Consider the following 59,580-nt stretch of genomic DNA (forward strand, 5'->3'; position numbering starts at 1 on the left):
AAACGTATAACTAAGAAAACTCGTATAAAATTAAAATTAAAAGTTTAGAACAATCATGAGAAGCACATGTGATTCCACTGCAACAGCACAGTGCACCATCAGAGGGGTGAGTCTAGAATGACATCTTGATTTTTGAAGTCAATTTTTTACTTTGACAAGGTTTGGTCCATTCATATATACAGATTTGTTCATCACATTTTTGTAATAATTTGAACTTGTGTTAAACATTTTTTTTTTTTTAATTTGCTAACAAAACATTGCCCTCATATTTGGAACTCATCTGAGGAAAGGCAGAACTCTGTGGAAAGGCAGAGAGAAGAATTGCCAAAGTACATATGGGCTGAGACTGATCATCCAGTTTGGAAAACCAGGAAATAGTGCCTAGGAGCTTACCTCTTGAGCCAAAACAACTTTAGAGAACAGGCGTCTATGAATCTAATTAGTTATTACAGAATACACAGACCTGAGGGACAAATACAAGTAAGGGAGGTGTGAATATCCTTTTACAACTAAGTGAAGGATCCTAGATTTAACTGTTAGATAAAAAAAGATTTTTTACATTTTCTCAAAAATTTAGTGTTCTATTTTGTAAAAAATAACTATGGCCCATCTTTGAAATCCTTTTATCCTTTCAAAGAATTGTCAACGCCTTGTAATATAACCTACACCAATTTTTATGAATTTGGATTTAAGGGTGATTATAACTTTTTTTGTTTTTTGCAGAGAGAACTTAGATCTGAGAGGTGAATTTTCTGACACAGACCTTTGGGAGTGTCTAGAAATAGCTCAGATGAAAGAAGTGGTAGCTACACAACTCGGAGGTTTAGGTAAGTACTCATCTTATTGGTTGAGGTATAAGTTTATTACTCATGGGGGTGGGAAAATTTAATTTTTGTCTGTCTAACTGTCTGCACAATATCTCAAAATTATCTGACCTTTAGACTTAAAATTGTGAATGAATCTTTATTACAATATGAGGAACACTGAGTATACTATGTTACATGTCACGCATGGGATTTGGCTGAGCCTTAGCAAATATTTTCACATTGGCCTTATGGGTAAATGTATCAGCATCAAAAGTTTACCGTTGTAGGACATGGTTTTGCTGTGTATGTATGGAATATATGAAATTCCATGTAGTTGTGGCTGAGTCTACATTGGGGAAACAAAGCATATAATATCTACCTGAATTCATGACAACATTTGGCTCACAGTACATCAGGATATGAAAGAATCAGCCATAGCAGGATGTAGTTACAAAATCATACTATTAAAACAGCTATTAACCAAGGATAATAAGAGAAACCTTAGAAGCAATTAGGAAAAAAATAACGTCTACAGAAGGATAGTATTATATTATAAAAAATTTAGCAGCCTATAATAAAGAAGCCATTTGATCGCTGAAGACATATTGATCAGTGATTGGGTAAACTCCAGCCAATCATGATAAAGCTTAACCCACTTGTCGACACACATTACTGATCCTGCCAGTTTTATTTAACACATGTTGACAGATTAATATGGCTCTCAGTAGTGAGGCTGAAATATTTTGAGATTATAATCATGCAGCATAATTTTCAGACACTGTGTAAGAACATTTTGATAATATTCCAGAGACTACCACTCTACTGGATTCTGTCACTGAGAAGAAAAACTTGCTTCATATATGTGCAGCACAGGAGTTTGCTAACAGTATACTCATTAATTTTAGCTAGTTTAATTTGTGTTTTTACCACAGACGGTGCTGCATGCGAGGAAGGAAGGAAAAATTATACGTGGAAAATGTCAGCTCCTATGTGTAGCCTAATTGATAATGCCACTTTGTTACTATGACTGTATGTATTTCTGTTTTACTACAGATGGACAGGTGCGAGAGGGAGGGGAAAACCTGAGTTGTGGACAACGGCAGCTGCTGTGCCTTGCTCGTGCGATATTACACCGTGCTGCTCTCCTTGTCATGGATGAGGCCACTAGTTCACTGGACTCAGTCACTGAGCAGAAGCTGCTACAAGTGGCAGCTCAAGCGTTTGCTAATAGGACGGTCATCACTATTGCTGTATGTATTAATATCCTGCTTCTGTATTAACGGCAAGCACTGTAGTAAAGTTTTAAAATTAACTATAAGCTCTGTAAGTTTTATAAAAGAACTACACGATGTTCTGGATCAAAGTTAAATAACAGAAGTTAATAAAAATTGGAAACTGATGATAATTTTTAGTGTAAATTAACATGTGTAAATAACTGCCAAGGGCCTAATGGTAATTATTTGTTTACTATGTCAAAATTAATTAAAAATTTTGTTTAGGGATGTATATAAATATTGGCTCTGTGTTGTAATGGTAGCACACTAACCCAGCAAGTAAGAGACTGGTTCAAGTCCTGGCAAAGCAAGTATTTTCTGTACTTCAATCTTTATTGAAATTAAATATACACAAGTGTATACTAACATTTACCTGCGACTTTGCATGGAATTCCTCTTGAAAAACAGATATGTCCTAGCATATTCTTTTAAAATGGGTGTAATATGTACCGAATGACGATAACACAGGGGGTGGTGACTTCTGAGGTCGTAGTAATAAATACTCGAATTGCAAAGTTTACTTATAATTTCAATTTAATCAGTGAAACTTACAAGCACCACTTTTAGTTGATAAATTAAACGTATGCCTTGCCACGTTGCTGCCAATTAGAGTACTAGAACTAAAAATGTATATCTGATAGGTGGGCCTAAAATATCCAATGTTCTATGGAATTATGCCTATGATATTTTCCTTTATAAAACTTTAAGATTTTACTTCCCTTCGCAATATGTAGACTCAAAACCCACGCATCTGTGTCTTGGCATGAGACATTGAAGCTGTAGTCTAAGAAGGGTTATTTTCTAGTCGGTAATTACTAGAAGAGGAGTAGAAGCCATCTACTCAAATAATACGTGAGGATACGTGAGCTCGCCTAAAACAAATTCGTGACGGTATTAACCATTTAATGACACAAAAAACTTATTACAACAATGTGCTCGTTCAGAAGGACGACGCCACAACTTGTATCTATTTCAATCAAGCAAATAACAGATCTTCAAGGGTAAGTTACTTTACTATTTACAACTTTACTTTACGTTACATTCATTTTTATATGTTTGGCATCAAAGGGCTAATTTAATAATACGAAAATAAAAATTTTACTTACGGACATAGTGCGTGAGGTCAAATCGGTCATGTAGTTGGGATGCTATTAAGGGTTACGATAAAATATTCATACACGTGCCAATTAAGGTAGTTACTCCGCTGATAATTTAGTTCCGGAACATTGGATAAAAAAAATAATCTTAAATTGTACTGGCTGACTAGGTTGTGAAATGTTACATTATATAAAATCTAACTAACTAACGGTACAAAATAAACAATCCTGAAAATAATGATGATCACTGGAGGATATTCCAGTTTCCCGATCCTTTACAGAATAATTGCACTTTTAGTTAGAAGGACAATATATTGGGACTCTAAAGTCGGAGTGAAAGTGGGTTTGTGAGAACCAGTTTATGAAATACAAACATTTCATATAAAATTACATAATATTTGTATGAATACCTTCAACAATTTCAGTTAGACTTGAACTATTTCAGATCCAAGTAGAGAAATACTAAGTCCATAGTAATTTTGGTGAGTGCACTTATGATGTAATATGATAGAGTCCTATAATAATAGTTTTTAAACGTAAGTACACATATTTAAGTTATATATTATTTCATTGTGTTTATTGTTTGAAATTTTCAAAAGTTAAACAAAATTGGCACTGGCTCTTACTTTAGGTTTTAGCTTGTGATTAATTAACCATTCGGATCAATTATATTTCACACACTAGGGTAGTTTGCTAAAAATAACCTTCTGCCTTTTTATTCTCTTCCTCTCTATATTATTTCTGGCACTATAGTAGTGTTTACATTGTTGATAAAGAAAATATGTATACATAAAATGGTCTGAAAATTCTACTACAGACAAAAAGTGTCTACATCTGGCCATTTAAATAGACTATAATTCAGGTCTAGTGTATTTCTATTGCTTTAGTAGAGTTTGTATTGTTACCCCAATCAAGAAAATATACATACACATTGGTCTGAAAGGCCTGCTTTGGTCAAAGAGCGACTATATCCTGGCACTGTAATCTACTTCCGGTCTAATGTGTCTGGTACTGGAGTAGTGTTTGCATTGTTGCCCTGATTAAGAAAATATACACATACCTATGTTGATCTAAAATGTTTTTTCTTTGGTCAAAAAAGTGTCTACTTCCTGTCACTGTCATCCACATCCTGTATAAGGTATTTTCATTGTGTGGTATCATTTAAATTATTGCCCCGATAAAAAAAACATGTTGGTCTGAAAAGTTTATTTAGGTCAAAAAGTGTATTTCCTGCCACTGTCATTCACTTCCGGTCTAAGGTATTCCCAACACTGTAGTGTCATTTGGATTGTTGTCCTGACCAAGAAAATATCTAAATACATAGGTTGGAAAGTCTTTTTCGGTTAAAAAGCGACTACTTCCTGTCATCGTCATCTACTTCCGCTCTAAGATACCCATAGTTTGTTTAGTTTATATACACAGGTGTATCAAATTTTAACTTTATAGAATAGAGGGAATGTTAAAAATATAATATAGTTCTTCTAGGGGTTGTAACCTCAACCCCTATGCATGTTGATCTTCATGAAACATTTTTACATTATCTGTTAAGGCCTTAAGGCATGTGTATTGTAAATTACATTATTCCACTCTATCAAGAAGTTGAAATAGAAAATATGGTTTTTCTATGGGTTGCAACCCTTTTTAAATCCCTTTGGGTGCTTGTTCTTTATGAAAATGCTTTCATTTTTATTTATGTGTGTAAAATTTCATCTTTCTGGGACATTGTGAAGTTAGAAAACAAAAATACAGCAATTTTTTTTTCGGGTTCCAGCCCTATTTCTACCTCAATGCATGATAGATCTTAATAAAAAGTAAAAAAAGTCATGTGTAAACACACACACAGAATGTGCCCGTAAACTTACCAGTACCGAAACTCAATAAGTGGGGGTGGATTTATACATCCAAAGTGCTTATATTTCCAAAAGGCCAAAATTAGTCAGTGGAAGCCCCATTGTTTTTATGAATAAAATAGGCTGTTATGGTAGTATTTTTGGTTACACTTAGTTAGTTTTGCATGTATCGTCAAATGTATTCTAAATTCTATGTTTTTAGCTTCAGAAGCAATTCTGTCAGTAGGTGTGTGATTACAAAAATGTTTGTGTTCAAAGATACTTTTTCTTAAAATCGTTAACTGAGCAATTTTGCATGATCCATTGAAAACTACTAAGTAGCTACTCACCCGCCTAGCTTGAAAAAGATGCTATGGTTTTCTGTTTTTTCATTGGTACTTAGCAGCATAGACTATCCAGTCTGCTCAGTTGTGATCGTATGTTGGTGCTGGATTCTGGTCGGGTGGTGAAAAGTCTCACACTTATTGACAACAGGTAATATCGTATTGCAGCACAGACTATCCAGTCTGCTCAGCTGTGATTGTGTCTTGCTGCTGGACTCTGGTCGGGTGGTGAAAGTCCCACACTTATTGACAACGGGTTATATCGTATTGCAGCACAGACTATCCAGTCTGCTCAGCTGTGATTGTGTGTTACTGCTGGACTCTGGTCGGGTGGTGAAAGTCCCACACTTATTGACAACAGGTTATATCGTATTGCAGCACAGACTATCCAGTCTGCTCAGCTGTGATTGTGTGTTGCTGCTGGACTCTGGTCGGGTGTTGAAAGTCCCACACTTATTGACAACGGGTTATATCGTATTGCAGCACAGACTATCCAGTTTGCTCAGCTGTGATTGTGTGTTGGTGCTGGACTCTAGCCATGTGGTGAATGTCCCTCTCTTATTGACAACAGGTTATATTTTGTTGCAGCACAGACTATCCAGTCTGTACATCTGGGGTAGTGGTGCTGGACTCTGGCCGGGTGGTGAAAGTCCCACACGTATTGACAACAGTTTATATTTTGTTATAGCACATACTATCCAGTCTGCACATCTGTGATAGAGGTACAGGACTCTGGCTGGGTGGTGAAAGACCCAAACTGATTGACAACAGGTTATATTGTGTTGCAGCACAGACTATCCAGTCTGCTCAGCTGTGATCGTGTGTTGGTCCTGGATTCTGGTCGGGTGGTGGAAGATGGAAGCCCATCACAACTTCTTGCACAAAAGTTGGGCATTTTTTCCTCCATGTTGCGAGCAGGACAGGATTCAACGTGACATACTTGTAAATAATATTTCTAGTCATCCTCTTGAAAGATCTTTTTATTAAGAATAAGGTGTACTATTTTATAACCACATTGTGATTTGTAGACATTAATTTTTCATGAAACAGCTGTTAAGTTAGACTTTATAATACACTGTTTATATAAAACTTTTTTAAGCCGTTTATAAGGACACAATGCTGCAACAATTTAAAATACTAGTATGTCCCTTTAATTACACTTTGGAGTGATTGTGTATTATATCTGTACTTTGAAAAACATGTGTAACAGCCATTTAAAATGGGACGACAGTAATATCTTATTTTGACAAATGTATTTTAATAGTTTCTATTAAGATTTGCTGATAACAAATAAATAGAAACAGAATAAATCGATTTAACGCTTTAGAGACGCCAGCAACGGATACATGCAACACATTTCTCTACTGAAATTGAGATCATTTGTTTGTTGTGACATATTACACTATTATTTTATCTACTAAAAGAAAACAGACGTACCTCGTAGACTGAGTTATGTCAGATTATTTGTGTAATTATTCATTATTCAAAAATAAAAACACCATTTTATTTATATAATTTATGTATTAATAATGCACATAAACTGATGTGTTGATAGAAATGTAACCTTTTGAATTCTTAGTTTTAGAAATTAAAAAACAATGCAAACAGGAAACAATATTTTAAGTTTATTTTGGTTTGGCACAGTTTTTTGTTATTTTAAATAAAAACATTAAATATCAATCTAAATGGAAATACAGTTCAATTTTTTTATACTTTGTAATAGTATTGATATTAATTATTGCTATACTCAAATTCAAATTCAAATTCAAATTAACTTTATTCATATTATTTGTACAATTACATTTGAATTTATACAAATAAGGAATGGCATCATCTTACATGTTTTATTTGATTATATCCTATGTGTCCATATATTCTCCAAATGAATACAAAGCCTTATCTGTCAAAAATCTTTTAAAATGTTTTTTAAACAATAAATCATTTTCTATGTTAAATAAATTCCTAGGGACTTGGCTTATAAATTTAATACCTGCCGAGCTAGGTTTTTTATAATGAAATTCCAATGCATGTTTATGTACTGCCAATTGATTTCTATTTCTAGTAAAGTAGTTGTGATTTGACCCCAATCGGGGTAATTTGTCAAAATTTGATCTAACCATCATAACAGTTTCCAGTATATACATTCCGTAAATAGTTAAAATTCCTAATTTTGAAAAATACTCTTTCACAGATTCCCCATCCTTTAAGTTCATGATTATCCTAATTGCTTTTTTTTGAAGTTGAAGAATGCTTAACAGATTTGAATTACTAGTGGCCCCGTACAAACACAACACCAAAGTTTATATGAGAATGTATGTGGGCATAATAAATGGTTTTCAAAATTTCAGTTGAGCAATATTTTGACATGGTTTTAAGAGCAAACAATCCGGAAGAAATCTTTTTTTGCAAAGCCAAAATATGTTCGTTCCAAGTTAAGTTCTCGTCTAGAAGTAATCCTAAAAATTTAGTGTTAGTTAATTGAGAAATTTGTATATTGTCTATTGTTATGTTTGGCATAAGTTTTTTTTCTATTTTGTTTTGTGCAGAAAGAGATCATATTTGTTTTATTAAAGTTTAGTAATACATTTTTACTGCAAAAATAATTATTAATACACATGAGTTCCGTTTTACCTGCAATTTCTATTTCATTCAAACTTTTACCAGCAACTATTAAATTAGAGTCATCTGCATATAGACACAGCTTGCTCTGATCTTTTGTCAGAACATTTGGCAAACCCAACATATAAAGTAAGAAAAGAATTGGCCCCAGAATGGAACCCTGTGGCACTCCATGCCTTGATATTTTTAAAGAAGATTTTGCATGAGTGATTTGATTTAATTTGGTTACAAACTGCAAGTCAACATACTGTGGTCTATTTGAAATATAAGAAGCAAACCAGTTTAATGTAAAATCTTTAATACCAATATTTTTTAAAATTTCTATTAATATTTCATGTGATACACTATCAAAGGCCTTGGTAAGATCCATAAAAATGCCAACCACATAATTCCCTCTATCAATATTGTCCACTATGGATTCAATAAAATCCGTCCCAGCAGTTATGACAGACTTACCAGCTCTGAAGCCATGCTGTTCTCTGTCAAAACTACAAATACAATAAATACTATAAATACAATTAGGAGACATCAGTGGATTTTTCCTGAGACATTCTATTTTTCTGAATTTTTAGCTTATACAAACAATTGCAACAAATATCTCAGTTTGGAAAATGGGTCACAAGAATGTGATAATCACAGACCTTTTACCATTCCCAATATGATACCAACTGTTGAGAACAAAAAATACCTGCCTTGTGAACAGACTCCAGTTAAAACTAGTAAAAACTAAATCTAGATATTTTCAATTGTTACATTTATATGTTATATAGTGTGGATCTAGTCCCTAGAGCCTGCAATAAGAGATGGTACAAAAAATGTTTAAATACTGACAAACTCCTAAGGGCATAGTCCTGAGAACTTGTAAGGAAGTAACAACTGCATAAAATCATGTGTTAAAAACGGTTGCATTTATTTTCAATAATATAAAATCAATTAAAGGACATGAACACGTTTTTACAACAAATTTTGTAATTTTATCAACAAGAGCATTCCTTAAACTAACACTAACTGGTGTACCTTAACTTTACTTTACTTTTACTGTTACTTTACTTTTTTAACTGGTGTACCTTAACTTTTTTTTATTCTGTGATGTAAGTTGTTTATTTATTTACTTATTTGTATTTGTATTTTCTTATTTAAGCACTTTGGTAATGTTCACTGTAAATATGTACAATAATTTTGTGATGTTATCTCTGAGAATATTCAAAACCTAGCATTCAAAACAAATGTACAACAATGATATTATTGCTAATAAATTATTTTATTACCACGTGTGAACCTAGCAATTGCATTTTATTTACTTTTTCCTTTGTATCAGATTACAAAAATGAGGTCAAGCACTATGTGAAACATCTCACTGTTTCCTTTGCTGCTGTGATAAATGAATAATTTATTTCATTTCTCTTTGTCTATCTGTTCACGCAGGATATCTTCAGAATGAACTGACCTATGGACCTTGCCAAATGGAAGTTTTGTATGAAGTTTCTCTTCTATAGAGGTAACATCGAGGTCGATGATGGTGCATTTCACTCCATGGAATTTACACGAAATGAACATTTTTACATTGCTCTTAGGTAATCATGAGGGCAAGGAAAAAATACAAGTAATTTTAACCACTGACAAAGTAACACATGTAGCCTAACTATTGAAATTTTTGCATGTAAACTCAATTAACTTATGCCTTTTACACGACATATGGTGTGGTGTACTCAATCACACCTTATATAATAGTAATGACATAACTCCTAGGGATAATATAAGTTATATCTGGAACTGCTAAAATATGTATCTAAAAGTAAGACAGTTTTCTTGTTCCAATATGTTCAGTAAATTTATCGAGTAGCCTACAACTTGTATCTGAGCTGCTGAAAAATGTATCTCGATGAGGTATTTTCCTTGTTTATATTCAAAATAAAATGAAATTTCTTTAAGTTTTATACATTTTGATTTTAATTAACTTGTATCAGCCCAGGTAATGAAATTAAAAATGTACATTCTGTGTGAGGTCTGAACATATCTCTATGTCTATATGGCTAGTCTAGTCTGTTACGGGTTAATTTACAGTTTGTATTATTGTTTGTATGCTTAACTATATTAGATAAAAGTAACTTAAATAAATAAAAGTCTTTTATGCATTTTAATCTTTACTAAAATACAGTAGGTCTTATTTTAAGAAATACATAAATAAATTTTATAGGATTATTTTTGTAGGCCTATTACACGAATAATTAAGACACTGCCAAATGCATGAAAAATTGTTGAAAAAAGATACAACTACATTCAACATAAATGGACCCAACGTAACGTAGTAAAAGGGTTTTTCTAAAGATGGATGGATTGTCCTTTTACCTTTTAACAACCAAGAAATAAGGAAGAAGAATCTGTGTACCAAGTTTATAGTCTCTAGGAATTTTCTATCGTACAGACAAACAGAGAGACCAACATACCCTTTAACCTTTTGACCTCAAAATAAATAGGGTTTTTCTAAGAGTCGCTGAATTATACTGAAAATACACAATTTTAATTAGTTAAAGAATAAATAAGATATATACTAAAATAAAAATTGATATATATATATATATATATGTATATATCAAATAGCGTCAAAGATACTAAAGTAGTTATTGTACATAAATTATTACTTACAGCCGTTTATTAATATTATTATTATTTATTTTAACCAATAGCGTTAGCAGCAATATTCTAATATTGAATAAAGATTTATGTCAAAACTTCTAAACACTGTATAAAGCCTTTGCAAATGAATATTGTTTTACATAAATATCACATTTATTCATATATGATCTTATTTTAAATTGAAAAGTAAGTGCTTATATAATTCAAAACCACTTGAGATCTTTGAAAGTAATCGTTTTAGAGCTGTTTTTTCTCTCCCAAACATTACTTTTCCTATGTAAACAATTCTTTCCCTATCTAAAACACCTCTTTCTCTGAATAAAAACCTGAAATTGTTATTTGTTTTGACAGTCCTATGTTGAAAAGGCTGATTTAACAGGAAAATTAATTACTAACTTGGCTTTGCCTTTCATTTAAATGCAATCTTGTCTGCAAATAGGTCACTTTGACTAGTAATGAAATGTACTATTTCAGTGTTTGTACTGCTATAATATTTTCCTTCTGATATTATAAACAATAAATATCTTTTGGTTTATTGAAAAAAATTAAATTAATTTTTAAATTACAATGATTTGATGTATAATACACATAATGAATACATGGTGGAACACTTAACTCAGTGAAATGAGTTTTACAAAAATCTCTCGTGTCATGTTTAAAAATAACTTATTCTTAATGCAGCTTTCTACAAATGTAAGATTAAATCCCATTTTGATTTGGATGCACTTCCATCTGTTTAGTCCACAGACAGACAACAAGATAGTCGATGGACATCAACAAGATTTTAAGAAGTGCCTGTTAGGTCCATAATGGTTGTGGCAGACATGTTGGAACTGTAACCTAAAACCTAAAAATAAACAAGAAAATGTCAATTTGACCAAGACCAATCAGAAACTTTGATCCACTTGACTAGTAACAATCATGTAAATAATGTTCCCTAGATGAAAAATATGGTCTACGGACAAATCTGAATAATTTGGGTTAGAGTTTTAAAACAACGCCTCTGCTGATCTGTTTTCAAACGTTGGCCATAAATTGTAACGTTTACTGGGCACAAACTTGCTCAGGATTGCTCCCACCTTTCATAAAGCCATTACTGATTGGCCATCCTCGCAGCAAACTCTCAGTATTTTGGTTGCTTTGGGTGAGCAACATTACAAAACTTATGTTAATCATATTTGTATTAATAAATTATTAAACTCAGTAGCATTTGACCAATATCTTTTGAACATTTCACTTTTACTTCTGATGAATTTTTACTAAGAGTGGCATAACTAGAACATGGCTTTGTGGAGGAATGAATCTGATTAAACAGTATAAATATTAAAGTGTGTGGAATGGAATAAATCTAAACAAAAATAAATTTGTATCAATTAGGCCTAATTTAAATTAAAACATGTAACTACTGCATTTCAAACAAGTTGGAATATTATACGAATATTTTATTTATGTTTAGAGCTCTTAGGGAGGGGTATTCTATTCCACTCATGCTCCCCCATAGGTACGCCACTGTTTACTAGCATCTTTGCATATATAACCATCTTACTAATTTGGATTAGTTAAATTACGGTACTTTGTAATTTCACATTTTTATGGTACAATTTCAAAATAAAAAATTCATATTTCAATGAGTTCATGATGTTTCATAGTTCATATTTCAAGTATTAAAAATTGAGATTGAGACAAGATTAATTGCAAAAGAGAACTATGAAACTATAGTTTATCAGAAAAAGCAATACATAAAATAATTTTTAATTAGATCGCGATCAACCTAAGTCATTTCAGATATGAATCTGCAGGGCTTGTAGACTGTGAACAAAAGTGAGAGGTGATTGCTTTAAAGCTCATGTATGACAGCTATTGACAACATTCAGTCCTTACTGTCATCAGAACACTTCCTACTCCTTCTATCCATGCAAGTAACACATGTTTATGTTGCATTTCTTTGTATTTTTAAATCTAAATTTTTTTTTTTTTTATTTACATCTTTGAAATTTTCTTTTAATCAGAAATTACTGTCTGAGATTATTTGTTGGGATTTGAAACATTTAATTTCTGTCTGTATGTCCACATGATATGTCAAAAACTGACCTATAGACTTGAAATTGTGCTTGGAGGAATGCTGAGTTCAATAATGATGCATGCCACTTGATAACAAATATTTTATAGATAACCATTGCTCTTATGGGTAACCATGAGGGCAATGATAAAATAGAGGAAAACATGGACAAATTTATTGAAAATCAATTAAGAAGATAACAAAATCAGTGCAGTAAAAGGTCAAGAAGAAAGAAGTTCAATATTGTGGTAATATTATACAGAGAAATAAAACAGAGACAGCATTAAAAATTGAAGGTTCATTTAGATAATATAGCGACAATATTTTACTCTCTGTTATATTTATTTAAGAACGATGTTGTTTGTTTTCTATATTTTGATTGACTTTTTATTGCCATATGAGCTGGTGTGACTGGGAGGAATTTATGCTATGAATATACTGTATATCTATTTTATGAATAAAAATCAATACTTGTATACAAATTATAAAATGTGATCAACAATAAACTATTTAAACATTTAACATTCTTTCTATAAAACATATGTACATTCTTATAGGTATTAAAACTTGTTGCAATGCAAATGTGGTAACTTAAAAATGCAGTTCAGGCACAGATGTGGTGTAGTACATGTAAACGGTAAAATGATCAAAGCCGTGTTTCCTGAAATTTCGCAAGAGAACCACTAAAGGCCGTTTTAACTTCTTGTTATTATAATAATTGTCTAAAATATTTTTCTGCAAAACAATTAAATACAGTGTTAAAATATTCACCAGTTGTAGGTTTGTGTATGATTCATATAAACACATAAAGATTTTTGTTTACACTGAATTAGTTTATATTGTTACTAAAAACTTTTTTTTGTAATTTAGTATGAACAGAAAAATATACAGCTATCAACTCGCTCACAAACAAGTTTCAAAACTAAAAGTTGCATTTCTCAGAACAGTATAATATAGACATATATATAGTTTTTCCCACACACTCCTCAAACACTCTGTAATAAGTTTTTAAATCATTTAATACAAAAGATCTTACGAAATAAAAATAAAAAATCATATAGAAAAACAAAAGTACATGGAGTTTTCCTTAAAGGAACCTAAGCAGTTTCTGCCTCAGATACCCTGTATTTGGTTTAAACTCTTTGTTTTTGTAGCATTTAAATAAACACAGTTTGTTTGCAATAATAAATAATACCTATTTGAAATTTTAATACACAGTAAAATATGGAGGATCTATTCAGGATAAATCTGTACTATGTTATTCAGCAGTTATCATGAATAGTAACCAATTACGTTTTTCAATCAACTGGAGGAGATTTGTTTACTCTAAGCTGAATAAAAGAAGAGAGTTTTGAAAGGATTATAGGAATCGGTTGTGAAACCTTCATGGGTTTCACTATTCATTTGACGTCATTTCAAATTAATCACAAATTTCAAAATGGAAGCTAAAATTGTTAAAATGTTTAGTAGTTGATTGGTGTAAAATGTTAAGTATTTAATCAGAGTGATAAGTTTATCTCCCATTTAGAGGAACTTAAAAAATATTTTTATTTGAGAGGGAAGAGTCAACGATCCTGTACTTAGTCCTAAAAGAATCTTTGTGCCCCCTTAAAATTCATCCTAACCTTTAACAAACAGAAAGATAAAAAAATTTTATTGCTTGAATTCTGTGACCTTATCCATGATTATTTTTATACCAAAAGAACCTTTTCTGTCTATGAACTTTATTACCGACTTAAAAGAAATTATTTTTAAATAAATAATCAAAATAAAGTGGTAGAAATTTTATTTCAAATAAAGTATCACTGATCTCTTTATCAAAAATATTTTTCAAGTAAACTCAATGCCTTACACTGCCACTTGCTTAAAATAAGTATGTGTAAAAGAAATATAAAGTTTTTAAATCTAATATTGGTTTTCACCTAAAGAATAAGAAATCAATTATAATGTCCAAATACATTCCTACAAATGTTTTTAAATAGAATAATAATAATAAAAAAAATCAAATTATATTACTTCTATAATAAAACAAACAAAGATTTCTCACGAAAAAAAAACAAACTAAAACAGGAACATCAACTGAAATAAACTATTAAAAACACAAGATAAAGTTCAAATAAAAATTTACTGTAAATCAAAATAATACATGTAACATGGAAATAAAATAAAAGTTAGTAAATAAAACTATTCTTGACATTTAAAATAATGTTCTTAGTTCATTTGGAATAAATTTGAAAACATTTAGCAAATTCAGAAAATGAATATATTAAAAAGTTTTTATAAATACCGAAAATTATTAGACATGAAAAATAAAAATATTAAAATGCTTACAACAATTTGAGAGAAAACATTTGTAGGAGTCCTTAATATATCACAAGGAAAGACTTCTCTCCAACTCGACACAATCCTTCCTGAACGAAGAAGAGACTTGGTAATGAGAAGAAGATCTTCCCCTTTCAATCTCTATATCACATGTAGAAAGAATAGTGAGATTTTGGACATTTGCCATATGTATAACAATACATTTTGAGGATTACGATCTACCCTCTTCATCAGGTGTCATTGCTTGCTTGGTCAGGTGTACTGTGTCGTTTGGGCTCTTGGCTTCTATACAGTGACATCACTTACTTCATTCTCTCCAGTCTGAACTTAGTGTTGCGCTCGTTAGGTATCCCTTTATAATTTTTTATATATTTGGGCAGCAGTCCTTTGCTTAAGTTTTTAGTATTTTAATGTCTAGAGGCATTTTTACACCTGTTTGGGCATTTTTAACATACTGTTATACATTGTTTGTAACATATAACAATGGGCAATATCCGAAATCATACTATTCTTTCAAATTATCTATCTTCGATAACAAATTTTAAACAAAGAATCACAGTTAGGTTCAACAAGTATCTAGTGGCCGTATGTTCCTTGCTCTATTATTGATTTCCCCTATAGCCAGATTCATCTGTTCTGCTGTTTACTACTGCTTATCAATCTTAGAGCTACACATGGATTCACTCTTACTGCTAAGGTAAAACTATTATTATCTTTCATGTTATTTCACAAATATAATTTTTTAATTTTATTTACGCATATAACATTCTATTTTAAATTTACAATTGGTACGCGTACTTAATTTTGTTTTTGTTTTACTCTTTTGATCTTGCCTATTCAGATGAAAGATATGACACAGTCATTGAAGTTCTGTGGCCACTGCTGTGCTGCCGTACGAGGAAACCAATCCTTCCAAATCTACCTTGCCCAACACTGCATATTTTCACAAAAATTTGTTCAAATGTTGTGCGTTTGAATTTTAATACTCTGTAAAGGAAATTTGAAATAATAAAGACCATACACATGGTCGAATTGTTAAAATTGTAGAGCTACTTTTAATGAATTGTACAATTTTAATTAATTTAATTGGGATAACTGTAAGGAAGTACCATGTGACCCTAAATTTTCAAGGAGAAATAAAGAACTATACACTTTATTTTATTAAATGTAACTTCAAATTTTATAATACCTCTAAAGATTTATTATGTAACATTTAAAACTGTTGAATTTTACTTTCCAATAAATTGTTTCCTTAACATTTTTTTTCTATTGATTCTTAAAGGCTTTAATGATTTTGCATAAATTTTTATCAATTGGATTGAATTAACTCTCTAATACTGTAGTAAATAGTGATATCAATATATAACACTAGTCTGTATTTTGATTAGTGATAATAACCAAGATGTCAATGTTAGAGCTTGTAGAAGCTGGGTCTGCTCTACTGCTCAAGGCTGTTGTCTTTGTTATCTTTAAAAAATTTAATTTATCTTTTCCGGCAAATATGTCATTAAAACCTTAGAGACTCAAAAAAAGGTTTCAATGTAAACTCTCTCATACTCTCTTGTGGTATGAAAATGGTGAAATATAGTGCCTAGTATAATATAAAAGAGGGTTTGAGCCATATTTTGGCCAATTTATCACCTAATTTAATCAAGCCCCATTACAAGGCACATTACCCCCGGGGACACCACACCCAAACAATTCTTCACTGTTGCTGATATTATTACATATGTAAACAAAGGCTTAATGTATCACCTTGTCACACATTATGTTAGAAGTCTTGTTACTTTATTACATGTCAACTGTGACTTCTGTGAAAAATTTCAATTGTGTTTAACATATTTGTCTAAAATTATTCTTATTAAATAAAGAATGTTGCTGGAACTGCTTTTACCGGTAAAAGTATTGATATTGTTTTCTTGTTTTGATTTTAGATCTTTAAAGCTCAAATTTGGAGTTACTGAAATGTATATCTAACTCAGTAAAATAAGGCAAAATAAGGATGCAACCTCGGAATGAAAGATAATAAGCTAAAAATTTGCATACGTCTTTATTTTGATGGTATAAAACTTACCTCAAAATTCTCATATAATCACGTGTACGCGACTTAAGATATTTAAGGTCAAACTTCACGAAAATCGGTTTTTTGCAAATATATAGTTTCCCTTACACTAAATGACTTTGAAGGTGGTTAGAGAAATTGTAGAAACAAAAATTCTCTTCAACTTTTGTCTGAAGTAATTTTATGTACGTTCAACCCTTTTTGAGATACAGCGCAAAGAGTAGGGGACCGCTTACCTGTATATACGATAATGCGAGGTCAGCCAGTAGAATACAATAAATAAATGAGTTATATTGTTAATTATTCACTTAATATTATTATTATTACTTAATACTATTATTATTATTCAATTTTTATTATTATTTATTATTTAATATACCATATTTATAGATATTAATTATAAATTATATATTCTCTAAATAATACTTATTTTATTTTTACCAAACATACAATATTAAAAGAAATACTTTTCGCCCATATTACTACGAATATTATATCTCGACATACAAATCTCCTGTTCGACGTTTGCTGTTTTCTGCGAGCTGTAGCAGATGCTCCATTGTGATATATGCGTACACGTGATTATATGAGACTTTTGAGGATAGTGTTTCACAATTGGGCGCACAGCTTTCGCTCCTACGAGTTTACAGAAAGGCTTTGTAAAGCAACGGTACTTGTTTCAACAATTTCCAACGGCTAGGGCTGCTAGAGAATGAAGAGTAAAAAATTTCAGTTTCCAAAAAATGTCATAACATCAGAATTCAGTTTATTGGTATTAACACTCTGTTGAGAGAATGTGCTCCACAGGAGAAAGAAATAGGACACTTGTTTTTTTTGAAGTACCCTTAACTGAACACCACTAAATTGTAACCCCGCATATTGGACCCATTGGCATTGCCCTGAGCTCGACAACAAGTTAATTGTATTTGAAGAGATTTCAATTTGGGCAGTATTTCATCGGTTATCGCATTAAACAAATCTGAATTGTAATTAGCAAGGGTATTTTATCTAATAAATTTGATAAATTAATGAAAGGGAAAAAATTAGCATGCTCAGATAATAAACAAACTAAACAAGGACAACCCGTTTTGTGGCTTTTTACTGTATCGTAGTCAATCGCTCTTTCAGAGATAGCCTCACCAAAGATCTCAAAAGCTTGACCTTTTCGTCAACAACCATCTCTCTGACATACTCTCTGGCACATCAGCACACTCAAAATATATGTTTGCGTTCTCTTGTGTTGTATGACGGAATTTCTCAGACTTTTTAATATAAAATTACAAAGTAAAGGTGTTTATCCTATAAACAATAATTGTGTTGACAAGCGCTGATCTAGAGAAAAGCTGGGTCTATTTGGAAAATTATTTTATATATTTATTGCAAACTTGTATTTATTGGTTAGGGCGCTCCAGATTGCCTGCCATAGCCACTGTTGTTGCTGTATCGAAAATCGGGGCGTTATGCTCAAAATTTTATTTTGTTTTTAAGTCAAGGGATGTAACATTTAAATCTGATTTTGAACCTTCAGCATCCCAACTGGTATTTATGAATAAAATGTAGGCAGAATCAGTGGCCATCACAAAAGTTGTGTCTGGTCCGGGACCATCTCCACTATATCTGATAATCATATAGCAAAATGTTTTTATTTGTCATTTATCAAATAAAGTTATGATTTTTTTAACACGCGCTCTCGCACGCACATTGCCCTTTCAGTCATTTACTGTGTTCCCAATGTAAGTTGATAAGTTTTAAAAAGTCTTATTAATTTGAGTTAATCTTATTACATACATTAGGATTCATAACAACATTTAAAAAAAATCTTGTATGATATACTTTAACATAGTAATGCTCAAATTCAAATAAAGTAAAGGGCTACAATAGAATCTTATTTGAATGCTTTAGCATGTCTCATACATCGTGCACTTACCCATTGAATATTTTCATGACACACCCAGCATATTTCATTAACTATTTCAATAAATTCAAAAACAAAAATTAATTTCTTTCAGGTATGGTTCATGCTATGATTTATGGTAGGTAGATAGTAGAGTTGTGTAGTAATTACAAATATATTCTTTAGGGAGTGTAGTTTTCCTTCCTGCAGAGTAGAACAACACAATTCTCAGTGAGGAAACCATACCACGGAGACTGATAAGTACTTTTGAACATTATCGTAAGTTACGCCTTGGTAAAATTAAAATATGAATGTCAGTAAATACAAAATGTATCTTTTATATGTCTAATTTATTGTTAATTCATAATAGGGGGTAAACAGTCTCTATCAGGATTTAAATGTCACATCCATAGGTTCTTTGTCTCAATCCGGTGTTTTTTTTGTAATTGAATAAATGAATAAATGATTTATTTCCATATAAATAAGGTAAATATAAAATACATGTTATAAATGGAAATAATGTTGACCTGTTACTAGTATATGGCCAACATGAGTTCAGCATTTTTTACAAAACATTATAAAGATGGAGCACGCCTGCATTACTATAAATACAATTTATCACAAATCAAAATAAAAATCCGCAACATCTGTTGCAAACAACTGTGCTAAATTAACCAATTCATTGTTTTTAATTTTACATTAAATGCAATTGACTTATGTAAGTTTACAATATGTTTTTCCCATGTCAAATTTTCATCTAATGTAACTCTCAAATATTTATAACTATTCACTTTTTCAATTATTTGACAGTTACAATTAGTTGAAGTATCGGTACATTTAATAGTATGATATTGTAGCTGTCTGTGGAGTCAAAACCTCTTAAATCAAAATTAACGAACTTGGTCTAACTTACGTTTATCTCCATTTTATTTATACTACACCAATGTCTTAATTTAATCAAGTCTCTATCAATATTTTCCCAAATAGTATTAACATTTTGACTTGAATAAAATAAGGCGATGTCATCAGCAAATGCGTTGATTTGTCCGCGAAAATTTTGAGTAAGGAGATCATTAATAAACACAAGGAACAGATTGGCCGAGAGGACTGCCCCCTGGGGAACACCTATAGCGATCGGAAGAGGTGAGCTCGAACTGTTTTCCGACTTTTACACACTGATAACGGCCACTTAGATAGTTGCGGAACCAGTCCAAGGCCACACCCCTTACTCCCACAGCTGCCAGCTTTTCACTTTTCAAACAGAATATTATGATTGACTAAGTCGAAAGCTTTCTTGAAATCAATAAAGAGCCCAGTTATTTTGTTGTTGTTATTTAAATTAGAGAGAATATTGTCGGTTACTTTGATTAGGGCGTCCTCTGTAGATCTGCCCTTTGTAAAACCAAATTGATTATTGCTAATTAATGAGTAACTATTTAAGTAATTTACTAATCTGGTTTTCATAGCTTTTTCTATTATCTTAGAGAATACAGATAATTGACTTATAGGCCTTAGATTATTTTTAGTACAAATATTTTTTTTTTTTAACAATGGTACAATTTTGCTTAGCTTTAATTTATCGGGAAAAATTCCCGTAGAGAAGATTAAATTAATAATATGCGAGAGGATTGGGGCTATTTCTAATGCTATGTTTTTAATTAGATCTACGCTAAAATTGTCATACTCCGAGGATTTCTTATTTTTTAAGTTATTAATAATATTATACACTTCCATAACCGTAGTAGGGATTAAATAAAAGGAATTTCTAGTATTATAGCTGCTTGTTAACTGCGATAGTTGGTTGTCACTGCCTCTATCTACATCTGATTGCACACTAACAAAGTATTTGTTTGCTATGTCTGCTATTACACTTTGCTCAACAACAATAGAACCGTCATCCAATTCTAGTTTGTGTACTGTCTTGTCTGCTTTGCCAGCAGTTAAATTATTTATAATTCTCCACTGTTGAGAAATATCTCCTTGACAACTTCTAAGTTTGTCAGAGTAAATATTGGTTCTTAGTCGAGTCAATTAAATTCTTTAGATTAAAGCAATATCTTTGTAGATATTGTAAAAAGTGCGTATCATATGGCCTTTTTTTCGACATTTTATATTAATTTCTTTCTTTTATCAATTTTTTTTTAGTATACTTTCTGTTATCCAAGGTGTTCTTAATCTAGCTACATCTACTTTCTTAACCAATCGTACATAATTTATGCTGCTATTTACAATTTCATTGACAGTTTCATGAAACTCACTATAACATACATTGAAATTATTCAATGTATATAATTTATCCCAATCAAAATGCCTTAGCTTATTTATTACACTGTCATAGTCAATTTTATTTTTATTAGGGGCATGTAATTTATTTAGTGGATTAAATTCCACTCCCTTTAATATCAAACCTAGCATTAAATGGTCAGAAATATTTATATCAAAAGTTGCAATATCAAAAATATTCATATTTTTATATCTAATAAATATATGATCAATACATGATTTAGACACTGGTGTAATCCTTGTCGGAACGTTAACCATTGATACAAATACATTATTTAGCATTGTACTAATATAGTTTTGGCAACATGTACTGTTATGTCCAATAAGTTTAAGTTAATATCTCCTATTATAATAGTATTATTTTTTTATAACTTTTAGTAACTCTCCTATTTCAATATTATAATTATTTTCTGTAAATTCATGCAATCTGTATACACAAAGTAAGTTGAAATATGATTTTTTTGTCTTAACTTCTAACAACAACACATCAGCAGTGTACATTTTTACATTAGCAATCTGTGTTACAGTTATGCTATTTTTTACAAAACAAACAACCCCTCCCGCTCTGTATCTATTGTTGCATTGAGCATACATTGTATAACCCTTTATATTGTACAGGTTACATTCGTCACTTCCAATCCATACTTCACTTAAAATTAAGAAATCAATGCTATCTTTAATCTGATCAAATTCAGCTAGTAAGGTATTAAAAAATTTTCTCATGCTTCTAATGTTAGCATATAAGAATGTTATATCATGATTGTTTTGCTGGGACGAAAAAAAAAATACTATTTAATGTATCAAAACTTTAAATGCTAGTATCCATTATTTAAACTATATTACTCTGTTTAATTGACTTTTAATAAACATTTAAAGTAAGATAAAGATATTTACATAAAACGAAACATAACAATAACTTCTAACCTGAGAGATGGTGGAGTACTCACTTTAACTTATCAATGTCATTAAGACAGTTTATTTTCCGACAGCTCTCTCCATCTGCTTTTCTTATAAAGAACTTCCCGTCCCGGCACCAAACATACTTATAACCTATTTCTTTTCACTTTTTTTTCAGACTAGATAATAAAAACTTGTTGTCAGGTGACAAATGCTCATTAACGTACACCTTGTTGGCAGGATAGGCTGGGTTGATATTTCTTGCAGTGAGGTTCCTATTGTCCCTGAACTTGGTGATCCAAGTATCTCTCAGCATCTTGGTCTGGATCTAGACCACCAGTGATGGAATGCGGTCTCGCTTAAATGACGGAATTCTATGAGCCGCCGCCACCTGGTTGTCTTCCACCGCCATTCCAATCGCTGCTCCTAGGTCCTTAACAATCTTTGAGACATCCTCTCTTGGGTGTTTCGGGTATCCCGCTTACTTCAATATTTGTTCTTCTAGAATATTGTTCAAAAGATCCTGATTTTCTCTCCTTAAGTCCATCGACATCACTCTGTAGTTCGTTACATTTCTTTTTTAACTCGCTGTTCTCCTTCATTATAATACTCATCTCAGATTGAATAGACTTCATCGTTGTATTAGAAGTATCTGCAGCATTGGATAGGAACTCTAGAGATGCTTTTACTTCCGAGATTTCTTTATTGAAATTCCTCATCTCATCAAACATGTCCTTCTTAAACTGTCCCATTACATTAATGAGGAATTCCTTAGTCAGCGATGACGTAGTTGCGGCTGAGTTGACACTGCCAGCTTGAGATGCTGAATTTCTGCACACATTACATAGCCACTCTTTACTTCTTGCGGAACGAGTTTTTTTTATATTCCACATTATCCTTAACGCAATCCCAGTGATATAACTGCTTGCAATTAGCACAACACTTTACTTCAACACTGTCACTGTTACACTCATTACTACAAATGTTGCAGATAGCAGGCATTTTAATAGATTATTAAAGTAACACGTTTATTTTATACTATCCAATAAGCAGAAGCACGCCAATTCCGGCAGACACGTTACGACCTTACGACACACGTTACGACCTTGAACGTCTGAGCGGTTTCTATCGATATGTTCAGGGTAATAAACGTCAGTCCAGTAGGTGTTTCTGAAAATAAAAAATAAGCATTAGTCTCAATTAATCATGTGTGAATTTAAGTTATCAGTTCAAAAGATATTAATTTTTAATGAAAAATGTTTATATAACAATAAAATAAATAACAAACCCAAAATCCGCTGTCTTTTATTTAAACCATATCCTAAAGGTCCAGGAAAGTTGCCACAAATAGGAAATTCACTGTCTTTAGGCTGGGTTTGAATTTATTTAATCTAGAAAGAGTAAATGTGAAAGTGTGAGATTTTCTTAACTTTTAATGGGTTAAATGATTAGATCGTACCTGTATTTATTGGTTAAGGCGCTCCAGACTTCCTGCCATTGCCACTATCGATGTTGTATCAAAATTTAAGGGTTACACTTAACATTTCATTTTGTTTGTCAGTCAAGAGATGTACATTTGAATTTGATTTAGAATCTTCACAATTATAATTGTTATTCATCCATAAAATTTGGAGAGAATCAGTGGCTGGGTCTGGCCCGGGTCCATCTCGACTATATCTGACAATCATACAACAAAATGTTAATATTTGCCATGTATCGCAAAAAGTTATGGTTGTTGTGTGAACACTACAAACTAAAAATATTTGATTTTTCGATAGAACTGACCAATTTAAATTCGTGCACCCAAAGCACCTAAATATACTAATGAGTTCTTTTAATATATAGTATTTATTTCGTACGTTTTGTGCAGATATATGACACCTCCAATCAATACGCCAGTAACCACAACTCCACCGATAATTTGGTAAAAAGTAAAGTTGTTGAAAAGTCAAACATTTTGCAAGTAATCTATTTGAGAAACAAATACAAAATGACACTGAAATGTGAACTGATGGTAAGAAACCGCTTAGTATTGTTTCATAATGATTAAATCTAGCTCTGGCTATTAAAAGAAGATAGGCAATTTGTATGCTTTGTAAAAACTATTAAAAACATTCTTAATAACTATTATTTACACTTAATACGTCAATTATTTACTAGTTTTGTCTTCTCAACAATCTAAAGTTTGTTTGTGTACCAGAAAGTATATACATGTAAACACTTTGTATACATTTTAACAAACTGTTATCAGCGGCTTTGAACGAATTAAAAAATTAAAATCCCCACATAACCTACTTAGTCAGAACTTTGAGAATTAATAATATGATAGTCCCCTATGATATGTATTAAACGTAACTGGGGATGTTATCAAATATAATACTTTATTGATTTTGTTAGACGTCATAGCACGACTGACTAACTCCCATAAAAATCTTTACGCGTAAAAGGGTGTTAATTTTTACGCGTAATTTTTAATAATTCACATTTATGATGCAGAGTAAATTGATTGATTATATGTTAAGGTGATTCGGTACTCCAAGAAGACAATTGGTTGTTTATGACTTATATATATTTTTATTTACTCTAGGTACTAAACTAAAAAAATAAATAATATCCATTTTTTATATTTATAGATTGAAAAACTAATTTGCAAATACTCTCAAATGAAGTTTGACAACAGATTCACCGTATTATTTCATAATTTGGATTATATTAAGCCCAAGTAAGGTAATTAATTTTATGTTTATTTTATTATAATTTGGGGTAACAATGTTTTTTTGCCCGCAGGGGCGGTCTTACTTTCAAGGCCGTACGGGTAGTGGCGACCCCGAGGTACCCTAGCTAATGCTCCAGATCCCTTCTCTTCTTGTTCTGGAGGCCTATGGCTGGCACACTTCTCTATGTGTCAGCCTATCTCTCTTCTTCACTCTCTTCTATCTGAGGTAAAGTTCCTCTACTCTTCGATCTAGTTTCCCTTTCATTTCTCCCACTAGGGGCCAAGCCACGGTGGAACAGCGTAGGCCAGGGCTGAATGGCTGGTGGCAAACCAGTCTATACTATGCGGACTCTGGACACCGGCGACCCTCCAGTTTAAAAGCAGCTTACCCAGGCATGCGGGGCTCTGTCTGGGCGGACCTTCCATTCCCTAGCTTCTCGTGGGAACAACATGGAAAGAAGCAAAAACAAAAAACAAAACAAACCAACCCTTGAAACAGTTCCTGAAGCTGTTTCTAACCTACCTCTTCCTGCTGAGGTAGCTCCTGAAGCTACCTCGCACATACCACCACCTGGCAACACAACTCAAGAGGTTGTTATGCCAACATCCCTACCTTCTCCTCAACAAAGTGCCTTAGGAACACAGGAGGTTCCATTGCACACTGAAGCTCCCATACATGGCAAGGCTTTATCTGAGGAAGGCAGTACAAGCGCTGAGAAAGCAAAATCCCTTCAAGATATAGAAGATCAGCTCCTCAACAGCCCAAGCACTCCCATGTCTACAGGTACGCTGGATGATGCCACAGAGCAACTCGGCAACCTCAGAATGAAGAGGCCCAATCTCACCACTGCTCAAAGAAGAGAAGCACTAAAGGCTAAACTTCTTGAAAAGGGTGAAGCTTTTGACCCTTCCAAGTGGAGGAGGGGGAAAAAGAAGAAGAAAAAGAATCCAGAACGGCAGGAGGTCTCAACTCCGGGCCCAACTGCGGGTACCAAGGCGGGGGTGGGGTCGGCCAAACGCCCCAGAGGCACCTTGGTCACCCCGCCCTCCGCTGAGGGACCCGCAAAGAAGGCTAGGAGGGAAACCCAAAAGCCCGAAGCCCACGATCCCGAGGCCTCTGGTAGCACACCCAAGGCTACCTACAGAGAGGTCGCAGCGATTAAAATGGCCATAGCCCTCGAAGGCTACCCGGAAGCGAAGCTTAGTGCAGAGCAAGGAGAAGCCATCGAGGACGCAATTATGGAAGAAATCCAACCCCTGGAGGATGGTTCCGTTCCATCGTTTGCGGGCACCTACCTAGAGAAAGGTGTTTTAATTGCTTCCTGCATCAACGAGCACACCAAACGTTGGCTGGAAGAAGTTATCCAAAGAATAAAACCTCTGGGAGATGATATCTCTCTGAGAGTGGGTCTGCGTAAGGACATCTTGAGGTCCACTAGGGTGTTTTTCAGAGCTCACCCGAAGCTTCTGAAGAAGACACCTGAAAAGGTACTTGAGATGTTCAATAAGCAGAACCCCAACCTGAATGTAAACGAGTGGAAAATCCTTCCATCCAAGCCAGACCCGAAAGGTTACGGATTCGTCTGCTTCCTGGACGAGGTCTGCTACAAGGCTGTGAAGGCTTCCAACTGTAGAGCCAACTTAGGACTCTGGCAGGTCTCAATTGTCTCCTCGACAGTCAAGGACAATGCCACGAGTTCTACAAATCAACCTCCAGCACAGTAGGGCTGCCTCGGCAGCCTTCTGCCAGTTCTTCCTCCAGGAGGGATTTGATCTGGCACTGATTCAAGAACCATGGCTTCACCAAGGGAGAGTGGCGGGCCTAAATGAAACCAAAGGTAAGTTAATTTACTGTACCTCTCTAAGGAATGTCAGAACCTGCATCCTGTTGAGGAGAGGCTTGGATTTTCTAACCCTCAACGAATTCTGCTCCAGAGATCTCACTGTGGGCACACTGACCTGGAAGAATGGAGGTATAGTGCAGAGCACAATTGTAGGCTCCGTATACTTGCCATATGATGCCAGGGAACTCCCTCCATCAAGAGACCTAGAGCTCCTGGTGGAAGAAGCACAAGCCAGACGTCAACAACTTCTTCTAGGTTGTGACGCCAACGCCCATCACTCTGCTGGATGGGGCAGCACCAACACTAACCCTAGAGGTGAGGCACTTTTACAATTTCTTCTAAGTAGGGACCTATTTATATGTAATAAAGGTAACCGCCCTACGTTCGCAACACGAATTAGACAAGAAGTTATTGACATAACAATCTGCACACAAGGAATACTTGGAATGGTTGATAAGTGGCACGTAAGCGAAGAGGCCTCATTATCGGATCACAGGTATATCCTCTTTAACTTGCAAGATGAGGCTGCAGAGGTCCTCTATCGTAATCCCAGGAGGACTGACTGGTTGGGATATAAGTCTGACCTTCAGTCACAGTTGGGATCGGTAGGCGGAAGGGTGCGATGCTTCACAGACATAGATCAGATAGCTTCTGACCTGCAGAATGCTATAATCAATAGCTTCCATGACAATTGCCCATTGCGACGGGGGAAGAGTCGAACCAATAGTAAGTGGTGGACTGCAGACCTCGCTCGCAAAAGGGCTAATGTCAGGAAGCTGTACAATCAATGCAAAAGGAGCCGTATCTGGGAGTCCTATCATAGAGCTCTAACAGAATACAGCCTAGCAATCAAAAAAGCAAAACAAAGTTCCTGGAGGCAGTTTACACAGAAGGTAAATGAGTTAAGCGCGGCAGCTAGACTGCAACGCTTGCTAGCCTCAAGTCCAACCGGTCACTTGGGATCTTTAAGGTCCCAGGGAGGTCAACACACTTCCGGGTCTAGTGATAGCCTCAAACTTCTCCTTGAGACTCACTTCCCTGATTGTATCTTTGAGAATGACGACACTGGAACGTCTGGTAATCACGAGGCAGGCTCACGGCCAAGAGCTTGTCGTGGTAGCTGGGCCATTGCCAGAAGGATTGTCACTCTCTCTAAAGCCAAATGGGCAATTTCTAAATTTGCCCCTTTCAAATCTGCAGGAGGGGATGGAATCTTTCCGGCCCTGCTTCAACAAGGGCCGGAGAATCTCCTTACCCTTCTATGTGAACTATTCAGGGCGAGCCTAGCCTATGGGTACATACCACAAGTCTGGCGTCTCAACAGGGTGGTCTTCATCCCTAAAAAAGGGAGAGCGGACTACTCTGTCCCTAAATCTTTTCGTCCCATCAGTTTATCTTCGTTTCTACTGAAAACATTAGAAAGACTGGTGGAGAGGCACCTGAGAAAGGGAGTTCTCTCAGACACTCCCCTTCATCGCAACCAACATGCATACCAGCAAGGCAAATCCTGTGAATCAGCACTGCACCAATTAGTCAGTAGGATTGAGGATAGCCTGTCCGCCAAGGAATTGGCATTGTGCACCTTCATAGACATTGAAGGAGCTTTTCGACAATGCCAAATTCACTGCAATGGTAAGTGGAGCACAGCGACGTGGCCTCGAGCCAGCTCTGTGCCGGTGGCTTAGGGCCATGCTGTGCTCCAGACGGATCAGGGCCGATCTCAATGAAGTATCGCTTGTGATCGCACCCACAAGGGGATGTCCTCAAGGAGGCATCCTGTCACCTCTACTGTGGAATCTAGTAGTAGATGGTCTACTTGAGGACCTTACTAACAACGGAATCTATGTCCAAGGATATGCAGACGACATAGTCCTTATGGTACAGGGAAAATACACAAATGTTGTTGTTGATATCATGAATACCAACCTTCAACATGTACACAACTGGTGTCAGGGAGAGGGACTGAAAGTAAATCCCTCTAAGACAGTAGTTGTACCATTCACTAGAAAAAAGAACCTAGAGTCTCTTTCTAGGCTGAAACTCGCATCCACTCAGCTGGAGTGGTCAAAGACAGTCAAATATTTAGGACTGACTCTAGACCATAAGCTTACGTGGAATGATCATCTTAATAATATCCTGCACAAAGCAAAGTGGGCGCTCATGACGTCCAGGAGACTTGCAGGAATCTCATGGGGCGTAAAACCCCATATAGCACTATGGCTTTACAAAGCAGTTGTAAGGCCTCAAATCACTTATGGTTCATTAGTCTGGTGGACAAAGGTGAATCAGGTAACTGCCAAAGCCAAGCTTGAAAGCTTACAAAGGCTTGGCACAATCTTTGTAACCGGAGCATTCAGGAGCAGTCCCTCAGCGACCCTCGAGGTGGCTTTAGGACTTCTACCTCTTGATGTTCATATAAAAGCTGAAGCGCGTAAGTCAGCTTATCGGCTGATGGTTGCTGGCTTGTGGAGGAATGGCGCGTCTAACGCGAGCCATGGCGCCATCACTGAAGCTGTAAACCCAAGCGCTATTCTCGAAATGGTCTCCGACACAATGAGAACGGAGTTCGTATTCAATAAGCCATTCTCTGTTGACTTCTACTCCAGAGATGAGTGGAAATCGCAAGATAACATCCCAACAATAAGAAAGAGCTTTGTCTGGTACACGGATGGCTCGCTTATTAAGGGTAGAACTGGATATGGAGTGTGTAGTCAATCCCCTAGAACTGCCCTTAGCGGCAGTTTGGGTCGGAACTGCTCCATATTTCAAGCCGAAATCTATGGTATCCTAGCCTGTGCCAACCTAGGCCTCACCAGAAGGTACCAGGAAATGAACATCTGTATAATGTCAGACAGTCAGGCAGCTCTTAAAGCTCTTGACTCCAACAGCATTTCATCCAAGCTTGTGTGGGAGTGCTTTAACACTCTCTGCAAGCTTGGATCACGCAACTGTGTGCGTCTTGGTTGGGTACCGGGCCACACAGGCATAGGTGGCAACGAATGCGCCGACAGGCTTGCCAAAAGCGGAGCAAGCATGCCATACACCGGTCCAGAACCGAGTTGTGGTATAAGCAAGTCAGCCGCTTATCAAAGTATAAACAAATGGTCCAGGAAGACACACCGCTTGCGGTGGCAGAGTCACCAAGGACAAGCACTCGGCAAAAGACTGCTTGCCGATTCTAGCTCCGGATTCACCAGATGGCTGATGGGGCTGGGGAGGGATCGGGTTAAGCAAGTGATTGCCTTGATCACTGGACACGGCCACTTCAGGAAACACCTAAACACTCTAGGTTTTACGAAACGAGGACTCGGAGTGTAGACTCTGCAATAAGTCTGAAGAGACTGCAAAACACATAATACTGGACTGTGAGAGACTGGGAGCAAGGAGAAGGGCTCTTTTCGGTGATAAACAACCAGGCGACGAACCAGATGCTAGTATCGGGGAAAAGCTTCTTAGCCTAATTAAGGGCACGAAGATAGGCTTACCCCTCTAACATCAAAGGGGCACACAATAAGCTCAGGTTGACGTGTGAGGATCTAGGAATCCACCCCAATATCCCAAAGGAAAAAAAAAAAAAAAAAAAAAAAAAAAAAAAAAAAAAAAAAAAAAAAAAACAATGTTTTGCTTATTTTCATTGCTGTGTTTTTTTTTGTACCGGTAACATTATAGCTATGCATTTACAATGTATCTAACATATGTAGACAGGGACAGAGTTGTCACTTCCTACCCGCATCGCTATATTGTTTAGGCAGAAAAGAAAAATCGATAGTTATAATGACATATAGTTTTCTAAATAAGTGAAATAAAGTCTTTTATTTCTAATAATACAGTTCTTTCAGTTTACAGGGTGAGAATACTCTATCAAAAATAGTGGTCTCTTGTATGCATTACAAAAACACATATGTAGAAGTAGATTCAGCAACACAGAGACATTCCAGCATGAAATCAGACGTTCCAATGGCTAATAATCAAAACTAAGCAATGAATACCATGCTATAAGTTTTCTTGGGCTGGAAGTTTTCATAATTTTTGCCAATATGGCGGCCAACTTTAAAATATTTTATGGAACACCCTGTATTTTATGTTGTTTTTATATTCTACACTACAAAATAAGACATTTTTGCATTTTAGAGTTTTTCTATATCTCTAATGGTTCAGGAGCTACGTGGACTGCAAGTTTTCGGATTTTTTTGGACTGATGATAAAAACTTGCAGTCCACGTAGCTCCTGAACCATTAGAGATATTGAAAAACTCTCAAAAGCAAAAATGTATTATTTTGTTGAGTAGAATCTAAAAACAACATAAAATACAGGGTGTTCCATAAGAGATTTTAAAGTTGACCGCCATATTGGAAAATGGCGGCCATCTTCAAAAAATTTGAAAGTGTATCCCTGAGTGAAACTTAAAATTGAGCAAGTTCCAAATTTAAAGTGTGGTGCTAAGTCGTGTAATTAAAAAGTTAGCTATTGGATCACTTTAAAAAACTCACCCTGTATATATATATATATATATATATATATATATATATATATATATATATACTAGCTGTTTCCCGCGGCTTCGCACGCTTTTCGTAAGTTTTGCCCGCGTATGAGCATTTCTGGTTGAAGTAAATTATATTTCCAACCCCGATGTAGATTTTACCTTGATGTCACGATCAAGGAAATATGTCAAAAATGTATTGTACATGCATAATGTATTTTATTACAAAGTGGTCTACCACTCAACCTTTAAGTTCAACCAAAAATTTAGTTTAGACAATTATACATCATAACTTAGCGCCTTCAAATAGTGTTTCACACTGTTTAATATACGTATCTATCTCGTAATTGCAGGTTATAATGTGCAGGCGCTTTGAAAACTTTTCTTCATTTTATTCGTTTATATTCACGACATAAGCGAATAATTCAGATAATAACTATCCTATCTTCTAAGTTAGACTAAATTACGGATACATGTGAAATTTGATTGAAATTGGTTCAGTCGTTTTGGAGTTTATTGGCAACATACATCGTGACTCAAGATTTTTATATATATAAGATATATATATATATATATATACAGAAATGTGTTTATGTATGATTTTTTAAATGTATATTATATATATATATATATCTATTATATATATATATCTATTATATATATATATATATATATATATATATATATATATATATATATATATATATATATATCTGTTATATACAGGGTGATTCATGAAGTTCTCCCCCCACTTCTACAGCACATTGTACTAGTAAAAAATAATGAAAAAATGTTATATAAACATAGGTCCGAAAACGCTTTGTTAGCGAGTTACAGCTAGCGAAAGATTTCGCCTCAATTCCTGGGTAAAAAGTAAAATAAAGCCATACTGAACTTTTGGAAAGGTTAATTAAGTAAGAAATATCGTGGATTCTTATGTATTTTTACCTGATAAAGCTAATAAAATAGGTTTCAGAACTGTATCTGTAGTAGTTTTTGAGGGATTCAGGGTTAAATGCAAAAAATTGGGGCACGAAACAATGTTTTTTTAAGTTTGATGTACAATAACTTTGTTAAATTGGTAATAAATACATAAAATCAACAAACATTAATTGTAGAGAATTTAATTCTGAGAAAATTGATATAATCAAAGTCTAAAATAAAACAGAAATAAGTACCAAAAAATCGATTTTATTCAGTATAATACACTAGCTGTAAAGAAATGCCGTACGGTATTTAGTTAAAATAAAACAAAAACAAAATGTTTGTTCCTTAATGATGAGATAAATTGAGAAAACAAGATTAACTGTTAAATAAATTTGTTTGTAAATAAAAATATCATGTTTTATTACGTTGTATTTTTTTTTATAAAAATTTACATCAAATGTTCGAAAATAAATGAAGCAAACATTTTCCCATTATTGTTTACTAATCATCGAAATGCAGTTTTTTGTTTTATTAATTTCTAAGTTGGTAACGCACGAATAACAGCTGATCAACAATGGTATTCTGTACTGTTACGTTAGAACTGTGTATTAGTGGTGTTTTGCAAGCTACAGCAGGAGATCGGGTTCTGTGAATCGTGTTATTAAATGAAAATTTTTCTGTGAGTTATAATTCGATTGTTTATTCAGCGAAAAAATGCCTTACTTATTTACATCAGAGGAATACGCTGATATGGTTTTTATTTTGGGTTACTGTAATGGTAATGCTAGAGCTGCTGTAGAAGAATATGAACTACGTTACCCTAATAGGAGGATTCCAGATACCAAAACAATTTCAGGAACTTTTCGTACTCTTCGGAAAACAGGATCACTACCAAGTACTAGAACCAATTATGAACGAGCTGTCCAACTTGATGATGATATTGTTATTAATGCTGTTCATCGAAGTACAGGTGTAAGTACACGACGTATTTCTCGGCGGATAGGAGTTTCGCAGTCAACGGTGTGGAGGTCACTTAATCGAAACAAATTTTATCCGTTTCATAAACAAAAGGTTCAACATCTACAGCTAGGGGATGGTCCGCTTCGCTTGGAGTTTTGCAACTTTTTGAATATTAATAATCAACTCTACAAGCGTATTTTGTTTACGGATGAGGCACAATTCACTCGGGATGGTGTCAATAACTTGAAAAATGAACTCTCATGGGCAGAAGAAAATCCGCATGAGGTAGTGGAACAGAACTTTCAACACTGTTTTTAGCATCAATATCTGGTGTGGTCTTTTGCACAATCGGCTGATGGACCTTTCATATTACCTGGACACCTAAATGCTGAGTTCTATTTGCATTTCCTTCAAGAAGAGTTGCCGCAGCTGTTAGAGAATGTTCCTTTACATCTCAGACAAAATTTGTACTTCCAGCATGACGGAGTACCTCCCCACTTTTCACGTGCCGTTTCTGCTTACTTAAATCATCAATTTCCTGGACACTGGATTGGTCGTGGAGGGCCTCACCTTTGGCCACCAAGATCACCAGATCTATCTCCATTGGATTATTGCATCTGGGGATGGATGAAAGACATTGTATACAAGACAAAAGTGAATTCTCGTGATGAATTAATTGCCCGTATTATGGATTCGGCTGTGCAGATACAGGGAAGTCCTGAAAAATTAAGAAACGCAACAAAAGCAATACACAAACGTGCTGCAAAATGTATTGATAATGATGGCCTCATTTTCGAACATCTATTATAAAAAGGTGCGTACGGTTGGCCCAACCTGATTAATTTTGCTTAGAACTAGTAATGTATTATACTGAATAAAATCGATTTTTTGGTACTTATTTCTGTTTTATTTTAGACTTTGATTATATCAATTTTCTCAGAATTAAATTCTCTACAATTAATGTTTGTTGATTTTATGTATTTATTACCAATTTAACAAAGTTATTGTACATCAAACTTAAAAAAACATTGTTTCGTGCCCCAATTTTTTGCATTTAACCCTGAATCCCTCAAAAACTACTACAGGTACAGTTCTGAAACCTATTTTATTAGCTTTATCAGGTAAAAATACATAAGAATCCACGATATTTCTTACTTAATTAACCTTTCCAAAAGTTCAGTATGGCTTTATTTTACTTTTTACCCAGGAATTGAGGCGAAATCTTTCGCTAGCTGTAACTCGCTAACGAAGCGTTTTCGGACCTATGTTTATATAATATTTTTTCATTATTTTTACTAGTACAATGTGCTGTAGAAGTGGGGGGAGAACTTCATGAATCACCCTGTATATATATACAGGGTGATTCAAAACTAAACGGCAATCTCTCGGGAGCTTATTCTATAGCTAAAAACAAGTAAAAAAGTTCATATAACCATATGCCCGGAAACGCTTCGTTAGCGAGTTACGCCTAGCGAAAGATTTCGCCCGGATTTCAGAACCCTTGGTGAAGTCAGGCCGTATAAAAATGGTAAAGGTAGTTACAATATACAAGTACGATTGTTTTTTATGTTTTTATATGTGACAAATTTATTAAAATTCGTCCCAGAGCTGTAAATGCAATACTTTCAGAGATATCTTACGTAAAACACAAGAATTGGTGCAAAGAAATAACACATTTTTGTGTTTAACGTAAGATTACTTCCATAAATGTTAATTAAAGGTCATTTTTTTTCTTAAACAGATTTGTAGAACATTTAATTCTGAAAAGATTCATGTGAATTACTTAGGAAAAAAATTAATAATAGGTATTGAAATTTAGCTTTATTTAAAAATAAAACAGACGCACAAAAATGCATATTCTTATCTGCATAAAATATTAACTAATGTTTAGGTTGTGAGTAACAGCTGATCATTTATTCAACACTTTTTATCGTCATATTTTCTTTGCAAAGGTTGGCAATATCAGCTGATCAACAATTAAGTTCATGAAGTAATATTTGAATAACCTTTATGGAGGTTTTTGTATTGTGACGTGTGAAGATTGTATTTTGTGAGATCCTGTGATTATTTGGAAATATTTTATACAAGTGTATAAAATATTTTATTAAATATTTATTTTTAAAATATTTTATTAAATATTTTTATAAAAGTGTATGTAATTATCTTAGTAAATAATGGCAGATAATGTAAATGGTATGTATTCGTTTGAAGAGTATACGGACATGATACTTATTTACGGCAACGTTAACAAGAATGGTTTAGCTGCAGTTCAGGAATATCGTGATACTTTTCCACATCGAAGAACACCTGATCGCAAAACATTTGAAGCTGTGGAGAGACGACTTAGAGAAACTGGTAGCTTTAAACCGAAGCGAATAGATACTGGTCGTCAACGTAGCGCAAGGAACTATAATAATGAACAAGCAATAATAAATGCTGTAGAATTATCACCAACCACAAGCCCAGACGATTATCACGTCAGTTAAATATTTGCCAGTCAAGCGTATGGCGGACACTTCATGAAGCACAGTTGTACCCATTCCATATAACACGTGTTCAAGACTTATTACCGCAAGATCTTAATAAACGGAAGATGTTCTGCCGCTGGTTAAGAAGAAATTGTTTACGACATCAGTATTTTCTTCGGCGTATTCTCGTTACTGATGAATCCTGTTTTACTAGAAATGGAATTGTAAATTTTCGTAATACCCATACTTGGGCGTACGACAACCCACATGAAACTGCGACGAGGCATTTTCAACATACATTTTCAGTCAATGTATGGCTTGGTGTTCTGGGTGATAATTTGATTGGTCCATTTTTCCTCCCTAATCGACTTAATGGAGTAGCGTACTTAAATTTTTTAAGAACAAACCTGCCTACCCTCTTGGAAGATATTCCTGTTCAAAACAGAATAAATGCATGGTTTATGCATGACGGAGCACCTCCACATTTTTCTAATGATGTGAAAAACTATTTAAATGATACATACGGTAGACAATGGATTGGTCGAAATGGACCAGTAAAATGGCCACCACGTTCTCCTGACCTCACGCCAGCAGACTTTTTCTTATGGGGTTGGATGAAGTCAATTGTTTATTCAAAACGGATTAACACCATAGAGGAGTTACGTAATCGCATTACAGAGGCGGCAGAAACTATCAAGAATGCTCCAAACGTTATGAAACGCGCTAGAAAAGAGTGGATTCGTCGTGCGAAAACGTGCATTGCTAACAACGGAGGACACTTTGAGCAACTATTATAGGTGATTATTACAGTTTTATAAAGGTAAATACATTTTATGTTAATGTTCAGTCTAGAATAAATGATCAGCTGTTACTCACAACCTAAACATTAGTTAATATTTTATGCAGATAAGAATATGCATTTTTCTGCGTCTGTTTTATTTTTAAATAAAGCTAAATTACAATACCTATTATTAATTTTTTTTCCTAAGTAATTCACAGGAATATTTTCAGAATTAAATGTTCTACAAATCTGTTTAAGAAAAAATGACCTTTATTTAACATTTATGGAAGTAATCTTATGTTAAACACAAAAATGTGTTATTTCTTTGTACCAATTCTTGTGTTTTACGTAAGATATCTCTGAAAGTATTGCATTTACAGCTCTGGGACGAATTTTAATAAATTTGTCAGATATAAAAACATAAAAAACAATCGTATTTGTATCTTTGTAACTACCTTTACCATTTTTATACGGCCTGACTTCACCAAGGGTTCTGAAATCCGGGCGAAATCTTTCGCTAGGCGTAACTCGCTAACGAAGCGTTTCCGGGCATATGGTTATATGAACTTTTTTACTTGTTTTTAGCTATAGAATAAGCTCCCGAGAGATTGCCGTTTAGTTTTGAATCACCCTGTATATATATATTAAATATAAGTATATATTTAATATATATACTTATTAAATTTTGTACACTGGAAATGTTATACCCTGTTTGTTATTTATTTTTTTAGTTTAGTACCTAGAGTAAATAAAAATATATATAAGTCATAAACAACCAATTGTCTTCTTGGAGTACCGAATCACCTTAACATATAATCAATCAATTTACTCTGCATCATAAATGTGAATTATTAAAAATTACGCGTAAAAATTAACACCCTTTTACGCGTAAAGATTTTTATGGGAGTTAGTCAGTCGTGCTATGACGTCTAACAAAATCAATAAAGTATTATATTTGATAACATCCCCAGTTACGTTTAATACATATCATAGGGGACTATCATATTATTAATTCTCAAAGTTCTGACTAAGTAGGTTATGTGGGGATTTTAATTTTTTAATTCGTTCAAAGCCGCTGATAACAGTTTGTTAAAATGTATACAAAGTGTTTACATGTATATACTTTCTGGTACACAAACAAACTTTAGATTGTTGAGAAGACAAAACTAGTAAATAATTGACGTATTAAGTGTAAATAATAGTTATTAAGAATGTTTTTAATAGTTTTTTACAAAGCATACAAATTGCCTATCTTCTTTTAATAGCCAGAGCTAGATTTAATCATTATGAAACAATACTAAGCGGTTTCTTACCATCAGTTCACATTTCAGTGTCATTTTGTATTTGTTTCTCAAATAGATTACTTGCAAAATGTTTGACTTTTCAACAACTTTACTTTTTACCAAATTATCGGTGGAGTTGTGGTTACTGGCGTATTGATTGGAGGTGTCATATATCTGCACAAAACGTACGAAATAAATACTATATATTAAAAGAACTCATTAGTATATTTAGGTGCTTTGGGTGCACGAATTTAAATTGGTCAGTTCTATCGAAAATTCAAATATTTTTAGTTTGTAGTGTTCACACAACAACCATAACTTTTTGCGATACATGGCAAATATTAACATTTTGTTGTATGATTGTCAGATATAGTCGAGATGGACCCGGGCCAGACCCAGCCACTGATTCTCTCCAAATTTTATGGATGAATAACAATTATAATTGTGAAGATTCTAAATCAAATTCAAATGTACATCTCTTGACTGACAAACAAAATGAAATGTTAAGTGTAACCCTTAAATTTTGATACAACATCGATAGTGGCAATGGCAGGAAGTCTGGAGCGCCTTAACCAATAAATACAGGTACGATCTAATCATTTAACCCATTAAAAGTTAAGAAAATCTCACACTTTCACATTTACTCTTTCTAGATTAAATAAATTCAAACCCAGCCTAAAGACAGTGAATTTCCTATTTGTGGCAACTTTCCTGGACCTTTAGGATATGATTTAAATAAGAGACAACGGATTTTGGGTTTGTTATTTATTTTATTGTTATATAAACATTTTTCATTAAAAATTAATATCTTTTGAACTGATAACTTAAATTCACACATAATTAATTGAGACTAATGCTTATTTTTTTATTTTCAGAAACACCTACTGGACTGACGTTTATTACCCTGAACATATCGATAGAAACCTGAAATTACAAAAAAACACCCGATTGAGACAAAGAACCTATGGATGTGACATTTAAATCCTGATAGAGACTGTTTACCCCCTATTATGAATTAATAATAAATTAGACATATAAAAGATACATTTTGTATTTACTGACATTCATATTTTAATTTTACCAAGGCGTAACTTACGATAATGTTCAAAAGTACTTATCAGTCTCCGTGGTATGGTTTCCTCACTGAGAATTGTGTTGTTCTACTCTGCAGGAAGGAAAACTACACTCCCTAAAGAATATATTTGTAATTACTACACAACTCTACTATCTACCTACCATAAATCATAGCATGAACCATACCTGAAAGAAATTAATTTTTGTTTTTGAATTTATTGAAATAGTTAATGAAATATGCTGGTGTCATGAAAATATTCAATGGGTAAGTGCACGATGTATGAGACATGCTAAAGCATTCAAATAAGATTCTATTGTAGCCCTTTACTTTATTTGAATTTGAGCATTACTATGTTAAAGTATATCATACAAGATTTTTTTTTAAATGTTGTTATGAATCCTAATGTATGTAATAAGATTAACTCAAATTAATAAGACTTTTTAAAACTTATCAACTTACATTGGGAACACAGTACATGACTGAAAGGGCAATGTGCGTGCGAGAGCGCGTGTTAAAAAAATCATAACTTTATTTGATAAATGACAAATAAAAACATTTTGCTATATGATTATCAGATACAGTGGAGATGGTCCCGGGCCAGACACAACTTTTGTGATGGCCACTGATTCTGCCTACATTTTATTCATAAATACCAGTTGGGATGCTGAAGGTTCAAAATCAGATTTAAATGTACATCCCTTGACTTAAAAACAAAATAAAATTTTGAGCATAAGGCCCAATTTCGATGCAGCAACAACAATGGCTATGGCAGGCAATCTAACCAATAAATACAAGTTTGCAATAAATATATAAAATAATTTTCCAAATAGACCCAGCTTTTCTCTAGATCAGCACTTGTCAACACAATTATTGTTTATAAGATAAACACCTTTACTTTGTAATTTTATATTAAAAAGTCTTAGAAATTCCGTCATACAACACAAGAGAACGCAAACATATATTTTGAGTGTGCTGATGTGCCAGAGAGTATGTCAGAGAGATGGTTGTTGACGAAAAGGTCAAGCTTTTGAGATCTTTGTTGAGGCTATCTCTGAAAGAGCGATTGACTACGATACAGTAAAAAGCCACAAACGGGTTGTCCTTGTTTAGTTTGTTTATTATCTGAGCATGCTAATTTTTTTCCCTTTCATTAATTTATCAAATTTATTAGATAAAATACCCTTGCTAATTACAATTCAGATTTGTTTAATGCGATAACCGATGAAATACTGCCCAAATTGAAATCTCTTCAAATACAATTAACTTGTTGTCGAGCTCAGGGCAATGCCAATGGGTCCAATATGCGGGGTTACAATTTAGTGGTGTTCAGTTAAGGGTACTTGTAAAAAACAAGTGTCCTATTTCTTTCTCCCTGTGGAGCACATTCTCTCAACAGAGTGTTAATACCAATAAACTGAATTCTGATGTTATGACATTTTTTGGAAACTGAAATTTTTTACTCTTCATTCTCTAGCAGCCCTAGCCGTTGGAAATTGTTGAAACAAGTACCGTTGCTTTACAAAGCCTTTCTGTAAACTCGTAGGAGCGAAAGCTGTGCGCCCAATTGTGAAGCACTATCCTTCAATCCTCAAAGTGTTAGACAAACCCCTGGAAGATAAGGTACCCACATTGACTCCATCAGCAAGAAATACCGTTTTAGCACTCAAAAAGTACTTTGGATCTTCCAAAGGTCTCTTGATGTCATCATTTTGGCTCAAGGTCTTGGCTTCCATTGATTAAAATAACGTAATAATACAAAAGGATTGTATCTTCCTCAACGTCGAGACACAACTAATTAAAGATGAGATGCAGGCTCTACGATGTTCATGTGTAAACCACCTTCAATGAATCAAAAGTAGTCGAAGACATATTAGGCATTCCACCTAAGTTTGTTGTTAAAAGGAACCCGATAAAATGACGCCTGAACCTGAACAACTCCAGCTAGCGGTATTCAATGCATTCAAATCTTCTGTTCTTTTTTTCTGTTTTGGATTCCATTATGGCTGATTTAAAACCAGATCTGTATGTTGTGGCCGAATATGTGAATTGTTTTAACCAGTTATATCATTATGGACTTGGAAAATGGGGTACTTAAAGTAAAAACAAGTGATCTTGTATCTAAATAAAGACATTAAAAAGACATTAAAGACATTTATTTATCCTTCGGCAAGTTACATAACAAGCAATAGACATCGTCAATACTAGAAACTATTAGTTGACTAATTTGTCACAAGAGTGTTTTAAAAAATTAATTCTACTAAGCAATAGTACTCACTAGCCTATACACAATCTAGACTAAGTGTTAAAATTAAATTTAAAATATTCTTCTAGGTTGTACAATGGATTATTTACAAGCCATTCATGTAATCTCTCTGAAAATTTACGATAGTTTAAATTTTTCCAAGACACTGGTAACTTATTGAAAAGCCTTATTCCCATGTTTTTATGGTAATTCATTGATTTTGTAAGTCTTAATCTAGGCAGCTCAATTCTTTCTTGGTTTCGTGTATTATGAGAGTGTATGGCATTTCTTTGTGTATAAAGATGCAGATTTTTTTATCCTTTAGACTTTATAGATTCAGACAACTTAGCTGTGGAGGTTGTTTATATGAAGACCGTTCACAGTACAGTATTCCAATCGGAGGAAGACCCGATGAAGTTTCTCAACTCCATCTAAGGCCCCCCATCCACTTACAGTTCTAACTGCAGTCCTGGACTGAGACAGTCCGGGACTGCAGTTAGAACTGTAAGTGGATGGGGAATCCGGCAGGCGAATCGTTGGACTGTCAACTGTCGCACGGTGCGACAGTTCAACGATCGGACTGCAGGCGGAACTGCTAGTTAGTGGAGGCTCCCGTGACAGGCCACAGTCGACAGTCCAAGCTGCGAGATATGCGCATGCGCTAGCTCAGCTGCTCCGTGTCGGCCTCATGCGTCATTGAGTGGTGAGCGTTTGGTGGTTGCGCATTGTTTTGTTTGTGACGCGGCAATCATGGCCAGTTGGTCGAAGGATAATCTTTTACAGTTTATAGAGGAGTTTAGGAAACATGAATGTGTATGGAAGGTTAAGTCAAAAGACTATCACAATAGGGAAAAGAAGGAAGCAGCCCACCGTAGTTTACTATTAGTAGTGAAAGGGTTTGACAGTACTGCAACAAAAAGCGATGTGTTGAAGAAGATAAACAATATCAGAAGTGCATTTCGTAAGGAACAAAGAAAGGTAACAGCCTCTCAACGTTCTGGCAGTGGTACAGACGATATATATGTACCAAAGCTGTGGTACTACAGAGAACTTTTGTTTCTTATTGACCAGGAAGAATGTCTAGGAGGGACTTTCCAACTTAGGAGAAGGAAGAGTCAGTGAAGACGAGGTAAGAGAATTAAATTACTAGTTTTGCGGTTAAATAATGTATTCACAATGCTACAACTAACTTACAGTTTGTCATCGGAGGTATTTTGTTTTCAAATAATCATTATAAACTAAGAGATGTATCTGTCTTGCCATTCCACTTTTCCTTTGTTGCTAAAATAATGAACAAATTTATTTCTTACTTCTTTTGCACTAGCCATTGGGCGATCGGTTTGTCTTACTTGTAATGCCATGTGATCGCTGGTTCTTGGTCCAGGCTTAGACACACCAACTTCGTCGTCATCTAAATCCAACCAGTCTTTAGGTGAGTACCTTTGAGGGATTGTCCTACGCAAATAGTTGTGCAGGTAGCAGCACGCAACAACAACACTATTCACTTTCTTCAAGTCAATGAAGGTGATTGGTTTTTGTAGAACCTGAAATCTCTCAGCGAGAATCCCAAAAACACTTTCGACCATTCGGCGTGCTCTTGAGAGTCGGTAGTTATATACCTTTCTAGGTTTGTTTGCAACCCTATAGGAAAAGGGTTTCATTATGACCTCAGTTAGGGGGAAGGCGTCATCTGCAATGAATACGTATGGAAGAGCTTCGCCGTCTACAATGCCCTCTTCAGGTAAATTGAGGCTTTTATCTGTTAGTTTCTTGTTGAAGTCTGTCTCTTTCAGAACTCCTCCATCAGATACCCGGCCATTAACACCAAAATGAAAATAAATTATTTCATAGTTTGCACTAGCAATGCAGAAAAGTACCTGACTATGGAAACCCTTATAGTTATAGAAGTAAGAACCACTTCCAGGTGGTGGTGTTATGGCTATATGCTTTCCATCCATGCTGCCTAGGCAGTTGGGGAAATTCCATTTTTCCCCGTACTCCTGTGTAATTTGTTTCCACTCCTCGGCTGTATTCGGTACCTGAAAACAATTCATAAACTGTCAGCTGTCATATTTCAGACCAGCGTTTTGTACGGAACAAATTTTAATGAAATCAAACCCATCGAGAACCGTATCACCCCTCGTTTTCCGTTCGCCACCCCCTCTGTAATTTTTTCAATATAATATTTTGAGAAAGTAATAAATAAGTAGTTAAGAATGTACTGTGGTGATAACTGAATCATTATTGATATTGTGGTTCATTATTAAGTAATGACAGGGTGTCTACCGGGCACGGAAATAAAGGAAATCCGCGAAAAGTCACGGATTTTGACATTTTTTTCAAACATTTTTTTTTTACAGGAGATGCTGGACGATTCACAAAAAGAACCATTAGATGCTGAGGAAAATGTACCAGCGCCCCAATCTCTACAGAATCCTCCTCAAGTTGCTCGAACCGCTTCCAATATTACCTCTGCAACACCTGAACCTAAAGATTCTTTTAAACGGCAAAAAAAATTGTCCCCGTGTGATCAAGTCTTGGTTAATATTGGACAACGACTGGCAACAACAAAAGAAGAAGATCACTACGACGCCTTTGGGAAGAACGTTGCTCAAAAGCTGAGATTGCTGAACAATGAGCAAAGGATTTATGCGCAGAAAATCATTAATGATGCCCTGTTTTGAAGCAGAACTAGGTGGACTAACACGATTTGCTACAGTTAACCCAGGTATTCTTTACTCAAGTTCCACAACACCATCGGCAGCTAGTGTTACCCCAAGTTCAGGAGGTAGATCAACCTATGAACCAATGTATGATGATACAGCAATGTCTGGCTTCAGTGTCAACTATACAAATCTAAATTAAGTGTTCTATTATTAACAAGTAGGCTTAAACCTGTAAACTTTTCACAACCCAAGCTGTGCGGTTTTTTAGTAGGCCTACTCCAGTAGTTGAGTACATTGAGAGTTATATGTTGAACAAATTACATTTATTATTTTTTTTTTGTTTGTGGTGAAAATATTTTGCACTCAATTAAAATTACACTTTAATCTTTATTCATATGCGGTACTGTTGTGAGCTGCCATGTGTTTGTAATACTAGATTGCAATGTTATGTTTGACAGTGTCATAGTTTTTATAATTATTACTTTACTCATTTGTGGTTAAACATACACCATAGGTACGTATTACTTTTTATCTTTATACTTACATTAATTAAATTGATTTTTTACTTTTTCTTCCTTAGTTATAAAAAGTAAATGTGTTGTTTGTACAACGCAACAAATACAAGTATGGATAATATAATGTTTACAATAATTTTGTATGAGTTTCATTACCTTTTACTACTTTATAAAAATGGTTAAATGTTGTGTGCACACAGAAATGAACTCGTAATCGTTAGAGATACTGGAGTTGTAATTTAAAATTAGCAAAAAGTAGTGACATAATACAATGTGTAGGCTATGTACCTTAACAAATCCATAAGCAGATTAAAAATATTGTAATTTCTTAACAGTATGTTGGCATTCGAAAACAACAAAGACCTACTTTATTTCTTTTTCTAACTTTTATCTGGTTTCATATTTTGGATTTTTCAAAACTACTTGAAACACACATTAGGCTACTAACCTTGCAATAGTCATTCAAGGCCTTGACAATAGCTGAGCAGGTCTCTGGAATTATTCTTCCTAATGTTTGGGGGGAAATTCTCGTTGAAAACTTTAAATCTTCCATTGTTCTGCCAGTGCTTAGATACCGCAATGTCGCAGTCAGTTTTTCATGTGGTGTAATGGCTTCCCTCATTTTTGTATCTTGTTTGGTAATCAATGGTGTTACTATACGTAATAAATCAAAGTACGTTTTCTCGTCCATTCTTAAGTAGTTTTTCCAGTCTCTAGGATATGCTTCAAGCTCCCTAAGAAGGTGAACGTGGTTAAATCTCTTCCTCTGAAGCCATTCTTTTTTCCACATTTGATGCCTTCGTTTCTTGCGTTTTTTAATAGCTACCGCTATTACAGCGTATGCTGCCAAATCTTCAAACGTAGACATTGCACTTTAACTTCACATACGATAAGAACTTAGAATGCACTTTTTCCTACAGCCACAAAACGAATAATATAACTAAAAATATAATAAATAATATAACGAATAATAACTACAAAGTACAACACCTACGGCAAAACACCGGAAAGACTGACCACGACAACCACGCCACCGAACGGACTGCGGTCCGCGACTGCAGTCCGTACTGACGTGAACATTTTTCAACAGTCCACAGTCCACCGTTCACAGTTCTGACTGCAGTCAAGAACTGCAGTTCGAACTGTAAGTGGATGGGGGGCCTAAGAGTTCACCTTCAAACGATTTTTGTAAATCTGTGTACTGCAATAAGATTTTTTTAGTACAATTCCAGAAGCAATATATAGGACTGGTAGATATTTTAGTAGATTGGCCAACTCCTTAAAAACCTGGAAGAGAAGTACAACAGGCTAAAGTCGACTAAATCATTTAGGACTTCTGTTTGAGAATGAGCTGGCAAAGACGATTGACTTTTTTGATGTGATTGACCTTTATAGTCAAAAGAAAGTGAGAAAAACTCATTATTTAATAGAGTTATTGTAATGTAGCCCATGTTTAATGGCATGTGAACAGCATTGACCGAGTGACCTATTGTAACTGAACTAAATATTTGTTTTTAGTCTGCTAGTGAGTTATACAAACAATAAACACAAGTCGTTATCATTTAAAAAAAAATTACGTGTTATAATTAAACTTATGATTGAACTTATAAGATATTTATAATTATAACCTACATTTTCAGTTTGAATTAGTTATAATAATTTAATTGTATAATTTTGTAAAAATAAACTTACAAAATTATACTTCAGCATTGGTTTTGGGGACCAGGGCCCTTAGTCATGTGGGGCCATGTCTGTCTGAACAATTAAATCAATTTGTTGCCATGAAAACAGTATTTTTATATTTAAAATTATTTGATAAGTTTTTCATATCATGGAATGGCTTCCCGATGGTAATCTACTGAAGACAATATGCCGCTTTACGTTACTACAAGCTGCAAGCTGTGGCGCTGACTACCGGACATCGGGCCTGCGTGACATCTGTGTTGGTTTGGCGGGAACATTCTTCAACATGATAAGTCAAAATTATATATACGTGTATTTGATTCATTTATGTGTAGTATATAGTACGTAGTATATGCTATTTATATATTGCTGTAACAAGTATTTAGCGTGAGTGTGTAATTTGTGTAAAAATAGGACTTAAACTCTGTTGGTTGTTTTGTGTTGAATTTTGTTGACCTAATCTTAATATATGCTACTTACTGAATGCCTAGATGTGATATGTATAATTATCTCCAAAACGTTCACTTTTACTAGTGGTTGGTTGTTTTATGTAGAACTATTTGACCTGTAATATTTGGTTCATTTTAAATAATTTGTGCTTGTTTTAATTACGTAGTGCTTTAGAGATATTGCGCATAGTGTTGACGCACAGCTGGTTTGTTGTGATTTCTGACATGCGTGTGATAATGCTCTGGAATGATTTGTATATTTTAACGTATAGTTGTGGGTTTAGTGCATTAATCCACCTAAACAAGAGAACAGATTGCAGATCTCGAAACGTTGTATGATTACTTTCATCAAAGAATGGTGGCAAATTTGTGAAAAATCATTGCACTTTAACAATCTATCCATTGTCAAAACTGAACTAAACAAGGAATGTACAATAGCTGTAGACCATTCAATGACGTGTTATTATTAGTTACGTTTATTGCACTGAAGTATGCAATTGATAAAACTGCACAAAACGCGAAGTTGTGTTCACTTCAATATTGCACCTTAAACGTCCAACCTAACATTTCTGGATTGCCCGACCTCCATTGTCTAGGTACATGTAATGTTATGATTTGTAACACTATAACCTAATAACTCTGATGCACTGACTAGCCTACTACCTCTAGTCCCCGACTTTGTTTTCTCTAGCCGCGTTTACTGTAAGGTTTGTAGTCTACGGACAGTCGTAAACAAATTACTCCTATTTTCGTTTATAAAGATATTAGTATCTTCAAGTACTTACTTATTTACTTGAATACTTGGATACTGAATCTTTGACCAGACTAGCTGGATGGATTGCGTCATTAGACTTAAAACTAATAAATACTATTTAAAATAAAACTATAGGCGAGATGGCGGTACTACACGAGATTGAATCCATTCCTCCACCTAAACAGCAAACAAAACTCATCAAGAGTGTAAAGTGATTTGGAGAGTAACCATAATTTAATTTTACCTTCAAATTCATTTTTATCCAAACATTGAACGGCCTCAGGGAGTTTGTTAAACATCCTGAGTGCCAGCACTGGGAAACAGTCCCTTGTGTTACTAAGCCGGCAGTATGGTAAGTCCCTATTGTTTTAAACAACGGAGGTTGTAAGAGTGTGTGTCCGCACTAGATTAGAAAGAGTCCAAGTTCTCTCTTATATAAACCAGGCTCTGAAGAATCTATTGGCCGAAAACAGTCTGGATCTCAAGTCTCTGTGAAAAATTGGAGCACAGTGATCTCGATAACCAGCGGATGAGATTATACGGAGTACTGTCTTGGAGATGGACTAGGTTAATTCTAATGGATTTCTCTGTCCGAAAAAAGCATTGCCGGTATTAAACTTTTAGTTTTATTCATGGCGAAATTGTTTGCAATCGGAAAATAATTTACGCTTTGACTTCATATGTGGTGATTGGAATGATTTCATAGGAATTCTGAGATTTTTATTCTAGGATTTGCAAGAATAGGTAATGTGAAAGCGAGGTGAAATGGGCATGTCAGACACATATTTGCAATATGGTTAATATATTTTGCGGAGCCAAAATTTAATAAAACTAGTTTTAATAATATGTAAATGAAGATCTTGGTGTGAATAGTAATTCGTAGATTTTAGTTACGATAACGCTATTAGGCTACTAAGTGCTTTTAATTCACCGACTCAACTGACAAAAAGAGTTCTAAACTTTGTTTTCTTTAATTGTGTACCCTATATCTTCAACCTCAAATGCATAGATTGTAATATCTGCATTCTCTAGGTACATTAATTATTACTTTGATAACATATTGACTCTAGGTTCCTGAATCTCTAGCCTATTTTCTGTAGGCGCGTTTACTGTAATGATTTGTAACACTGGTTACCTACCGACTCAAATACACTGACTGTTTAAACTGCTTCCTATAGGCACACATCATATTATAGTGATTTGCAACATTGATTACCTACTGACTCTTGTCCCCTGACTGTTATTACATTATTTTAACGGGCTTTTACGGCAATAATTTATAACACTGATTACCTTCTGACTCAAAATATCCTAGCCTGCGTCTTGTATGCTCGCTTACTATTATAATAATTTGTAATAATGGGTACCTACGGACTCTAGTCCCCTAAAAGTCTAGTCTGTTATGTCGTGTAATGTAATTGTTATCTCTAACACTGAGCTACCTACCGTCTTAAACACTCTGACTGTCTAATCTGTTTCCTTTAACCATGATTTTTCTTAATTAATAGGGAATTCCTAATGCACCACCAGTGAAATTGCTGGTATGTAGGACTCGCACCCACTAAAACCCCACTTCACAGGCATCATTATCTCGGGACTGCTTTCTGAAGTACTTCAAGAAAGTGCCTACACTAGCCAACAGTAGTGCTTCTACAGTATCTGGCCATCTTTTGCTTGTAGCAGACACTTGACGTAGAGTGTCCGACCATATGAAGAAGCCGTACAAGAAATACGGATTGCGTGACCGACACGAGCAACAGGTCTGCCGACATTCTGTGTCATTTGGTTCAAATAGGCGGTAGAAACTACCGCCTTATTTGCCGCCACAAATATATGGTCCCAGACCATGAACATCACGACAAGATATTTAACAGCGCTCTTTGTCTCAAAAACCTTCTGGTACACCCCGACCTGGACGGCAGTGTCAATCCTCCAAACTATTGATAAGTACGATCTCAGTCTTCTCCTTCAGCCTTGAGGTCGTTGGAGATGTTTAGATCGCAACTCCTGATTCCTTGGCACGATATAATATTGATAGATGCAGTAAAGTTCTCCAACACCCTTTACTCCGTGATTGTTCGTTAGAGGTTTCCCGCTGCAAAAGTAATATCCGGGATATTAAACTCACTTGTATTTCCCATTCGACTGCCGTTACGTTAAAACGCCGGCGACAATCAAGTTTCCCCCGAGGAGTGAAGTACGTTCTGAAGCTTGTCCTGGAAATCGACAACATTTTCATTAAGTGTGAAATAGCATCTGACGAGAGTGACCTCATCCAAAACTTTCGTTACCAAAACCCGGCAGGCACCGTGGCTTTTAACGAACACGTTCAAACGGTGCCTAGGATATCGCGGAACCAGTACTGCTCGCTTAGTGTAACAACGTTGGTTTTGCTTTCTTGGACGAGTTGCGAGAGGGGATCGTTCGCAACTCTACTTTGGTGGAGATTTCCCTGGAGAATTTCAATCCCCTAAGTTTGTATTGGGCCTTTTCCAGGGCCTTTCGGATGACCGAGCAGGCCCTCGTACTAGCAGTCTTCCAGTTTTTTTTTAATACTTTCAGTCCTAGACAGTGACAACAACGGGCTTCCACCATACAGTGGTTCTACCTGTGAGACGCCTCCCCACACTTTAACAAAGCCTTGACCCCTTATATATAGAGCTAGTGATGGGATAACCGAATGGATTTTATAACCGACTAACCAGTCAGTTATTTTTGTCGTTAATCGGTTATTTTAGTCGAATGAATAACCGATTACCTTTTAAATTCAATCCACATTTTAGGGATGGGGTGGTGGGGGAATGAACCATTCCTGTTGAGACAGGTACGCGGCGCGGCGTGGCCAATTTACTCACGGCCGTACTTAGCTTTGGCGAGCCCTGGTAAAGATATTCGGTCGGGCCCCGTCGTGTCCCCCCACCAGACACAGTCCCTTCATATAGACGTGTGACTGGCTCCGGAAGAAATTGTACGAAAACCCGGTCTGAGTTCGGACCTTAATATACAATCAAAAAATCCCAAGCAAACCCTCACTGGCAGAACCGTAATTGAAAAACGAAATTCTGTAATTGTATTATTACTTTTTTCTGTGCATACGTTATAGTCATAACATTTTAAAATGTTATATTATCATATATCATTTATAACACTACAAGATAATTACCGTTCAAATTGCAAAATTATAATTTATTTTAATTACGAATCACGAAAGTTAATCGCTAAAGAACGATATTTCAGTAATAAAAATAACTTATTATAATAAACGAGCAATTCAAGTATAGACTGTCTGCACAACCAGTTAACTTACAGAAAATCATTCGGTAGAAAAAACTAATCTAAAGACTAATTTAAAATAACCGATCAGAATCAACGATTAAATTCAAATATAGACTAAGTCTTCACAACCAGTTAACTTATAGAAAAATTAGTCGGTAGAAAAACTTATCTAAAGACTAATTTAAAATAACCGATCAGAATCAACGACTAATTCAAGTACAGACTAGGTCTGCACAATCAGTTAACTTATAGAAAAATTAGTCGGTAGAAACACTAATCTAAAGACTAATTTAAAATAACCGATCAGAATCAACGACTAATTCAAGTACAGACTAAGTCTGCACAATCAGTTAACTTATAGAAAAATTAGTCGGTAGAAACACTAATCTAAAGACTAATTTAAAATAACCGATCAGAATCAACGACTAATTCAAGTACAGACTAAGTCTTCACAACCAGTTAACTTATAGAAAAATTAGTCGGTAGAAAAACTAATCTAAAGACTAATTTAAAATAACCGATCAGAATCAACGATTAATTCAAATATAGACTAAGTCTTCACAACCAGTTAACTTATAGAAAAATTAGTCGGTAGAAAAACTTATCTAAAGACTAATTTAAAATAACCGATCAGAATCACCGACTAATTCAAGTACAGACTAAGTCTGCACAATCAGTTAACTTATAGAAAAAATTAGTCGGTAGAAAAATTAGTCTATAGACTAATTTAACTGGATGCAGCAAAAATAACCGACTAATCGGTTAAAATAAAATAACCGAACTAACCAGTTATTTTCATCCAGTTATTCCCACCACTATATAGAGCCCTCTGCAGTCCACTGGAGGTGGCCGAAACGGATGAACCGGAAGCACTTCGTCAGCTCTAACCTACAGATCCTGTAATTGTTCCTGTATTGCTGCTCCATTAGGTGCACTATATCCACTAGAGGTCGCGGATTTCTAAGGCAGACTTCGAACGGTTCCGCTTGCCCTGATCGTACCCTTCAGTGCAGCACTGAATCACGATTTGTGATTTTGCTGCCTAGTTCTAACAAGGACACCTGCTGTTCCTGTCTGCCTGATGGCTCGAACCTCAGTGCTAGAGTCATCAGGTTTAATCTGAATCTCCTTTAGCAGGTCAGCATAGGTCCTACTAGCGGCTGATCTCATAAGAACCGTCTTCGAACAAGCCTAATTTTGGGAATTTTACCTTGACGGTGTCATCTTGGGCGGCATAGTAACAAGGTGCCCTCCATAAGTTCACTTCACTTTGGCCGCCCGCTTCTCCTTTCCCGCTCTCTTCCGGTCTACCGAAGTAAGATGTCGCGTGTATAGGCGCGTTTACTGTAATGAGTTTTAACCCTGGTACCTACTGACTCTAGTCCCACGATTGTTTAACATATTTTTTCATTAGCGACATTTAATGTCATGATTTGTAACTGATTACTTGCTTACTCAAATACTCTGACTTTCTAGCCTGCTTTCTATAGACACGCTTACTATTATAACAATAATTAATTCTGATATATACGCTGTAAATAAAATGTGTAAAGATGAAACATATAATTATCTTCAAAACATACACTCTTACTGTGGTGTGTTGTTTTGTTTCATCCTTTTTTTACCTGTAATCGTGTGTTCATTTTTAATAATTATTTTATATTTTATTAAGTACTGTTTTACAGTTAATGTGAATGGAGTTGACATAAAAGTAAACATAAAAAACCGGTATAAGGCATTGCCTTCCAGAACTTTAGCTACAAATAAACCTTCTGGGTTAGTCGAAGGAAGTAGGTTTTTACGACAGTTGAAATATATAATAATTTATTCTCATGGGATTTTGATATATAATCAATATCTCGAAAACCACTCAAGATACTATAAATATTTTTTTTAGTTTTAAAAGTTGTTATGACCATTCCAAAACAATGCTATTTATCCCCTTGCTTCATAAATAACGGAGTTTTGAGTTTTTTAAGGTTTTAACCACCGCCATATTGAAAGGAAATGGCGTACCAAGATGACCAACGAACTTAGCTGATAAATTTATAAAATCAAAGTTTACCAATTTTAAACACGTTTAGACTTTTTGGGACAGTTATCCATTTACACAAGTAGCGCAAATACATATACGCTCGGACCCATGCACAATTTCATGTTGAAAAACAGGAACACCGTGCTCATATTCTTGTTAAGTGGGAATCTTAACACTCCTGATATAAGTGATAATCACGGAAAATATATAATTATCTCTTGAAATATCTAGATTAAAGATCAAAGAACAGTATATTTGGATCTTTAAACAGAAATCATAAGTACTTGTGAAAGAACTCTATTCCAAGTGATATTTTATAAATAACACTGTCATTGGCTATTCTAGACTTGTGTGGAGGAATCCTTACAAATCCAAAAATCCTTAGTTTTGCGGTTAACCCACTTATTATTAAATAAATGAGAATATGTAATTTCGAAACAGAATTAGGGACATTGTATGTATATATTCTTATATTTTTCTTCGTTAAAAGTTATTTATATATATTTTCAGAATTTATCTTGTAACTATAAACCATGTAATAAATTACATTGTAGTATTTGTAACATTATGAATAAGACCAGTTAGTTCAAAAGTAGCGTCACACTAAAAAACTTATCCAATACCTGGTAAATTGGACTGTACTCCAACCAATGCAATTTACCAACTACCCAGGAACTACATTGGCAAAACCTTACATTCTTTGCAGGTAAGAATAACCGTAAGATTTTTCCTTTGTTTCATTTTTTCATCTCTGCTAAACAGTCCCTATAAAATTACATACCTTTTGGGCTATACTTACGTTAATTTGTTTGCCGAACACCTTGTAGACCATCCTACACGGATGTGAAGAGTCACTAACTACCTTAAAAACTATTTCTTAAGTCCAGTATTCATTTACTAAGTTTGGCTGTCACAACTTGATCTAAGACAAGAATGAACCATGTAGAACAAGACCTACATTTCATAACCTTTTGTAGGTCATATTTGTGGCATTGTACTTTACTAATAAACACAATTAATTAGGCGTATGATTCGAATTATGCTCTAATGACAACAAATGGTAGTTATTTCAAAAAGTGGATTTATAGTTGCAGTAATGATGTACCAACTTTTATTGCTTTACTTGTAATTGTTTGGGTATTATAAAGCCTATGTGGGACTTTATTATCAGGCTATATGTACTTTTGGGCCTTGTAATATACTTCTGGTCTTAAAGTATTCCCGTTTAAATAGTTGATTTAGCGTCGATGGTCCGATCAAGAAAAATGTATACATACTCGTACATAGGCCTGAGAAGTCCGCGTCTGTAAAAAAATAAATAATGTGAGTTTTATCTGTAGTAAAAAGTCAATTGCTGTCCTTAATCACACTACAGACCACTGCAGCACTGCATACTTAACATTTGCTAACATTTACAGTTAAGAGTAGAGTTTTACTAAGAATCCCAATCTAGTTACCTGGTTAAACCTGTTCAATGTTGAATACGGAAAAGGTAATAAGAAGTATTGTTACTTGATTATCCTATGATTTTATGACTATAAATGTAAAGAAATTTTAAATATTAGTTAAATTAGACATGTCACATTGTGCTGTCATACTATAATGATCACATACAGCAGGTAATAGCTTATTTTCTTTCCTTCTTGTAGCTCAGTATTTATACCATGAGCTACTCGTATTTTGTGTACAAAAATTTATCATTTTTTTCTTGAAGTAATTATTACATACATAATTTGTTAAGGAAAATTTTATTTGCGGGCCGTATACGATATACTTATATAAATATTTATATAAGATATATTTTTTGTAATTTCAAGATGTACATATCAAGTACTTTCCAGAAATGACAATTATCCATTTGAAGTCAGGTTGGTAAATGTAGTGGAGTTGCAAAAATATCCTTTCCTTAATTCTTTTCATACGTCTTTTTCGTTTCCTTAATATAGTCCATACATTGATTAAATATTTGATCAATCGATTCCTCAACACCACCGTTTTCATTTAGGACTATTTAATATTTAAACAGGCATTTTCGATTAACATCATGTGTTTACACCAATGCATTTTTAATGGAATTTTCATATACTTTAGAGGTTAATAGGGCGGAGTTCTGAGATCGGAGAGAAGAATCGTTTGTACCAAAATTTCATGTCTCTTTCTTCCAAGGTTTTCATTGGGGGTAATGAATTAGTCAAGCAGGACATATCTCAGTATATAAGATTATATAGTCAGTATATATAGCAGTGAGAGGTCACAAATATGGAACTTTTTGAAATAAAGTTAGTAGTAGGCTCTGGAGATCAAGTTCAGTGAAGTTATGCAAAACATATTGAATAGTGCTATAATGATGCCAATTGCAAAAAAGCTGACTTTGTATACAAAATTTACCTAAAATTTCTATTATACATATACTTAAGCCAGGTGATTCATGATTCAGCTGGTACAGTGCCAACAAGTTTTAAAAATAACAGGGTTACGAAGTTGAGCAAAGATCTACTTAAAAACTTGGCCTGTGAGCAAAACGGCCAACTTGTGTGATCGGACAAAGTGGTTTTAATTTGCTCTAAGTTACACTATGTAGCAGTTTTATCAAATACATTTATAGTTCAGTAAATAACGGATATATTTATTCAACAATTAATGAATAATATATTATTTAAAATTTCATTAAACACTCATGAACGACGTATAATTGTAATAGAATAAATACCTGTATACCACAACCTGAATGTAATAAATACTAGTATTTACAACTGTATGGAATCTATAATATATTCTACATAATTATAGTTAAGATATCATTTTGAGAGTATTCATTTAAAATATTTCGAGTAACTTCATGCCATGAAAAAGAAATAGAGTTTTTCTTTGAAACTACTATTTTATTTATTTGGAAAAGAATGAACTTTTTTACTGCTTATCAATATTTACTACGCCAAAAGACTGCAAATTGTTACAGTGCTGGTATAATAATTTTACCCATAAAACTCTTGAACTGTTAATACGACGGACGGAGAATTACAGAGTAAGATTTGTGCTACAATGTTTTTGTACTTCAGATCAGACGGCGCCACAACCTACATCTGTTACTCCGACAGAAGATCCTTATTTAGCTGCAAACCCAAAGCATCTGCGAATACTATTCTATTATCATCTTCAATACAGATTCCTTCCTTACGTTTTTCAGTAGCGTATCTTCTCATAATTACAATTATCCATCAAGCATTATGTTCAACAAATCCCCTAATTTATTCATTTGTATGTGTTTATAGTCATCGTGCTAAGGTCACAAATCTATTAGACCCCATTTTCAATTTAACAGTTTTTACAAATTCTGCAAACTTCCTTGTATACCTTTCCTTTTGTTTCAACCATTCCCATTATTATCCCATCAGTCTAAATGTTGTGTTGTCTCCACCTATCTAATACCCCTGTGTGGCCGGTTGTACTCCCTACGATACAATTTTATCCCCGAAATTGCCAATTTTCTCAATAATTCTTTATACGTAAACACTCTTATACAATGTCGTACCCAAATAAACTTCTTATTTAATCCCTAACCACCCTTAAAACAATTTTCTCTCCACCACTTACACACTTATCCCTCTTCTTCATAGTCCTCTTCTTCATACAATACTATATCCAACAAAACTTTTTATTTCTTCCCATCACATATTTCTAAAATATTCCTACCACCACTTACACATTTATCCCTCATCTGCTTAGCCAACAACATTACAACATTACATATTCGCCATCTTCTCAGTACATTTTAATTTAAAAACGCTCTCATACAGTACAATATCCAAACAAACTACTCATTTCTTCCCATCACATATTTTCTAAAATATTCCTACCACCACTTATACACTTAACCCTCATCTGCATAACCAACTACATTACAACATTACATATTCGCCATCTTCTCGGTACATTTTTATTCAAAACCGCTCTCATACAGTACAATATCCAACTAAACTTCTTATTTCTTCCCATCACATATTTATAAAATATTCCTACCACCACTTACACATTTATCCCTCATCTGCATAGCCAACAACATTACATATTCGCGATCTTCTCGGTACATTTTTATTTAAAACCGCTCTCATACAGTACAATATCCAACCAAACTTCTTATTCTTCCCATCACATATTTCTAAAATATTCCTACCACCACTTACATATGTATCCCTCATCTGCATAGCCAACAACATTACAACATTACATATTCGCGATCTTCTCGGTACATTTTTATTTAAAACCGCTCTCATACAGTACAATACCCAACCAAACTTCTTATTCTTCCCATCACATATTTCTAAAATATTCCTACCACCACTTACATATGTATCCCTCACCTGCATAGCCAACAACATTACAACATTACATATTCGCCATCTTCTTGGTACATTTTTATTTAAAACCGCTCTCATACAGTACAATACCCAACCAAACTTCTTATTCTTCCCATCACATATTTCTAAAATATTCCTACTACCACTTACATATGTATCCCTCACCTGCATAGCCAACAACATTACAACATTACATATTCGCCATCTTCTTCGTACATTTTTATTTAAAGCCGCTCTCATACAGTACAATACCCAACCAAACTTCTTATTCTTCCCAATACATATTTCTAAAATATTCTTACCACCACTTACACACTTATCCCTCTTCTTCATAGCCCTCTTCTTCATACAATACTATATCCAACAAAACTTTTTATTTCTTCCCATCACATATTTCTAAAATATTCCTACAACCACTTACACATTTATCCCTCATCTGCATAGCCAACAACATTACAACATTACATATTCGCGATCTTCTCGGTACATTTTTTTTTTAAACCACTCTCATACAGTACAATATCCAACCAAACTTCTTATTCTTCCCATCACATATTTCTAAAATATTCCTACCACCACTTACATATGTATCCCTCATCTGCATAGCCAACAACATTACAACATTACATATTCGCGATCTTCTCGGTACATTTTTTTTTTAAACCACTCTCATACAGTACAATATCCAACCAAACTTCTTATTCTTCCCATCACATATTTCTAAAATATTCCTACAACCACTTACACATTTATCCCTCATCTGCAATAGCCAACAACATTACATATTCGCGATCTTCTCGGTACATTTTTATTTAAAACCGCTCTCATACAGTACAATATCCAACCAAACTTCTTATTCTTCCCATCACATATTTCTAAAATATTCCTACCACCACTTACATATGTATCCCTCATCTGCATAGCCAACAAACATTACAACATTACATATTCGCGATCTTCTCGGTACATTTTTTTTTAAACCACTCTCATACAGTACAATATCCAACCAAACTTCTTATTCTTCCCATCACATATTTCTAAAATATTCCTACCACCACTTACACATTTATCCCTCATCTGCATAGCCAACTACATTACAACATTACATATTCGCCATCTTCTTGGTAAATTTTTATTCAAAACCGCTCTCATACAGTACAATATCCAACTAAACTTCTTATTTCTTCCCATCACATATTTATAAAATATTCCTACCACCACTTACACATTTATCCCCCATCTGCATAGCCAAAAACATTACAACATTACATATTAGAGATCTTCTCGGTACATTTTCTTTTAAAACCACTCTCATACAGTACAATACCCAACCAAACTTCTTATTCTTTCCCATCACATATTTCTAAAATATTCCTACCACCACTTACACACTTATCTCTCATCTGCATAGCCAACTACATTACAACATTACATATTCGCCATCTTCTCGGTACATTTTTATTCAAAACCACTCTCTTACAGTACAATATCCAACTAAACTTCTTATTTCTTCCCATCACATATTTCTAAAATATTCCTACCACCACTTACACATTAATCCCTCATCTGCATAGCAGCCAACAAGATTACAACATTACATATTCGCCATCTTCTTGGTACATTTTTATTTAAAACCGCTCTCATACAGTACAATACCCAACCAAACTTCTTATTCTTCCCATCACATATTTCTAAAATATTCCTACCACCACTTACACATTTATCCCTCATCTGCATAGCCAACAACATTACATATTCGCGATCTTCTCGGTACATTTTTATTTAAAACCGCTCTCATACAGTACAATATCCAACCAAACTTCTTATTCTTCCCATCACATATTTCTAAAATATTCCTACCACCACTTACAATATGTATCCCTCATATCTGCATAGCCAACAACATTACAACATTACATATTCGCGATCTTCTCGGTACATTTTTATTTAAAAACCGCTCTCTCATACAGTACAATACCCAACCAAACTTCTTATTCTTCCCATCACATATTTCTAAAATATTCCTACCACCACTTACATATGTATCCCTCACCTGCATAGCCAACAACATTACAACATTACATATTCGCCATCTTCTTGGTACATTTTTATTTAAAACCGCTCTCATACAGTACAATACCCAACCAAACTTCTTATTCTTCCCATCACATATTTCTAAAAATATTCCTACTACCACTTACATTATGTATCCCTCACCTGCATAGCCAACAACATTACAACATTACATATTCGCCATCTTCTTCGTACATTTTTATTTAAAGCCGCTCTCATACAGTACAATACCCAACCAAACTTCTTATTCTTCCCAATACATATTTCTAAAATATTCTTACCACCACTTACACACTTATCCCTCTTCTTCATAGCCCTCTTCTTCATACAATACTATATCCAACAAAACTTTTTTATTTCTTCCCATCACATATTTCTAAAATATTCCTACAACCACTTACACATTTATCCCTCATCTGCATAGCCAACAACATTACAACATTACATATATCGCGATCTTCTCGGTACATTTTTTTTTTAAACCACTCTCATACAGTACAATATCCAACCAAACTTCTTATTCTTCCCATCACATATTTCTAAAATATTCCTACCACCACTTACATATGTATCCCTCATCTGCATAGCCAACAACATTACAACATTACATATTCGCGATCTTCTCGGTACATTTTTTTTTAAACCACTCTCATACAGTACAATATCCAACCAAACTTCTTATTCTTTCCCATCACATATTTCTAAAATATTCCTACAACCACTTTACTACAATTTATCCCTCAATCTGCATAGCCAACAACATTACATATTCGCGATCTTCTCGGTACATTTTTATTTAAAAACCGCTCTCATACAGTACAATATCCAACCAAACTTCTTATTCTTCCCATCACATATTTCTAAAATAT

General features: G+C 34.4%; 2 protein-coding genes across 2 annotated transcripts; one reads left to right on the forward strand and one right to left on the reverse strand.

The window, feature by feature from the left end:
* Positions 1 to 723: 723 nt before the first annotated feature.
* On the forward strand, positions 724 to 6,497 carry LOC124372357 (ATP-binding cassette sub-family C member 10-like; the record flags this gene model as incomplete). Its single annotated transcript, XM_046830740.1, has 3 exons — positions 724 to 827; positions 1,860 to 2,056; positions 6,139 to 6,497. Coding segments are annotated over 3 exons (448 nt in total), but the record flags the coding sequence as incomplete, so codon positions are not given.
* Positions 6,498 to 42,052: 35,555 nt separating this feature from the next.
* On the reverse strand, positions 42,053 to 44,989 carry LOC124372359 (putative nuclease HARBI1). Its single transcript, XM_046830741.1, has 2 exons — positions 44,532 to 44,989; positions 42,053 to 42,941 (listed from the first exon to the last, which is right to left on the reverse strand). The coding sequence occupies exons 1-2, from the start codon at positions 44,949 to 44,951 to the stop codon at positions 42,141 to 42,143; spliced, it is 1,221 nt and encodes a 406-aa protein (XP_046686697.1). The 5' UTR covers positions 44,952 to 44,989; the 3' UTR covers positions 42,053 to 42,140.
* Between the last annotated feature and the right edge of the window lie 14,591 nt (positions 44,990 to 59,580).

Source organism: Homalodisca vitripennis, unplaced genomic scaffold (genome assembly GCF_021130785.1).
Source record: "Homalodisca vitripennis isolate AUS2020 unplaced genomic scaffold, UT_GWSS_2.1 ScUCBcl_3000;HRSCAF=8227, whole genome shotgun sequence".
Lineage (NCBI taxonomy): Eukaryota > Metazoa > Arthropoda > Insecta > Hemiptera > Cicadellidae > Homalodisca > Homalodisca vitripennis.

Coding starts and splice junctions, on each gene's coding strand:
- LOC124372359 (XM_046830741.1), bottom strand. CDS start 44,951: ATGTCTACGTTTGAAGATTTGGCAGCATACGCTGTAATAGCGGTAGCT. Junction 42,942..44,531: donor CCTTGAATGACTATTGCAAG/GTTAGTAGCCTA, acceptor AATTGTTTTCAG/GTACCGAATACAGCCGAGGA.